At 35.4% G+C, this 72,089-nt stretch overlaps 2 protein-coding genes and 1 non-coding gene across 3 annotated transcripts; 2 read left to right on the forward strand and 1 right to left on the reverse strand.

Moving 5' to 3' along the window:
• Positions 1-30,041: 30,041 nt before the first annotated feature.
• LOC128296242 (small nucleolar RNA R71) lies at positions 30,042-30,148 on the forward strand. Its single transcript, XR_008286791.1, has one exon. It is a non-coding gene; the product is annotated as a small nucleolar RNA R71 (small nucleolar RNA).
• Positions 30,149-38,623: 8,475 nt separating this feature from the next.
• On the reverse strand, positions 38,624-40,524 carry LOC108458979 (uncharacterized). Its single transcript, XM_017758358.1, has 4 exons — positions 40,477-40,524; positions 40,247-40,345; positions 39,502-40,162; positions 38,624-39,375 (listed from the first exon to the last, which is right to left on the reverse strand). Exons 1-4 carry the CDS (start codon positions 40,522-40,524, stop codon positions 38,624-38,626), a joined length of 1,560 nt encoding a protein of 519 aa, XP_017613847.1.
• Positions 40,525-57,268: 16,744 nt separating this feature from the next.
• LOC108458978 (uncharacterized) lies at positions 57,269-57,850 on the forward strand. The gene has a single exon (XM_017758357.1). It carries the CDS (start codon positions 57,269-57,271, stop codon positions 57,848-57,850), a length of 582 nt encoding a protein of 193 aa, XP_017613846.1.
• Positions 57,851-72,089: the final 14,239 nt, after the last annotated feature.

A 72,089-nucleotide genomic window follows, 5' to 3' on the forward strand; every position in this document is an offset into this window, starting at 1 on the left:
CACTCCCGACAAATGCAACCCCCACACCTACAATACCTCCGGTAACTAACCAAATAAGGTCAAGTAAGCCCCAATCGTGAAATTAGTAAACATAGGGCCACCGAATTCGGGGCTATGGATAGCGACGGTGCCGAGCAAGCTGAATTTTGGTTGGATAACACTATCCGGTGCTCGATGAGCTATCTTGTACACCGATGAGTGCTTAAAGTGTACCATCTCCTTGCTACGTGAGTCCGCCTACTATTGGTGGAGTACTCGACTTCGTGGTACCTAGAGAGCAAGTGACTTGGGAATTCTTTCAAACCGAGTTCAAAAAAGTATATCGATCGAGATTCATCGACCAAAAGCGAAGGGAATTCCTTGACCTTAAGCAAGGTTCTATGTCGATTCTCACTACTGAACGAAAATTTGTGAGGCTTAGCCAGATGCAGCGAGAATGCATTTCGTCCGAAGCCATTATGTGTAAATGCTTCGAGGATGGGCTGAATGATGATATAAGGATGTTCGTTGGCATTCTCGAGATACGAGAGTAGCGAGCTTGTAAAGCCGAAGAGCTTAGAAAGGAGAAACAAAAGCTGATGTGGGAACTGGAGAATTCCGAAAGAGGTCCTCGGGAAAGTCTCTTCAACAAGCATCGAAGAGATTTCGAGATGATGCGAGCCGGTCTAGAGGCGTTTCGGGCTTTTCTAGACGAGGACGCGATCGACCCCCTGTGACCACACGAGTCACTTCGATCGCCAGTGGTGGAAATGATCGCCGAGAGAGGGCGGAGTGTCCACGTTGTGGCAAATGGCATTCGGGGAGCTGTTGGTTTCGTGATCGCTCCTGCTATAAGTGTGGGTCGGCCGACCACTTTATGAAGGATTGCCCGAGGATGCTTGAACAGAATGTAAGTCAGAGTGGAAACCCGGGTGCTACCACTGCTCGAGGTAGGCCACCTAGGAATATGGGCAATGTTAGTGGCGGTCAGGGAGGATCTAGAGATGCTACCATCAGATCCGAGGCTCGGGCTCCTGCTAGGACTTATACCATACACGCACGCGAGGATGCTGCCTCACCAGGTGTCATTACCGGTACTTTCACTCTTTTCAATACTAATGTGGTTGCTTTGGTTGACCTGGTTCTACTCATTCTTATATATGTGAAACCTTAGCATCCAAAGAAGACTTTGCCTATTGAGTCTCTTGAATTTGTAATTCGGTGTCGAACCCTTGGGTCATTACGTGCTTGTCAACAAAGTGTGCAAGAAAAGTCCCCTAGTGTTCCGAGGTTCTTGTTTTCGGCGGACTTGATGCTTTTGCCGTTCGATGAATTGACGTTATTCTTGGTTTGGATTGGTTGACCATGCACGATGCGGTTGTGAATTGCAAAAGCAAGACTATCGATTTGAGGTGCGTGAATAATGAGATAATTCGGGTTGAGTCTACGGACTTAAAGGGTTGCCACCGTAATATCGCAATGTTGGCCCGAAAATATGTAAGAAAAGGGTGTGAAGCGTACCTTGCGTCGTGCTCGATGACAAGGAATCGAAAAGAAACTCGAATCTGCGCTGCGTGGTTTGTGAATACCCGGATGTTTTCCCTGAAGAATTGCCGGGTTTACCACCTGTTCGGGAGATAGAGTTTGGCATCGAATTGGTACCTGGTACCACTCCAATTTCGATAGCTCCGTACCGTATGGCACCAACGGAATTAAAGGAGTTGAAAGCTCAGTTGCAAGAATTGGTGGATAGAGGTTTTGCTCGCCCGAGTTGTTCGCCTTGGGGTGCGCCAGTGTTGTTCGTGAAGAAGAAGGATGGAACCATACGGCTGTGCATCGACTATCGTCAGCTTAATAAAGCGACGATAAAGAACAAATATCCGTTGCCACGTATCGATGACTTGTTCGATCAACTGAAGGGAGCCTCAGTGTTCTCGAAAATAGATTTGAGATCGGGCTATTACCAATTGCGAATCCGAGATTCGGACGTACCCAAGACTGCCTTCAGAACGAGATATGGTCACTATGAGTTCCTAGTGATGCCATTTGGGCTCACTAACGCCCCTGCGGTATTTATGGATTTAATGAATCGGATCTTCAGACCATATTTGGATCGATTCGTAGTCGTGTTCATTGATGACATCTTGGTCTATTCAAGAAATGAGACCGAACATCTTTGAACACTGCGGTTAGTCTTTGTAAATTTTACGGGATAAGTAATTATATGCTAAGTTCAAGAAGTGTGAGTTACGGTTAAGAGAGGTTAACCGTGGGTCATGTGGTATCTCGCACGGTATTCGAGTCGGCCGAATAAAATTTCAGCGATACTTAATTGGAAGCCTCCGAGAAATATTACGAGGTTCAAGCTTTTTGGGGCTTGCGGTTATTACCGACGATTTGTAAAGGTTTCTCAACGATAGCCACGCCGATGACGGCTACTCCAAAAGGATGTTAAGTTCGGATGGACGGAGAAATGTCGAAAAAGTTTCGATCAACTGAAAACTTATTTGATGAAGCCCCAATTCTAGTGCAACCCGAATCGGCAAAGAGTTTGTCATCTATAGTGACGCCTCCTCCTTGGGTTAGGTTGCATATTGATGCAAGAAGGTCGAGTTGTGGCCTATCGTCGAGGCAATTAAAGCCACACGAGAAAAATTACCCGACCCGTGATCTCGAATTAGCTGCCATCGTATTCGCCTTAAAGATTTGGCGACATTACTTATTTGGTGAAAGGTGCCATGTGTACTCGGATCACAAAAGTCTCAAATATTTGATGACCCAAAGAGACTTAAATCTGCGACAAAGACGTTGGCTCGAGTGTTAAAGGATTATGAGCTGGTCATTGACTATCACCCGGAAAGGCGAATGTGGTTGCGGATGCCTTGAGTCGTAAATCATTATTCGCTTCTGAGCGATGAACGTGCACTTGTCTGCTCGATCCGATAGTGTGTTAGTAGCTGAATTGAAAGCCAAACCACTATTGATACATCAAATTCGAGAAGCTCGTAAAGTCGACGACGAGTTGGCGCAAAAAGGGCCGAGTGTGTTCCGAACAAGGACTCGAATTTCAAATCGACGATGACGATTGTTTGAGGTTCAAAAGTCGTCGTGTGTTCCAAAGAATTGAACTCATTTCGATAATTCAATGAAGCCCATTGTAGCCGAATGGCAATCCACCGGGAGTACGAAGATGTGCAATGATTTGAAACGTCGGTTTTGGTGGCATGGTATGAAGCGAGACATCTCCGACTTTGTTTGAGATGTTTAATATGTCAACAAGGAAAGCGGAACATCGGTGCCTTGAGATTACTTGACCAATCACGATACCCGAGTGGAAATGGGATCGAGTCACAATGGACTTTGTATCCGGACCGCCATTGTCGACAAGTAAGAAGGATGCGGTTTGGGTCGTGGTAGATAGATTGACTAAGTCGGCCACTTTGTCCCCGTCGCACGGATTTTTCAATGGACAAATTAGCCGAATTGTACGCTTCTCGATTGTGAGATTACACGGGTGCCTATTTCCATCGTGTGGGATAGAGATCCGAGATTTACCTCGCGATTTTGGAAAAAGTTGCAAGAAGCTTTGGGTACCAAGTTGTATTTCAAAGACCGCCTTTCACCCCAAACCGATGGTCAATCCGGCGGATAATTCGGATACTTGAGGATATGTTAAGATGTTGCGTCCTCGAGTTTAGTGGTTCATGGGAGCGGTATTTGCCGTTGATTGAATTCGCTACAACAACAAACTTTCAATCAAGTATTAAGATGGCACCTACGAGGCCTTATGCGGCCGTAAATGCCGTACACCATTGTTTTGGACCGAGCTTGGTGAAAGCAAGATTTTCGGTGGATTTGATTAGGGATGCTGAATGCGAAAGTGAAAGTAATCCGTGAAAGTCTCAAGATAGCCTCCGATCGTCGAAGTCGTGCAGCGGATCTGAAGCGTAAGGATATCGAGTATCGTGGGTGATAAAGTGTTTCTCAAGGTATCGCCTTGGAAAAAGATACTCGTGTTCTACCGTAAGGGCAAGTTGAGCCCGAGGTTCATTGGGCCATATGAGATATCCGAATGAGTCGGTCCAGTGGCATATCGTTTGATTTTGCCCCGAACTCAAAAGGTTCACGATGTCTTTCACGGTTCGATGCTTCGACGCTATAGATCCGATCCATCGCACATGATTAGTCCATCAGAAATTGAAATTCAAGCTAATATGAGTTATGAGGAAGAACCGATTCGTATCCTATCACGAGAAGTGAAAGAGTTGCGAAACAAGCGGGTTCCGCTAGTGAAAGTGTTATGGCTCAAGCACGGGATAGAAGAAGCTACTTGGGAGACCGAGAACTCTATGAAAGAGCGATATCCAAACCTATTTACCGGTAAGATTTTCTGGGACGAAAATTTCTTAAGTGGGGGAGAGTTGTGACAGCCCAAAATTGACCCTAGTCGGAATGTGGTTTCGGGACCACAAAACCGAGGCATAAAAATAATTAAAATTTATTTTGATGCCTATGATATGTGTTAAATTGTGTGTGACATTTTGATGTTTCGATTTAGTGTTATAAATGCTAATTTCACTAGAAAGGACCTAGTAGTGAACTTTGAAAGTATGATGGGAAATGTGTGATGAATAGTTGCTCATGCATGCAAAAATAAGGATTTGCATGTCAAATTTCCCCCAACATAAAGTGGCCGGCCATGAAAAGAGAGGATGGGCAAAACATGTCATGAAACATGTTTTGTTGGTGCATGAGGAGAAATAATAAACAAAGGTGTATGGGTAAGAAAAGAATGAAAAAAAATGTGTGTGAGTGTGGTATTCCCCCATTGCCGTGAGTTGTAGAGAAAGAAAGAAAAATTTTGTTCATCCTTTCTTTGAGCCAAAACTAAGGAAGAAGGAGGATTTTGCTTCATGCTTGGTTTGGAAGAGATCTAGAAGGAGATTTGGCTAAGTTTGCATCAAGATTAAGGTATGTATGAGGTTGTGTTAGGAGTTTCATGCATGTTTTGGTTGCTAACTTGATGAGCATGTTAGCCATGGCTCAAATCTTTGTTATGCCATGGAAATGGTATTTGGCCAAAGTTGTTATGGTGATAAAGCCATTGCATGCTAAGTGTAAAGCTTGATGATGATGCATGCAATGATGGATTGTCTACTCTTGAGTAAGATTTTGAGTTTTCTTTTGTTTAATCATGATTGAAGTTGAAAAGGAGCATGATTGTCATATTCGGCCATGATGCATTCATAAGCATGGTTCATGCTTCTTGCATGTTAGTTAAAATTTGTGTTTTGGATGGCTATGGACACCTTGAAATTCGGCCATGCTCATATATGTATATATATGTTTGCACATGATGTTTTGGTTATGAACTAAGTGATGAATATGTTGGTTTAAAGAAGAAGATGTTGAAGAATGATTGTGAAATCGCAAGCACATTCGGCCTAGCACACATATGAGTGCTTGATGCTATATTATAAGTTTTGAGCTACAATATGCAAAGCATTAACTAGTAAAATGCATGCTGTTTTTGTGAGGTATTAAGTGCATAATTGGCCTCAACATGGACATGAATATTCGGCCTTGGGTAGCCTATTGAAGGCCTTAGCTTTTCCTTGATGCTCGAATGAATTGTATTGAATTGCTTGATGTAGTATAAAATGTGCATGACCATTGTGTATTCAAGCTAAAGGTTGGCCATATGACCATTTAAACTCCTTGTCATATTTGGCCATAAGCTAGCACAATGAGGTTTTAATAAATTGAATTTGTTTGAATTAGCTCAAGAGCTTAGAGGGCCACAATTGGACAAGGGGAAGGAAAAAGTGATCGAATAGCCGTAAAAGTCGTTCGACAACATCCGAGGTAAGTCCTCAAGAAGTGACCCTACTTGAATTATGTGAAATGAAGTATGGATGTGTATTGATTATTGACTATGTGTGTATGAGTATTTGAATGATACCCGCTAAGTCCCGGGCGATTATGCTAGTGATTATAATTGTGTTTGAGCCTTAATAACGAAAATGAAATATGTATGTCCAATGATTATTGATGTATGTGCGCATGAGAAATTGAATGATATCCGGCTAAGTCCCAAGATGTTAATGCTGGAAATTATATCCGGTTAAGACCAAGGCAATTGTGCTAGTGGCTACATCCGGCTAAGTCCCGAGGACATTTATGCTAGTAATTATATCCGGGCTAAGACCAAGGCATTCGTATGAAGTCATTCTATCCGGCTAAGACCAAGGCATTTGTGCAAATCGTGATATCCGAGTTAAGTCCCGTGAGGCCTTGGTGCGGGTTACCATAACCGGCTATGTCCCAAGGCGATTGAACGAGTAGCGATATCCGGTTAAACTCAAGGTATGTGATTTGAAAATTATAAGCTTGCTGGAAAATTTTAGCTAATGCACTTGTGAAATTTCCCAATGACAAGGTAAGTGTGGTGTGTGCTTTGCGCGCTAGGAGTAAGAGCGTATGAATATCCGCTCCTATGATGGAACGAGTTATCGGCCTTAACGAAGCCGTTATTTGTGTATGAACATAAGAGTTGGGATGGTGAAGTAAGTATGATTATGTGAACGTGTATTAATGAAATGATGCATTTGGCTATGTGAATGTATTGCTTTAATTAAAGCTGAATTTATTGCTTGAGACTTACTAAGCATAAATATGCTTACCCCGTTGCTTTGGCTCTCAGTTTTACAGATTTTGCTCGATGGCAATCGGATTCGGGATCATTAAGGTCGAAGTCATCTACACTATCAAAGCCTCCATCTTGGTATAATTTTGGTTGGAATTTGAAATGGCATGTATAGGACTACCCCTTGTTGGTTCAATTATGTTGTGATGTATATGTACGGGCCATGCGAAAATGGCTCGTAAAAGTAGAGTATGGACTTAGACCGTTTGTGGGTTGTATATATATATATATGGTGTCATGATGAGATTATGGATTGGAAATGGGAGTGTTGGTCACATGATCAGCCATTGGTATGGTTAAAATGATCATATATGAACCTTTGTATGGCAAGACTAGTTGGTTCATGGAGACTACAAAATAGGTAAGACCTACCTTAAAACAGAAGCTGCCAGCTGCAGTGATGTGAATGTGAAAAATCACCAAAATTTGTAGGAATGGTATTAAATAGTGAATAAGCTATGTAAATGAACCTTGATGAGTCTATTTTCATATGGAAGAAACGAAATGGTCATAGGAGCTACATGTTAAGAGATATGAAAGCTATTGTGAGACAGGGCCAGGACGGTTTCTGGGTCCCCTGTCGTAACTTTAAAATTTTACTATAAATTATCCAGAAAGAATTAGGAGTCATGCCTTATATGTACAGATTCAATTTTGAGTCTAGTTTCATTAGAAACAAACGGCACCAGTATTAAAGCCCTGTACAGAGAGATATTCAAGTTATAACGCGCGAAGGTCAGAGCAGTCGATCCCTGTAACATGGGTGACTTTAACTAATAAACTGTACCAATTGGCCCGACCAAAAATTATAGAAATAAATCCATGGATGGATATATGAGTCTAAATTCAGGGAAAATTTACGAAACCAGTTTCCGAGTTTTGAAACTCGAGATATGATTTTTAAGGCGACAGTGACGCAGTTTTCCAGCCTGACTGGAAATGTCAAATTGGTGGGCAAATATGTGGACTTGGCTTGTTAACCCCTCGTGTCCGACACCGGCAACGGTCTCGGGTTCGGGGTGTTACAGAATAAATCATCCAATTCGGAGCCAAAATAACAAGTACTGTCTAGGTGGATTTTTCCTTAGGTATTGTTTTAATTCAATCGTTTTCCAAAAGTAATCCCCCAATTCCATTCTCTGTGAATTCTTAGATTAGTTAATTAGTTAGTTAAAAAAAACCACTTTATTGTTAGGCTAGATAATAAAAAGACAGTCATTACTAGTACTTTTAGCTCATTTGGGTTCGACAATCCGGTCTTGCTAAAACTATACTACTGTTTGATAGGTACACTTGCCTACATCACGATAATAGTTAGTTTCAAGAACGATTAATTATGAATATATAAAACTTATCACACAAAATAACGCGATCAGTGATAGAAGGGGACATCATCAGGAAGTCCTCCAGCTTATCCTGAGGGTCAGAACGAGATAATCTGTACTGATGAGGATCCACTCATCGAAGTCACTCGATCATCCTCATATGGGTCATGCTCGATATTCCCTGTGGGGATATCTGGCCAACGAGTGTAAACGAGGAGGACTGCTTCAGTGTGTTGAGGAGACCAAAGTGCTAAGCGAGTCGAGTCACATAAGGGCCTAAACAGATAGGACACGTCCTACTACACTCTGTCTGATGGCAAAAGGCGAGAGCGATGAAGTGGGGTAGATAAAAAATACGTGCCATGGCCATGCTCTATAAAAAGTATGCATCAGTGGTACTGACGACTCCGGTGCTCCTTTTCCTACCACTCAATGTGTGAGCTAAAAGAGTATGAATATACCATAAAGCCGGAGGAAGAGAATTCGCCTTCAAGCGACTCGCATCATAAGGTGTCGTACTTGCCGTAAGGTCTATACAACAAAGAGATGACGAGTAGTGGATGTGCCAATTTAAGCATAGAAAGTTCTCGGCATTCATAAACTCTTCAGTGTATAGTCCTAAAGTAGTATTGAACTCAGGGACACTCATATGTTGCGCCATGCCATCGAGTCTGAAAGTGATGGTGCCTGGCTCATCATGAGTCATCATCACCAGCTGTAGAGTAAATGTAGAATAAAACTCCAAAGTCAGCTCTAAGTAAGTGGGCTCGATAATAAAGAAAACCAATCCCACAGAGCTGTGGCAATGATGGCATGCACACTATCTGCTAATTGGACCTGTTACAAAGTGGCCTAATCAATATAGCGGCCTAAACCTAGTGGTCGCAGTCGAAGTAGCTGATAGAAGTCCTCTTGGGGACTAGCTTAAAATCGGATACAAGGGTGGCGGGTCTCGACGGAAGCACCTGAGGAAGAGGTCGTGCTCAGAATCTTCTGCTTTTTTGAAGCGGGAGCGGCGACTGATACGTGATATTCACGATAGGTTTTAAAAATTTATAATTAATCGTTCTTTAAACTAACTATTATCACGATGAAGGCAAGTGTACCTATCGAGCAGTAGTATAGCTTTATCAAGACTAGATTGTAGAACCCAAAGGAACCAAGGGTACTAGTAATTACTTTCTTTTTATTATTTAGCCTAAAAATTAAAGGATTTGTTTATCTAAACTAATTAACTAAACTAAGAGTGCATGGAGAGAAATTGGGAAAAAGCTTTTGAGAAAATTCGATTGATTAAGACAATACCCAAGGAAAAATCCACCTAGACTTCACTTGTTATTTGACTCTGAATTAGACGATTTATTCATTTGACTTGATCCGTAGAAATCCCTAAGTTATATTATTATCTCTCTCAAGACTAATAATGTCTAACCCTAGGTTGATTAATTGAAATCTCTTTCTAATTAACGCCCTAGTGTTGCATTCACTCGATCCATGGATCCCCTTATTAGGTTTCACCCTAATCTGGCAAAATCTTATCACCCTATCTCTAGGCATGCAATCAACTCCGCTTAATTATGACAAATTTACTCTTAGATAGGGTCTCTTCCTCCTCTGAATAAGAGCATTAACTCGAATCGATATCCTAGAATGTTAAAACAAGAATTAAGAACACATAATTAAGAACAAGTCAAATATTTATCATACAATTCAGATAATAATAACAAGATCCGTCTTAGATTTCATTCCCCTTGGGTATTTAGGGGGTTTAGTTCATAATTATAAGATAAAACATCTCAGAAGAATAATGAATACAAAACATAAAGAAAACCCAAAACCCCTGAATAGAAATTGAAGGGAGAACTTCAGTCTTGATGATGAATCCGGCTTCTGAGATGGACCAATCGGCTTCCCTTGAGTAATTCCTTGCCTCCTACTCCGCGTCTCCATTCTAAGTGCCTCCTTAGGTGTTTAAATAGGCTTTATAATTCCTAAGAGCCCTCAAAATTGGCCTTTTCCAAATAGGACTATACTTGGGCTCGGCAGGGACACACCCGTGTGCGATTACTCCAGCCCGTGGTCAAGGCTGTTGAATAGGCACGGACGTGTAGTCTACTCGTGTAAGTCGTGCTTCGATCCTGCCAAATGGATACGGCCGTGTGACACCCCCGTGTGAGGAGGTCCAGGCCGTGTTGATTTCCTAGATGGGTCCATTTTCTCTGTTTTCAGCCCGTTTCTCGCTCTTTTTACTCTTCTATGCTCACCTAAGTATAAAACATGAAATTAAAGGATTAGGAGCATCAAATTCACCAAATCTAAGGAGAAACCATCCATAAATGTACTAAGCATGGGATTTAAATATGTGTAAATTACGGTTTATCAGCGACCTTAAACTTGCTGTGAGTGTTTGTTATGGTGTGCCTGAAAAATAAAAGAATTCAAAAATAAATAGAGCATCACTAAATATGCAAACAAAGGGCCGAGAAGGCAGAATCCAAGTAGTCAAAATAGAAATCTACGAGTAAAATAGTATGTACGAATACCTAATCATGCAAAAACCATATACTGAAGCTATTATGAACCAAACTAGAATTAATGAAAAATAATGAAGGAATAATAAATAAAATAAATAAATTAGAAAGACAAACTTAAAATAAGAATAGTAACAAATAATAATACGAATAATAATAATGATAATAAAATATATATTAACTTAAACAGAGTTTACTTACTAAGATTAAAGGTGATAATAAGAATGGTAATAACAAAACCCAAAATAAGTAAATGGAATAGGAAGCATAATAATAGAACAAGATTTAAAATAATAAGAATAATATAACTAAAAAATTGAATAAGTGAAAATAAAAATAAAAGTTAAGCATAATAATACTAAAACAGAGAAATAAAAATAAAAGAATAATGATAGAACATAGGAATAGAATGAAAATAAATAAAATAAAATAAGAAATAAGAAATAAGAAATAAAAATTAAATAAAATAAAGACAAGGGTAAAAGGGGAAACAAACAGAATGACAGAGGGTGGCCGGAAGTGTGCGATGGTGGAGCGCGACGAGGATGGTTAAATGCCAAGGGGGTGGTGCAGTCAACGCGGGGGTACGCATGGTGGTGGAACGGGGTTGGTTGAGGGGTGGGGTTTGTAGGCTGTGAAGTTTGTGCGGTGGGGGGGATGTGGAAAGGAGAAGGAGGGGAAAGAAGGAATGGGGGTCGAAGTTGAGTAGGATGCGGCGAGATGGGGAGTAGAGGTTTGGTTGAGGGAGGGTTGCGTGGTGCGAGGAAGGTGGGATGCGATAAGGGGAGGTGGTTTGTGGTTGTTGGGCGAGGGAATGACTAAGGAGATAAGGAAGAAAGGGGAACAAACAACAATGGAATAGGGCGACAGTGACAGGAAGGGGGTGGGGCTGTGGAGAGCAACGACTAGGGTTTCGGTGCTTGAGGAATTAAAATGAAGAAGACAAAAATAAAAGAAAGAGGAATTAAGGTTTAAGGTTAAAAGAGAGACATGGTTGTGTGGGGCCCGAGTTGGGCCACACAGTTGTGTCACATGCCTGTAACGCCCTTAACCCGAATCTATCACCGGAATAGAGTTACAGAGCATTACTGGAGTTACCGATTTATTTATTAGATATTTTATTTCATCTAACATTCATATTTGGAACCAATTAAAATTAATCATATTGTCCCTTAAACATACTTATTTTTCTCGACATGTTTTACTTTTATTACTCGTCTCAATATACTTAATTTCCTTATATCAACGTATCAAAAATAATAACATATTGGCATATCATGATAAATATCATTCTCTTGCCATTACTTCATAAACATAAATCAAGTAATTCATTATATCGATATTTTATACATTTAAAAATAAAATTCTTGCAATTTAATCCTTATTTCCAGCCGTTATTCTCATACAAATTGATAACAACCCATGTATTCTATAAAATATCAGAATTTTCATAATTTCAGCACTGTTCAATTTAATCCTTAAAACATGTTTTTCCTCGATCTTGAGCTAAATTAATAATTTTATTCAATTTTTCAATTTTAAATAATAAAATAATCCACTTCATGCAAATTGGTCATTTCTAACATTTTTACAAAATTGCTCATAAAGTTTTACTTTTATTCAATTTAGTCCCGGAGCCTAAAACATGCAAGTTAGCTATGCTAGCTGAATAATTATACATATTTTCCTCCTCCTCCTCTCCATTCCACATCCTTATTTTATATAATATGCTTATAAGTAAAATTATCTATAATTTCACTATTTACTTTATGTATATTCAAAGCTGTCTATTTGAGTCATAGTCACTAAATTATTTATATCTTGAGCTTCAGAACTCCAAATTAAGATTCGTTAATTTTACCTGACACTAGACTCACATTTATTCTTACCATAAAATTTTCATAATTTTTGGTTTAGCCAATTAGTACAGTTTATTCATTAAAGTCTCCCCTGTTTTGCTATTTGACAGTTCTGACCACTCTTCACTAAAGTTTAGTTATCTCTTTAAAATGAATTAAAATTATTGTATCATTTGTTTATTATAAAAATATACTCATTAAGGAATCTAACCATATAAATTATGTCCCAAAATTATTTTTTATAATTTTTAATGATTTTTCCAAGTCAGAACAGGGGATCTCGAAATCATTCTAAACCTGTCTCACAAAAATATAAATATATCAGAATACATAATTCCTTTACTTTAACTATTTATTTTACATGAAACTAGACTCAATAAGATTTAATTCCATGTCTCACTAAGCTTCTAATTCAATTTATACCATTTCTGGTGATTTTTCAAAGTTAGCTATTGCTACTGTCCAAAACTACTTTAGTGCAACATATTGATTACCAAGTTTATAACACTTATTTCCATTCTCTACCATATTTCCCATTATTTTCTCTCATTTCCCTTCACTAATATATCAAGAACATGGATCCATATATAAGAAAACTCTACCTTAACATCATTTTCATGTTTTTGTTATTACCTTACATGAGAAACTCTACTTAAAATATATTGAAATCCTAAAATTCTTACCTTGTCCCATTGATTTTAATCTTAAACTTGATTTTCTCTCCCCTCCAACTTCTATTTCTTGAATCCAACTTGATATTCCAACTCCCCTTAGTCTCCTTAGCATTTTTCTCTCTTGGTAGCTATAAAAATTCTTTTGATTTTTAGATGAAAATGGTGAATTTTTGGTGGAAGGACTAAATTATAAATAAAGAAAAGTTTACTCTTCTCTTTTGTTTCTAACGTGGGATGCATGAAAATGGATGGATTTGTTCCCCTCTCATTTTTTCTTTCCATACACACATATATATATATATATATACTAAATAAAATAATAAAATAATAAATATCTTATTAAAATATTAAATAAATAATAATTATCTAATTAAATAATTATAAAATATCACCAACATCATCATTACTTTCTAGATTTCTCTCTCTTCCAATTGAACATTTTGCCCTTCGTGATATTTTAAAATTCCATTCTTGAGTCATCATTTAATTTGGTAAAATTGTAATTTAGTCCCTCATAATTCTTCACCTATTCAATTTGGTCCTTATTCATCAATTTTCCTTGGTTTCTAGATCATTCCACCCTTAAAATATTTACACTATTAGTCCTTCAACTTTTTCATTTTACACTTTAATCCCTCAAGTTTTGAGTATTTACTCTTGGGCCACAAAACTTTTCTCACTTTTACAATTTAGTCCTTTCTTGAATCAGTATGTCATAATATACTTCCCAGTGACATAACCCAATTTTCCTCTTCTTGTCACTTTATCTCCTTATTTTACTGTATTTAGGATAATATTTTACTGTAGAAATTTTCAAGGTGTTACATTTCTTTCCCCCTTAAAAGAAATTTCGTCCTCCAAATTTTCTTGTTTTCTTTTGATCATGAACTTCATTATTTCCATAATTCTATAGCTCCTTCTACACATATTTATCTAGTTTATCATTTATATGCATCCACTATCCTTTCATGTCACAATTTATTTTTAATTCAATATTGCGAACATACCTTATAACGAAAATTGTTTACCTTTTTATAAGAGGCCCAATAGACTAAACAGAACGCTTTAGGATATACAGAACAGATATAGAAGTGTATTATTATGCACTATTAATCAGAGAGCACTTGGTGAGTACCAACGTGCTATTATCAGATAATGTGCTAGAGTCTCTTAATGCTATACCACTAATATCTTAGTAGATCTAATCTCATCTACTTAGACAAATTACATTATGCACGCATATCACTTTTACACTTTTAGCATAATGCTTTTACATACTTTACAATTTAATCATTGTTCCAATAACCTGTATGTTTATATCTTCTCTTTCTTTAATACATGTAATATATTTCAAAATTCACTAATAATCTTTATCATGTACTTCATATATCACTTTCTAATTCCAATTTCACTTTCAATTCATTCACAACTCAATTTAATTTCCATTCAATTCAACAATAACACTACCTCATACGTGTCTTACCATATACATAATTTAACATTTAACATTTAATAATAATAAATAATTTGAATTATATTAATACAATCGTACGCTGATTATGCCTATACTCAATGGTATTACTGTCGAAATCGTTTTTTTTATTTTTGAAAAATACAAGGATCGACTTTTAAAATAAAATGTGGAGTCGCCACCAATCCTTTTTGTTTAGGTGAGATTGGATCACCTAATAAAATGTTTCATTCCATTAAAATCAATTTTGGCCTACGTAAATTTGAGAAAACGGGTTCGGGAGTCGGTTACTTATGAGGAAGGATTAGCACCCTCACTACGCCCAAAATTGGTACCAAATTGATTAAGTACTATCCTTATGTCTAAATTTCAAAGCTATTTTTGAAATATGGTTCCTTTTGAAACATTTGAATGGCTCAAGTTGGTCGTCAAAATTCTCTTATTTCAAAGGGATACAACATCACATCCAACACGATAGGACACGATCCTTTATACCCTCGAAAACGCGATAAATTTTTGACTTCCAAAAGTTTATATGTTGAAAATTACAAAATAATGCCCAATTATTTAGTCCAACGAAAAACCGGAACCCAGCACGGTAGGGCACGATTCCTCGAGTTTCCAAACATTGAACATTGCCTTGTTTTAAAATTTGGAAAATACGAGTGAAATTCTAAAGGAACATTCGATTATTTTGGACAAATGGGAAATCAAAACCCATCACGATAGGGCAGGATTCCCCGAATTTCCAAACATCAAATATTATCTACGTTTTAGGGAATTTTCCAACGAATAATTGTAAAACCAGCTTAAAACGCATTAATTTTACTTGAAATAGAATGAAATAATTGATTTTTAAGAGTTAGAAATTATAAAGCGACATTTGTAAATCAACAAAAAAATGAAAACATAGGATAACATGCATGCGTAAAATATAATAATTGATGAATGAAGATAACATAACCTTACTTAATCAATCTAATCAAACAATTGAATTTGACTAATTTAAGCAAGATGTAACCAACTTTCTAAACATGTATGGAGAACAATCGAGATAACAATAAAGAAAACAAAAAATAGCACAACGATAATATATATAGCCTAGTACATTACAATCAATACAAAATATCCAAAACAAAATAATAATTTAAAAAAATACTATGGTATAAGACAAATTTAAAATAATGATGAACATAATATATGCATTGATGAATTGATAAATTAGAAACTATTTGTAAAAAATAAACTAGAGATATACATGCAATCATTAAAATATGTATTATAAAATGAATATATTTTTGAATTACATAATATATAAGATGTTAAAACATTTACTAAAATACATTCAATAAACGAAAATTTGAATAATATATAAAATATAAAAGAATGGCAAGAAGACATAATAAAATATAATCTTAGGAAATACACACAATAGGCTCACAAAAGCATACATATGCATAAATAAATTTAGAAATAATTATTTGTAAAAAGAACATGCACTTAATAATGCATTTAAGATTAAATTAATTTTATTATAAATTATATATATAATAGACTTAAAAACATGCTTATACGTACAAAAGAAAACTATAGGTATTGTGAAAAATAAAATAGAATAAAATAAATAAAATAAAGAACACATAAATTTTACGTGGAAACCCTTTCGGAAAAAACCACAAGCAGAGGAGAAGAAAATTCACTATGTCGAAAAATTTTTACTCAAATACAAGAGGAATAGACTATGTCTATTTATAGGCTTGCAAAGCCATATTCTAGTAGGATTGAAACACCTTATCTAATCAATATAAAATAGATGGAGTTTAATAAGGTTTAAAACCTTATTCTAAAATAAAATAAAAGAAGTCTAGTTCTATATGGATTTTACTTTTATTTTATTTTCCATCGTATTTTATTTAAATAAGAATTTGGGTCACTTAATTCTAACAATCTCCACCTTGACACAAATTCTCAATGAACAAGTTCTTCATCGCGAACTTTCAATAAACAAGTTCTTCACCTCTTCCAAAAACCCTTAAGGGTTTAACTTCAACAATGAACACCAACCAAGTCTAAGCAATGCTCAAACTTGGTTATAGGAAGTGACTTAGTCATCATATCTGCAGGATTTTCATGAGTGCTAATTTTGCTCACAACAATATCACCACGAGCAATAATATCACGAACAAAATGATACCGAATATTAATGTGTTTTGTTCTCTCATGAAACATTTGATCTTTTGTAAGAAAGATGGCACTGACTGTCACAAAATACTATGCTGATTTGAAGGTCTTCATTGAGTTCACTAAATAGTCCTTCAACCAAATAGCTTCTTTACAAGCCTCAAGAATCGCCATGTACTCACTTGTTGGTAGACAAAGCGATCGTAGTTTGCAAAGTGGCTTTCCAACTAATTGCACAACCTCCGATTGTAAAGACGTAACTTTGTGAGAGATCTTCTTCTATCAAGGTCTCCAGCAAAATCAGCATCAACATACCCTATAACTCCATCTTTAGTTCTTCCAAACTATAAGCAAACATTAGTAGTGCCTCGTAAGTATCTTAAAATCCATCGAATCGCTTTCCAGTTGTTCTTTACGAGATTCGCCATGTATCGCTAACCCACCGATCGCATATGATAAATCGGGCGTGAACAAACCATAGCATACATGAGAGATCCTCTTGCACTAGAGTATGGAACATGTGACATGTACTCAATCTCATTATCGATTGAGGAGATAAGGCCGATGAAAGTCCGAAATGGTCGCTAAAGGAGTACTAACGAGCTTAGCACTCTGCATATTGAACTCGCAAAGAACTTTCTCAATGTACCCTTCCGACTTAGGTACAATTTACTTGCTTTTCTATCTCGAGAATCTCCATACCAAGTATCTTCTTTGCTGGTCCTAAATCTTTCATCTCAAATTCTTCACTTAGTTGGGCTTTAACCTTTCTTATCTCTCTTTATCTTTTCTTGCTATCAACATGTCATCAACATAAAGAAGTAGATACACAAAAGAACCATCACTGTTTTTCTTAAAATAGACACAACTGTCAAAACTACTTCTTTTGAAATCATGAGAAGTCATAAAGGAATCAAACCTCTTGTACCAATTGTCTTGGTGATCGTTTCAAACCGTAAAGGGACTTTTTCAAAAGCAAACATAGTCCTCTTTTTCGAGACTATAAAACCCTCCGGTTGTTGCATGTAAATATCTTCCTCAAGTTCTCCATGCAAAATGCGCTTTTACATCTAACCGCTCAAGCTCCAAATCATGCATGGCCACAATACCAAGCAAAGCTCGAATCGAACTATGCTTAACAACCGGAGAGAACACATCTGTGAAGTCCACTCGGAATTTGATCAGAACCCTTTGCAACAAGCCTTGCTTTATATCCGGGTTCTTCAACTCCTGAGTCCCTTCTTTCTTTTAAACACCCATTTACAACGAACAACCTTTTTACCTTTAGGAAGTTTTACAAGATCCCATGTTCTGCTTTTTGTGGAGTGATTCCATCTCCTCTTGCATAGCAAACATCCACTTTTCGAGTCTTCACAGCTAATCGCCTCGAATAATTAAATGGCTCTTGATTCGCATCTATATCTTCACCACATTTAAAGCATAAGCAACTAGATCAACCTCGGCATACTTCTTTGGAGGTTTAATTTCTCTTCTTGTCCTGTTTTGGCGATAGAGTATTGCGGTGAAGAAGCAACTCTATTCTCAATTTTTGTACCGGCTTGAGGAGTTGATTACGTATTAATCGATGCTCCACCGCTTTTGGTTTTCTTTATTGGAAGAGTCTTTAAGAGATAAGTTAGGTAGCATAGCGCTTTCATCAAAAACAACATCTCTGCTAATCACAACTTTTCTATTTTCAGACACCATAACTTATAGCCTTTTACACCAACTTTATAACCAAGAAAACGCATTTAATGGATCTCGGTTCCAATTTTCCATTATCAACATGAGCATACGCAGACACCCAAAATCTTTAAATCAATAATTAGCGGGATTACGGACCATACCTCTTGTGGAGTCTTTTCTCAATGGCAACGGATGGAGATCGGTTGATCAAAAACATGCAGATGAGGTCGCTTACGCCCAAAATGACTTCGTAAGTTGGCATTTGACAACATACATCGAACCTTCTCCATGATCGCTCGTTCATTCGCTCGCAACGCCGCTTTTGTTGTGGAGTATGACGAATCGTCAAGTGTCTCATGATCCCTTCGACTTGCACAATCTATTAAACTCATCGAATGTAACTCTAAGCCATTGTCTGCATGCGGAGGTATTTTATCTGCTTTTCCGTCTGCTTTTCAATCATAATTTTCCAAGACTTAAATGTGGAAAACACATCGCTTTTACGCTTCGTGAAGAACGCCCAAACTTTTCTCGAAAAATCATCAATAAAGGTTAGCATATAATTAGCTCCACCTCTCGAAGGCACTCGGACGGCCCCACAGATCGTAATGGATATACTCTAACGTTTCCTTCGTGTTATGGATTCCTCTAGTGAATCGAACTCTCTTTTGCTTCCCAAAACACAAGGTGCTCACGAAATTCGGTTTGCAAATTCCTTGCCCATTAAGAAGTCCTCTTTGCTTAATTCGCCATGCCATTCTCACTCATATGCCCTAGGCGCATATGCCAAAGTTTAGTAATATCATCATCGACAAGGAAGAGGAAGCGACAATTGCATCACCAAGAATAAGATAGAACCACAGAAACATATAACTTGGCAATCTTTCTTTGCCCTTTCATCACAACAAGGACCCTTTGGAAATCTTTAAAACCCCACTTTCATTTGTGTATCTGCACTTTTGAATCAAGAGTACTCAATGAAATTAAATTTCTTTTCAATTCGGAACATGCCGCACGTCACTAAGTGTTCGACAACTCCATCAAACATCTTAACTTTAATTGTTCCAACACCGCGATTTTACATGAAGCATTATTTCCCATCAAAACAACACCTTCAGATCTTCGTTTCATAAGTTGTAAACCAATCCCGATTGGGACTCATGTGGAAGGTGCAAATGAATCAAGTATCCACTCTCGCACTTTAGAATCATTGTCGAAGCAACTAGAAGTTCACCATCATTGTAGTCTTCTACAACATCGCCTTCACCGAATTTTCCGTCGTTGTTTTCCTTTTGATTCGCAGCCTCCCTTTTAATCTTATTTTGTAGCTTATAGCACTCAGATTTAATGTGGCCTTTCTTCTTGCGAAGTTGCAAGTTTTACCTCTGTTTGAAGATTTCGATCTACCCTTAGATTTACCACGAGGATTCCGTTCTCGTGTTCTACCACGATCATCATCAACATTCCGGTCTTGTCTCCCACGAACAATGAGACCCTCTCCCGAGAGTTGGGTTTAACCACAAGATGCTTCACCTTATCATACGAGGTTAAAGAATCATAAACCTCATCAACTGTGAGAGACTCGCGGCTATATAAAATCGTGTCTCTAAAGGTTGAATAAGACGGGCAACGAACAAAGTAGAATCAACCCTAGATCTTCCTTATCATCTTGAACCTCCATGGCCTCCAAGTTTGAGAGAATTTCTTTAAACACTGTTAAGTGTTCGTGTACGACGCACCTTCCTCCAAACGATGAGCATAAAGACGCCGCTTCATATGCAACTTGCTTGTTAGAGTTTTCGACATACATATTTGTTCTAGCCTCTTCCATAATGCAATGGCGTTTTCTCTTTCATCACATCCTCGCAAAATTTCGTTGGACAAATGCGATGTAATTGTGTTAATGCCTTTCGATCCTTACGCTTCTTCTCTTCATCTGTTAATGTCGAAGGCATCTTATCTATCCTAGCAGGCATCCTCTAGATCCATCTCGCAAGAAGCGCTTGCATCTTAATTTGCCACAACGCAAATCGGTGTTGCGATCCAACAATGAATTTCATACTTCAAAGACGCCATTACCACGATCGAGATGAATAACCGGAAGCTCGATACCAATTTGTGAAAAATAAAATAGAATAAAATAAATAAAAATAAAGAACACATAAATTTTACGTGAAACCCTTTCGAAAAAAACCACGGGCAGAGGAGAAGAAAATTCACTATGTCGAAAAATTTTTACTCAAATACAAGAGGAATAGACTATGTCTATTTATAGGCTTGCAAAGCCATATTCTAGTAGGATTGAAACACCTTATCCTAATCAATATAAAATAGATGGAGTTTAATAAGGTTTAAAACCTTATTCTAAAATAAAATAAAAGAAGTCTAGTTCTATATGGATTTTACTTTTATTTTATTTTCCATCGTATTTTATTTAAATAAGAATTTGGGTCACTTAATTCTAACAGTATAAAATACATGGATTTGGTAACGTACATAGATTGAATTTATGTACCAATGCTTACGATATGTATAATAATAATTTAAATAATGTATAAAACATGTGATTTCCTCTTAAACAACAACTATATATATTAAAATATGTGAATAAATTCAAAAACAGTTACATGTATGAAATAATATGACATTAATAATATACATAGAATAAAGTTAACTTTATTGTAAAGTATATATATAAATATAATGATGTATAAAAACATTTATATAAGAAAAATATACAAAATGTGATGATGATATGACAAAAACAAATTTACAATAATAAAGAAGCAATTACCAATGTAGTTCAAAATGTACAAATAAGTAATCAAGAATAAAAGGCTATAAAATAAAAAGACTTAATTAGAATTAAACTAAAACAAAAGGGATAATTTGAAAATAAAATAATAATAATAAAAAGGACCAATATGCAATGCGCGCAAATGCGTAGGGACTAGAATCGGAAATAATCCAGGTCCTAAAAGGCCGTGCTGAGGCACGGATCCACTTGCAAACATACGCAAATTACAAGGGCGAATTAAAAAACAAAGAAATCTGGACTAGGCCTAATCAAATACCAGCGCGAAAGGAAGGGACTAAATGCACTTTGGACTTTTATTTGGTTTTATTTATTATCATTTTGTATTTTGGTTTTGATGTGGACCCGGGCAAATTGACCCGTTTACAGCTGTCCCTCTTTGCTCATTGTCGTGTAACGAGAATAGAGCAAAAATTTCAAAGGCGGCCAATTTTGCCCGGTCTCGCCGAATCATGACTTCTTTGGTATTCTTCTTCTTCGAGGTAGCCTTGTTCCAATCCTCTGCAACTTCAGGGGTATAGGAATTGTTGCCCCAATCTACTCCACTGTAACTCTAGAGAGACTAGCCTTGTATCTCCTAATCTGCTCTACTGCCACTGCTCCACTACAACTTCAGGGAGATAAGGTTTGCGTATTCTTATTCTGCTTAACTGCAACTTCGGAGAGATAAGGATTGTGGCTTCGATCTGCTTGATCGCATTATTTCGTGATAGGTTTTAAATATTTATAATTAATCGTTCTTGAAACTAACTATTATCGCGATTTAGGCAAGTGTACCTACCGAACAGAAGTATAGTTTTAGCAAGATCGGATTGTCGAACCCAAAGGAACTAAAAGTACTAGTAATAACTGTCTTTTTACTATCTAGCCTAAGAATAATGGGGTTTTGTTTTAGGTAACTACTTATCTAAACTAAGAACTCACAGAGAAAAGAATTGGGGAATTGCTTTTAGGAAAAATCGATTGACTTAAGACAATACCTAAGGAAAAATCCACCTAGACTTTACTTGTTATTCTGGCTCCGAATCGGACGATTTATTTATTCAACTTGTCCCGTAGAGATCCCTAAGTTATGTTATTATCCCTATTTAAGACTAATAACGTCTAATTCCTAGATTGAATAAACGAGACTTTTCTCTAATTAACACTCTAGGGTTGCATTAACTCGATCTATGGATCCCCTTATTAGGTTTCACCCTAATTCGGAAAAATCTTGTCACCCTATGTCTAGGCACGCAATCAACTCCACTTAATTATGACAAATGTACTCTTAAACGGGGTCTATTCCTTCTTTGAATAAGAGCTTGTCTTGAATCAGTATCCTGGGATATCAAAACAAGAATTAAGAACACATAATTAAGAACAAGTTAAATATTTATCATACGATTCAGAAAATAATAACAAGATTCGTCTTAGGTTTCATTCCCCTTAGGTATTTAGGGATTTTAGTTCATAACTAAATAAGAAAAGATCTCAGAATAATAAATAATACAAAACATAAAGAAAACCCAAAACTCCTGAAGGGGAATTGAGGAGAGATCTTCAGTCTTGATGATGAATCCGACTTCTAAGATGAATCAATCTGCTTTCTTGGAGTAATTCCTTACTCCCTATTCTGTGTCTCCCCTTTCTCCTCTTCTAGGGTGTATTTATAGGCTTTGGAATGTCTATGAGCCCTCAAAAGTGGCTTTTTCGAATTGGACTTAACTTGGGCTCGGCAGGGACACACCCGTGTGACACGCCCTTGTGCGATTACTTCAGGTCGTGTTCGAGCCTATTAGAATGGCACGGGCGTGTGTTATACCCGTGTGAGTCATTCTTCGATTCTACCAGATTGACACAGCCGTGTGGTCTGCCTGTGTGAGGAAGTCCAGGCCATGTTAAGTTTGTACTTTGGTCCATTTTCTCTGTTTTTGGCCCGTTTCTCATTCCTTTCGCTCTCCTATGCTCTCCTAAGTATAAGACATGAAATTAAAGCATTAAGAGCATCGAATTCACCAATTCTAATGGAAAATAATCCATAAAATGCGTTAAATATGGGGTAAAAATATGTATAAATTACGGTTTATCAAATACCCCCACACTTAAGCATTTGCTTGTCCTCAAGACAAATTCTCAACTCATAATCAAAATAAATTCTTCTCAACTTATAATTTCTATCAATAATATCTCAGAATAATCCATAGGTAATCATACATTGAGAATTCAACTAAAAGAACATAAAAGTTTCGAACATTCCAAGTTGAGTATTTAATTATGCCAACATAGGTGTCTCTCCTCATCTAAGTAATTACCTTTGATTCAGAATATCACAGAGTTTCACATCCTCACTAAAGATTCACTCAAATCACTCGAGGTGTTTAAGGATAATAAATGAAGCACTCAATAGTCAATAATGAAAAGTCATTACCATAGGCTTGCATGAAAATCAAATCTCCACCACTATAATTTAAGATCATACATCAATCAAAAGGTCTTTAGAGGGTTGTAATGAGGCTTGGTTAGGGGGGTGTGGTCACAAGCTGAAAGAAAGGGTTAGAATTGAGATTGAATTGAAAAATTGCCTAATTAGAAAAAGATTTAATCTTCACTTGCGTACAACAAAGCTTTTTCTCAGAATATGAAATTACAGATATGTATACATAGTTTTTTTAATTAAGAACAAGTTAAATAATCATAGACTAACTTATTACAAACAAGACATAGCTAAGCAATTTCTTCAACCCAAATCTCAACAAAAATAGGAATCTAATTAATTTAGCGGATTTCAACAATAATAGGTTAAGGGTTAATATTGAGGTTAATACAAAGAATGACTCGTTAGGCTCAAGGGGGTTTACTAGGGGTTAATCATAGAGGTAGGTTTTTCATGGTATGAGTGGGCTAATCCTAAGTGCCTTAATCATTTTGACATATCAAATCAAATGGTGTGGTCTCGACATGCATAATAAAGCAAGTTCTAGAATAACAGTTCAATACTGACGCACTCAAAGCAATAATAAAAGTGAGCATCAAAGAATTAATAGATGCTCAAAAAGGCTCAAAAATCTCACAAAAATTATGGCTTTTTGATGTTAAGACTTGTGAATTCCAATTCAAAGTAATACCTAGACTTGGGGAAACAACCTATAGTTTTAAATTCTTAAAAACCAACTTATCATGCTTGACTCTCTAATGTCTTAAAGTTTAAAAAATCAATGCATAAATCCCTATATTTTAATTCAAGATATATCAATCAAAATCATAAATCAATTAAAATTTATCCTAAATATGATATGAAAGCTTTTCAAGAGAACAAGACAATCATTAAGGAATTTTTCTGATAATGAAATAAATACCCCCCCACACTTTAGATGTACATTGCCCTCAATGTACAAAGATAGATATTAGAGTATATAAAATTAGGATAGGGAGAGAAGTGAAACTTCCTGTATTAGGAATGGATGATATTCTTGAATTGACGAGATCGAGTATTGGAGATAACTTTGGATGGCAAGCTTGATTCTGAAGGTAAGCCATTTTTTTTAAAAGGAAAACAAATGAATCTTAAAAAAAAAAGTCTTAAAAACTTAATGAAAGAAAAATAAAATAAAATAAGATAATTATTCTAATTTTTCAAGTGGCACGACCGGTGCACACGCTTGTGTGGTTCGTGCCCAATCCGTGTTCGTCACGAATTATGATGTCGTCACATGGCCTTCTCGCACGCCCGTGTGTATAGGCCGTGTGGCTTCAATATCATGTCGCACAGCTGTGTTTGGCGTGGTTCGCTTCTCCTACGGTTGTGTAGGTTTGCGCACGCCCATGTCATTCTGACAATGTTGTCCACGGGTGCTAGACACGACCGTGTCGCGCACCTGTGTTTATTTGGCAGACTCAACCACGGCCATGTTGTACGACCGTAGCGTTTTATTGCAGCCTGTGTTTGGGGAAATCTTCTTCCTGTTACTGCACGGCCGTTTCACACGACCATGTTTCTATCTGTGTTGGTTACACGGCCTTAAGCACGACCGTGTGCTAGGCCATGTGGAATTGGGAACCTGTGCTTTAAGTACTCTGTTAGTGACCTAAATGTTTAAAACTTGAAATGTAAATAATTTAAAACCGTTAGTATTTGGGTTGCCTCCCGAGAAGTGATTGTTTATAGTCTAAGCTCGACTGTTACCTTGTTGGTTTATTCAGGGCGGTTTGTGGAGTCATAGCTCCTCTCCATTGACTTTAAAATTCTCACCATTATAAAGTTTGAGACGGTGTCCATTTACTTTGAAAGTACCGTATGATGGGTGACTTACCTCTATTGTGCCATATGGAAGAGCAGATTGAATTACGAAGGGTTCTGACCATCGTGATTTTAGTTTCTCAGGAAACAATTTGTGTCTTGAGTTGTATAGTAAAACGAGATCTCCAACTTCAAATTGTTTTTGTTGCTTTAAACGAACGTCATGGTGCCACTCTGTTGCTTCCTTGTATACGTATAAATTTTCGTATGCATTGGCTCGCCATTCATCAAGCTCGTTCAGCTGCATCAACCTATTTTTTCCTGCAAGTTCGGGATCAAGGTTTAGAAATTTAATAGCCCAAAAAGCTTTATGTTCTAGTTCGAATGGTAGATGACAACTTTTTCCATAAACAAGTCTCTAAGGTGATGTCCCTATGGGAGTCTTAAAACTAGTTCTGTAAGTCGATAAGGCATCGTCTACTTTCGTTGTCCAGTCTTTTCTGTTTGATTCTACTATTTTTTCAAAGATCCGTTTGAGTTCTCGGTTTGCTACTTCAACTTGTCTATTAGTTTGAGGATGGTATGGGGGTATGGGGTGGCTGTTCTATGATAAACTCCGTATTTCTTAAAGGTTTTTTCAAATTGGGTATTACAAAAATGAGTGCCCCTGTCACTGATAATTGCTCTAGGTGTTTTGAATCTCGAGAACAGTTTTTTAAGGAAACGTATTACCACTCTAGCATCATTAGTGGTAGAGTTTGGGCTACCCATTTGGACATGTAGTCAACTACTACTAAGATGTATTTATTCCCAAATGAACTGGGGAATGGACCCATGAAATCGATCCCCCAAACATCAAATATTTCACATGAAAGCATATAGTTTTGAGGCATTTCATCACGTTTAGATATGTTACCTGTCCGTTGGCATTTGTCACATGAAGTAACATACCTGATAGTGTCTTTGAATAACGAAGGCCAATAAAAACCTGATTCAAGTATTTTGTGTGCGGTCTTAGTTCCACTATAGTGTCCTCCAGTTGGCCCTGAATGGCAATGTTCCAATATTTTTGATGTTTCTAATCCTGTAATGCATCTTCTGATGACTTGATTTGCACATCTGCGAAACAGAAATGGATCATCCCAAAAGTAATTTTTCACATCATTAAAGAATTGCTTCTTTTGCTGGTGTGTTAACCCTTTTGGGATAATGTTAACAGCTAAAAAATTTGCGATGTCTGCAAACCATGGTACCTCGGAGTTAGATATAGTGAAAAATTATTCTTCAGGGAATGAATCATTTAATTCAACGTCATCTAGTTCACTGGTATTGGATTTCTCAAGCCTAGACAGATGATTAGCAGCGAGATTTTCAGCTCCTTTCTTATCCTGAATCTCCAAGTTGAATTCTTGCAATAGGAGAATCCATCGAATGAGTCGAGGTTTTGTATCGGTTTTAGTTAAAAGGTAGCGAAGGGCGGAATGGTCAGTGTAAACAACAACTTTAGACAATATGAGATATGATCGAAATTTATCAAATGCAAAAACCACAGCTAGCAACTCTTTTTCCGTAGTAGTATAGTTTTATTGTGCAGTCGTTAAGGTTTTGCTGGCGTAATAGATAGGTTGAAAATGCTTGTCTCTTCGCTATCCCAATACTGCACCTATTGCAAAGTCACTCGTATCACATATTAGTTCAAATAGAAAGTTCTAATCAGGTGCAATTATGATTGGAGCATTATTTAATTTATCCTTTAAAGTATTAAATGCTTTTAAACATTCTTGATCGAAGTTAAAAGGTATATCTTTTTCTAGCAATTTAGTCAAAGGCTTAGCTATTTTAGAAAAATCCTTAATAAATCTTCTATAAAAACCAGCATGTCTTAAAAAGCTTTTAATAGCCTTAACCGAACTAGGGGGTGGTAATTTTTCAATTGTTTCTATTTTAGATTTATCCGCCTCAATCCTTTTACTAGAAATTTTATTCCCTAATACAATACCTTATTGAACCATGAAGTGGCATTTCTCCCAGTTAAGCACAAGGTTTGTTTCCTCACATCTTGTTAAAACTCGTTTTAAAATTTTAAGCCAGAGATGGAAAGAGTTACCGAATACTGAAAAATCATCCATGAATACTTCCATGATATCTTCCACGAGTTCGTCGAATATGGCTATCATACAGCGCTGAAAAGTGGCAGGAACATTACATAATCCAAGAGGCATTCTATGATAAGCGAACATACCATATGGGCATGTGAATGTCATCTTTTCTTAATCTTCAGGAGCTATTGGGATTTGGAAGTAACCAAAGAGTCCGTCTAGAAAGTAGTAATACATGTGTCCGGATAATCTTTCCAACATTTGGTCAATGAATGGCAAGGGGAAGTGATCTTTTCTTGTAGCATCATTCGGTTTCCTGTAGTCTATGAAAACTCTCCACCTTGTGACTGTTCTTGTTGGGATTAATTCATTCTTCTCATTGGTCACAACCGTCATGCCTCCTTTCTTAGGGACAACCTGCAATGGACTTACCCAAGAACTGTCAGAAATAGGATAAATAATTCTAGCATCTAGAAGTTTAATTACCTCGGCTTTTACAACTTCCTTCATGTTGGGGTTCAGACATCTTTGAGCTTGCACACACGGTTTGTATTTATCTTCCATCAAAATTTTGTGGGTGCAAAAAGAAGGGCTGATTCCTTTAATGTCAGAAATTTTCCAAGCTATGGCCTTTTTATGTTCTTTTAATACTTGGATTAATTCCTCTTTCTCCTTGGGTTGCAAATTAGAAGCAATAATAACTGGTAATGTAGAATTATTTCCAAGGAATGCGTATTCTAAGTGGTTTGGTAATTGTTTAAGTTCCAGTTTGGGAGGCTCCTTAATAGAGGGTTTTTGCTTAAGTTCATCGTTTATCCTAATGCCCTCATATTCTACTGGTCTTGACGAATGGTCATTAGGTTCCTCACCTATCTCCTCGCCTTGAGCTGGATACAGTTTCGTCGTCTCCTCGTGTACAATTTCCTGAAAAGAGTCTTGAGTAATATGATCAATAGAGTCAATGAAATAACATGAATCATCTTGTTCCCTAGAGAATCTCATAGCATCATAAATTTTAAAGATAATCTCCTCGTCACCTACTTTAAGTACCAATTTATCGTTACCCACGTCGATTACAGCTCTAGCAGTGGCTAGGAATGGGCGCCCTAAAATTAAGGTACTTTCACATCTTCATCCATGTCAAGCACAACAAAATCAACAGGGAATATAAATTTATCTACTTTTACGAGTACGTCTTCTATAATACCCCTAGGATATTTAACAGATCTATCGGCTAATTGAATACTCATCCTAGTAGGTTTAGGTTCTCTAAGACCAAGTTGTTTGAACATTTTATATGGTATCAAATTAATGCTAGCGCCTAAATCAGCTAGTGCTTTTTCAACATTCAGACTACTAATTAAGCAAGGAATAGTAAAACTTCCTGGATCTTTCAGTTTGGTTGGCAGCTTGTTTTGGAGTATGGTTGAGCACTCCTCGTTGAGTTCTACTGTAGATAAGTCCTCGAACTTCCTTTTATTTGTTAGAAGCTCTTTCAAAAATTTTACGTAGGTAGGCATCTGCGAGATGGCTTCAACAAAAGGTAAGTTGATATGTAATTACTTAAAAAGTTCAAGAAACTTAACGAATTGTGCATCAATGTGATCTGTTTTTAATTTTGCTGGATATAGAACTAGTGGTTTATATTCCTCCGGCACTGGTTTGTCACTATTTTCGAGTTTTTCTTCCCTCCTTTCACTTTCCACGGCTTCTTGTGCTAACTTCTTTTCAGATTCCGCTAACACTTTCCCACTCCTTAGTGTAACTGCTTTGACATGCTCTCTTGATTTGGTGTTACTAAGTAAATTTCCTAGTGGTCTTTCCGATATCAGTTTGGATATATGGCTTATCTGAGTTTCGAGCCCTTGGATCGACGCTTGTTGATTCTTAAGTGCTGTCTCGGTGTCTTGAAAACGGGTTTCTGACACTGATATGAACTTTGAGAGCATCTCTTCAAGATTTGGCTTCTTTTCCTATTGGTAGGGTGGTTGTTGGTAGCCCGGAGGATGTTGTGGTCTTTGATTTCCTTGACCGCCCCATGAGAAATTGGGGTGGTTCCTCCAACCTGCATTATAAGTGTTACTGTATGGATTGTTTTGATGTCGAGGATTATTACCCATGTAATTTAATTGCTCGTTATCCATGTTGTGGCCATAAGGTTGGTATTTCGAATGGTTCGTTCCACCGCTACTTGCTTCGCACTGCATTACTGGGTGAACCTGTAAAGAATTAAGAAAACTATCAATCTTTTTATTTAAGAGTTCTACCTGATTAGAGAGCATGGTGACCGAATCGACATTATAAACGCCGATTGTTTTCGTTGGCTTTGTCCTCATGACTTGCCACTGATAGTTATTCAGTGACATCTCTTCTATAAACTCATAGGCATCTTCCGGTGTTTTATTGTTGATGGTTCCACCAGCAGCTGCATCAACCATTTGTCGAGTCGAAGGATTCAGACCATTGTGAAATGTTTGTACTTGGAGCCAAAGTGGTAACCCTTGGTGAGGAAACCTTCTCAAAAGTTCCTTGTATCTCTCCTATGCATCGTAGAGTGTTTCTAAATCCATTTGCACAAAAGAAGAGATATCATTACGTAATTTAGCCGTTTTAGCAGGCGAAAAATATTTTAGTAAAAATTTTTCGGTCATTTGTTCCCAAGTAGTAATTGACCCTCGTGGTAACGAGTTCAACCACTGTTTAGCTTTGTTCCTCAATGAAAAAAAGGGAATAACCGAAGATGAATGGCATCATCAGAAATGCCATTGATTTTAAATGTATCGTAAAATTCCAGAAAGTTTGCTAAGTGAGCGTTAGGATCTTCATCCTGCAAACCATCAAACTGAACAAATTGTTGTATCATCTGAATAGTGTTAGGTTTTAATTCAAAAGTATTTATAGCTACAGCAGGTCTAACTATGCTCGATTCAGTTCCTAATAAAGAAGGTTAGCATAATCATACATAGTGCGTAGAGCAGGATTTTGATTAACCGTAATTGCAGGAGGTAGCTGATTGCCTTGGTTTTCAGCCATCTCTTCGATTGGGGGTTGAGTATCGTCTTCTTGCTTATTCTCTGTGTATCTTAAGCTTCGCCTTATTTCTCTTTGGTTTTTACGAACCGTGAGATTGATTTCTTCGTCAAAAAGTAGTGGCCCTGACGGGTTTCTTTTAGTCATAAACTATAAAAACCTACCAAGAGAAAGAAAGATTAGGTTAATAAATAATAATAATAATAATAATAATAATAATAATTAAATTAAATTAAATTGCAAGAAAAATAAATGGCTAAAGTAATAAAAATTGAGCGTTCCTAATATCTTAGTTCCCCGACAACGGCGCCAAAAACTTGATCGCGTTATTTCGTGATAGGTTTTAAATATTTATAATTAATCGTTCTTGAAACTAACTATTATCGCGATTTAGGCAAGTGTACCTACCAAACAGTAGTATAGTTTTAACAAGACCGGATTGTAGAACCCAAAGGAACTAAAAGTACTAGTAATGACTATCTTTTTATTATCTAGCCTAAGAATAATGGGGTTTTGTTTTAATTAACTACTTATCTAAACTAAGAACTCACAGAGAAAAGAATTGGGGAATTGCTTTTGGGAAAAATCGATTGACTTAAGACAATACCTAAGGAAAAATCCACCTAGACTTTACTTGTTATTCTAGCTCTGAATTGGACGATTTATTCATTCAACTTGTCCCGTAGAGATCCCTAAGTTATGTTATTATCCCTATTCAAGACTAATAACATTTAATCCCTAGATTGAATAACCAAGACTTTTCTCTAACTAACACTCTAGGTTTGCATTAACTCGATCTATGGATCCCCTTATTAGGTTTCACCCTAATCCAGTAAAATCTTGTCACCCTATGTCTAGGCGCGCAATCAACTCCACTTAATCAAGATAAATGTACTCTTAGACAGGGTCTATTCCTCCTCTGAATAAGAGCTTGTCTTGAATCAGTATCCTGGGATATCAAAACAAGAATTAAGAACACATAATTAAGAACAAGTTAAATATTTATCATACGATTCAGAAAATAATAACAAGATTCGTCTTAGGTTTCATTTCCCTTAGGTATTTAGGGATTTTAGTTCATAACTAAATAAGAAAACATCTCAGAATAATAAAGAATACAAAACATAAAGAAAACCCAAAACTCCTGATGGGGAATTGAGGAGAGATCTTCAGTCTTGATGATGAATCCGGCTTCTGAGATGAATCAATCGGCTTCCTTAGAGTAATTCCTTACTCCCTATTCTATGTCTCCCTTTTTCTCCTCTTCTAGGGTGTATTTATAGGCTTTGGAATGCCTATGAGCCCTCAAAAGTGGCCTTTTTTGAAATGGACTTAACTTGGGCTCGGCAGGAACACGCCCGTGCGTGATTACTTTAGGCCGTGTTTGAGCCTGTTAGAATGGCACGGGCGTGTGCTATACCCGTGTGAGTTGTGCTTCGATTCTGCCAGATTGACACGGCCGTGTGGTCTGCCCGTGTGAGGAAGTCCAGGCCGTGTTAAGTTCGTACTTTGGCCCATTTTCTCTGTTTTTGGCCCGTTTCTCGTTCCTTTAGCTCTCCTATGCTTTCCTAAGTATAAAACATGAAATTAAAGCATTAGAAGCATCAAATTCACCAATTCTAATGGAAAATCATCCATAAAATGCATTAACCATGGGGTAAAAATATGTATAAATTACGGTTTATCAAATACCCTCACACTTAAGCATTTGCTTGTCCTCAAGCAAAATTCTCGACTCATAATCAAAATAAATTCTTCTCAACTTATAATTTCTATCGATAATATCTCAGAATAATCCATAGGTAATCAGACATTGAGAATTCAACTAAAAAAACATAAAAATTTCAAACATTCCAAGTTGAGTATTTAATTATGCCAACATAGGTGTCTCTCCTCATCTAAGTAATTACCTTTGATTCAGAGTATCACAGAGTTTCACATCCTCACTAAAGATTCACTCAAATCGCTCGAGGTGTTTAAGGATAATAAATGAAACACTCAATAGTCAATAATGAAAAGTATTACCATAGGCTTGCATGAAAATCAAACCTCCACCACTATAATTTAAGATGATACATCAATCAAAAGGTCATTAGAGGGTTGTAATGAGGCTTGGCTAGGGGGTGTAGTCAAAAGCTGAAAGAAAGGGTTAGAATCGAGATTGAATTGAAAAATTGCCCAATTAGAAAAAGAGTTAATCTTTACTTGCGTACAACAGATTTTTTTCTTAGAATATGAAATTACAGATATGTATACATGGTCTCTTCCATCCACCCCACTACAACTCACAAGTGTAGGTTCCGAATTTTCCCTATCAATTTTGTCTGTTACACCATTCCTCGGGTGTCATGGCCAGACGTGTAACACCCCTCGCCCGTATCCCTCAGTGGAACAGGGTTCGAGGTGTTGCCCGACTTAAACTCAGTCAATCACACAAAAACAGTGCCGAAAAATTTCAATCAATTTAAAACTTTTCTTTTCACATGCAATATGTCCCATATATGGCCTGACGAGGCCCAAAACATCACTAGCCAACACCTTTGGCTAAATTATAATATCACATACTCAACATTAAAACCCTATACATGCCATAGACTCGAAATACTAGGATTTACTTACACCAATAGCGTGAGCTCGACAGTGTGATAATATCTCCGGCGAACTCCAACCCGAGCAGGTAACCGAAGTCAACAATCTATAAAATAGAGGAATGTAACAACGGAGTAAGCTTTCATAAGCTAAGTAAGTCTTAAGCAATGCAAACAAATAAGCATAATTATACTTGATTATTCAATTTCTTAAGTGGCCATATTCTAGGTATATTGCCATCTGGCCGAATACACACAAACACATAATGCACGTTCAGCATTCTTATCACACTTAATTTGAATTCGTATAACATAATTAAATCGAATACTTTCACATACTTTCACACCCTGACCCGATGTATCATGATCATAGATATAGTTATAACATTTATTCACGTATGTATCACAATGCACGCTTATGATTCATTGCAGATCAAACTCACATATGAGTACATAATGCGTACCTGGCCCACTTAACGTACTGAATGTATTCATTTGTCAACGTAACACGAGGTACCTTAGTCATGGACTTTTCTCAAATCACCGGCATTTCTTTGTTAGGCTCGAGGCCGATATCGGTTCACCGGCATTATAGCACGCTAGGCTCGAAGGCGAATAGTATCTCACCGGTATTATAGTTTGCTAAGCTCAAAGGCCGAATAATCAAGTCAACAAGTTTCATATAACATATTCATATCAATTAAGTACTAACATCATTCGAACGTATATAATTATACATCTCAAACACTTTTCTTTCATCTCATTTTCACACTTAGCATTTGATAGCTTATGCATAGCATTTCACTCACGTTCATTTCAAACTTATCATTCGATTATAAAAGCATATTGCATTTTTACCAACATGTTATACTTGCCATTAGGCCATATAAGCATGATACAATACACTATCATTTCATCTTTAACATTCGGCTAAACCCTTATCTTACAAGGAACACCGAATTCACATAACATATCATTTCACCGGCATTACGCCCGCTATGCACGAAGGCCCAAATACACATCACCGGAACGAAGCCTGCTAGGCACGAAGGCCCGAATACACATCACTGGCACGAAGCTTGCTAGGCACGAAGGCCTGAATACACATCACCGACACTAAGCCTGCTAGGCACGAAGGCCCGAATACACATCACCGGCACTAAGCCTACTAGGCACGAAGGCCCGAATATAATACCAGCACTAGGCCTACGGGATTTATCCCGGATATAATACCAGCACGAAGCCTGCGGGATTTAACCCGAATACACATCAAATATCATGCATATTTAATCATATATTAATACATCTCATTCAACATATCACATTCGTAGTCATTTGCAACATTCGGGTATAAGCTCCATATGAACACCATCGTTTACATTTCGGCTCAAAAGTCATTCATAAATATCACATATCCATTTCACCATTCAAACTTAACCCATAGTGACCATTCAACTATAAGCCATATACATAAATTATTTATCGCACAACTTAATTCAAGTAGAACCAAAAGGTCACGATTCATCTAATATATACATATTGCTCACTAATTCACACACAACCTTTCAAATTAGCAATTATAAGATGGTTCCGCACATAGCCCATCCTTATCGATAATTTACGATGGTTTTACCCTTACTTACATATATGTCATAGGCATTTTTTCCTATGCTTCGCAATTCACATTCATGATTCAATTCCAATCGATTTAACATGCATAATTACATATCACATACCTTAATAATTTACTTTACGAAACGAATCCACATATCGTATTAACCCATAGTCTTATAGCACCACACTTTTAATAGTTTACCTCATCGAAGTTCACATTTAATCACTTTAGTGCCAAGCCATATTCGGCTACCACAAAGGACTAATAATAATAATTTTATACACATCATGGTTTCCTTTAGGTATTTAATAATCACAAATCATGATATCTCCACCAGCACATATACGGCACAGTTTATTCATTGTAACTCTCATTTAGTGCATCAAATTTCCAAATCCAATTCAACTTAAGCATAATAGCCATAATCGGCTTATAGCCTTAAATCATTACATATTCGGCACATTAACTAAATAAAATTTACATTCCCTTTTCCATATTAATTTAACTCTTGGGCATATAAAAAGGAATCAAGCTTAAACACTTAAGAACTTACCTTGAATGTTGCCGAACGATTACAATGGCTATTCGATTACTTTCTCTTTTCCCTTATCCGAATTTTTCCCCTCTATGCTCTTGAGCTTAAATTCAAAGATTTTAAACTAGTCATTATTCGACTATTCAAGAATCACTTTCAAAATATAATATATACATATATATATATATATATATATATATATATATATTCGACTTTCACACCTACTGATCATAGTAAGCTTATAAGAAATCAATAAGCAACTCATTAACAAATTTTTGTCAATGTTTACCACATAATCATAATTTCACTGCAAGCTGTCTTCCTGAGCAACATTCACTAAATCATTTATAACTGGAGCTACGAAACTCCAAATCAAGTGCCGTTAATTTTCCCTGAAGATAGACTCATATATCTTTCATCCATAAAATTTTCAGAATTTTTGGTTTGGCCAATCAATACCAGATTTTTCTTAAAATTTCCCCTATTTCACTGTTTGACTAATCTGACCACTCCTCACTACGAATCAAATTTCTCATTGTACAGAATTCAAAATATGTTCTCATTTATTTCATTTGAAACTAGACTCATTAAGGAGTCTAAGCATATAAATTTCATATTATGAAAATTTTTGTACAATTTATAATGATTTTATAAAGACAGAATAGAGGATCTAGAAGTCATTCTGACCCTATCCCACATCACTTCAAATATCTCATTATCGGAAATTCTTTTGCTTAATTACATAATTTATTCAGCTTCTAACTCATCTCCCACAATTTATGGTGATTTTCCAAAATCACGTTCTTCTCTTTGTCCCAAACAGTTTATTACCAAATCACTCTTTCACACATACCTTGCATGCATATTATTTAAACATGCATATCACCAATCAATCATCACAGATCTATAATTTTACTTAAGCATAATCTTCATTTCGTCATTTTAAAGCACAACATGTTAGCCGATTTTTCCCTTAGCATCTAAGGCACATGCATGCTCATTTGCTTGGCTCAACTTCACCTATCTTCCATTTTTCATCAAAAGGACATGAAACAACAACCATTTCCTTCATTTTCATTCATGACTGAATGCTCACAACACAACCAAAAATCAAAATATACTTCATGAGTTAGGGTAGAATCAAGAAGAACCCATGAACATCAAGATAGAAGCAAACTACCATGAACTTACCTTGGATTTTTCTTCCCCAAGTGACCGAACATTCAAGAGCTCTTTTCCTCTCCTTTCTCTTCTATTTTCAGCTTTCATGAACAAGAATGAACAAAAACCTTCATTTTCTTCCTTTTTGTTATTCTATTACTAAACATTTTATGACACAAAATAACATATATTATTTGTGCCATACTTATGCCATAACTTCAATAAAAAAAATTTGCACATGTTGTCTACCATTAATACCATGGCCGGCCACTACACATAAAATGAGGAGTTTGACATGCAAATCCTCCTATTTTGCACTACTATTTATTAGGCCACTACATATTAGCCTATAGCATTTTCAAAAATTTTCACATAGGTCCTATTTCATAATTTCAATCACAAATGGTAGAATCAAAGCATGGGATTTTCACACATGCACTTTCACATGAAATAAACACATAATATAAAATTTGATTATTTTTGGGACTCGATTTTGTGATCCCGAAACCACTTTCTGACTAGGGCCAAATTAGGGCTGTCACAAGACGTGTATGCTTGATGAATGCAAAGTATCATGTTCTCGAGAACGACCTCCTTTACACTGATCATTTCTCATCAAGATTGCATCATTGACGCAATATCTCGTAGTTTTGTTCAATCATTGTTTTGGACCAAAAATCCAAAGGGATGGTCTCAACTTAAACCATTCCCACTCAGATATTTATTGGTGAGTAACAGTTCTGTTTCAGACTCTTGTAGTATTTAGAAGCTTTCCAAAGTAATATGCGAAACTTCGTTTGGGAAAGTATTATTAGTCCATTAATCATTATTTCAATGCAACATGTTTGCAACAAATCATAGTAATGGATAAGAATAAAATTTAATTAGGGCATAACTTGGAATAAATAAATTATCAAAAATGAAAGTCTATTGGGGATACATATCTTGAAAAGAAAAATATTTCAAAGGTAGTTGATTTATCATGAATAAGGAGAAGATTAGGTGCCCTTGATATCGCAGCCTGAGTTTCTCTATACGAGCTTCCTGAAGACCAATTTAGACTTGACATGTGTTTAAGAGATCAGAAGCACTTTGTCAATGCCCCAAGATGCATCATATCCTTTCCCTTGTCAATTTAGGTATAGCAAGATCATCGTATTTCCCATCTTTGATCAACATCTGAGCCGCCCTTTTCAGGTTTTCAACTCAAATCCCCTTTGGTCTCAAGACGCCCTTTGCAAGTTTTCACCTTGGCCTCTCTTCTTTTTTTTTTTTTGAAAAGGAAGGTCCCAAAGCGCCCTTTGCGAGTTTCCACTTTGGCCTATTTCGCTCTTTAAGTGTAATACTTTTTGACAGAATTTGAATTCACAGGATTGGGCAGGTTTTTCCCATCCATTTCAGCCATAATTAATGCTCCTCCGGAGAAAGCTTTCTTCACCACGTAAGGCCCCTCCTATTTGGGTATCCATTTTACTCCAAAATCCTTTTGCATAGGAAGGATCTTTTTCAGAACTAGATCTCCCTCATGAAACTCTCTTGGGCGAACCTTTTTGTCATAAGCCCGTATCATTCTTTTTTGATACATCTGACCATGCTGAATAGCTCTTAGCCTCTTCTCCTCAATCAAATTCAACTAATCATAAAGAAATTGTATCCATTCTACTTCATCTAACTTCAATTCTGACAAAACTCTGAGGGAAGGTATCTCCACCTCAATGGGTAGAACTGTTGCCATTCCATAAACCAATGAGAAAGGTGTTGCCCCAGTAGAAGTTCTGACAGATGTTCGATAAGCGTAAAGGGCGAATGACAACTTCTCATGCCAATCTCTGTAAGTTTCAGTCATTTTCCCCACAATCCTCTTGATATTTTTATTAGCTGCTTCCACTGTCCCATTCATTTTTGGACGATATGGTGATGAATTATGGTGTCTGATCTTGAACTGACTGCAGACCTCTGCTATTGTACTATTGTTCAAATTTAATGCATTGTCAGATATGATCCTTTCAGGCATCCCATATCGACATATAATCTCCCTTTTTAGGAATTTTCTCACAGCCGATTTTGTAACATTGGCATATGAGACCGCCTCTACCCACTTGGTGAAATAGTTAATGACCATAAAGATGAACTGATGCCCATTTGAAGCCTATAGTGAGATTGACCCTATGACATCCATGCCCCACATGGAAAACGGCCATAGGGAAGTCATAACATGCAAATGCGACGGAGGTACATGAATTTTATCACCATAGTCTTGACATTTGTGACATTTCTTAGCATAATTAATGCAGTCTCCATCTATGGTAGACCAATAAAATCCAAATCTCATAATTTGTCTAACCATTGTGAAGCCGTTAGCATGTGTTCCACAAACGCCTTCGTGGACTTCTTCCAAAATTTTCTTGGCTTCCACAGCATCTACACATCTCAATAGAACTTGATCCTTTCTTCTTTTATATAGTATTTCCCCATCTAAGGCATAATCACAGGCTAGCCTTTTCAGCGTCCTTTTATCATTCTCAGTTGCCTGATTAGGGTACTCCCGATTTCTCACGTATCGCAATATATCTTGATACCAAGGATGGTCATCTCTCTCCTCTTCCTCTATGTCATAACAATAAGATGGGGCTTCAAAAATACTCATCTGAATGGGTTTTACAGCTTCATGTTTGCTCACATTGATCATGGAAGCCAAAGTAGCCAAAGCATCCGCCATCTGGTTCTCTTTTCGTGGTAGATAATTGAAAGTAATATCACCAAACTCATCAATTAACCCCAGCACTATGCTCCGATAATTAATCATTTTGGAGTCTCTTGTCTTCCATTCACCTCTAAGCTGGTAGATCACTAGCACGGAATCTTCATATACTTCCAACACCTTGATCTTGCATTCTATGGCTGTGCAAAGTCCCATGATGCATGCTTCATATTATGCCATATTATTTGTGCAATCAAAATCCAATTTACAAGTGAATGGATAATGATCTCCATTTGGGGATACCAAAACTGCCCCGATTCCATTACCCACAGTATTTGATGCTCCATCAAAGTTCAATTTCCAAGGGTGGCAGTTTGTAATGTCTTCTTCAATAGCCGCAACATACATTAATTCTTTATTGGGAAAATCAAAATTCAAGGGCTCGTAATCTTCTAGGGCTTTACTGGCCAGAAATTCTGCTATTGCGCTCCCTTTCATGGGCTTTTGACTCACGTAGACTGTGTCAAATTCTGAAAGTAGAATTTTCCACCTAGCCATCCTTTCATTCAAGGCGTTTGACTCCATCATATATTTTAGGGGGTCTAACTTCGAGTTTAACCAGGTCGTGTGGTACAACATGTATTGCCTCAACCTTCGAGCTGTCCAGATCAGGGTGCAACACAATTTTTCAATTGACGGATATCTCAACTCACATTCCGTGAATTTCTTACTGAGGTAATATATTGCCATTTCTTTTCTTCCTGATTCATCGTGCTGACCAAGCGCACATCCCATAGAGTTATCAAACACTGCTAAATATAGTATTAGTGGCCTATCTGAACTTGGAGGTGATAGCACTGGAGGATTTGACAAGTACTTTTTGACCTTATCAAAAGCTCTTTGGCATTCAACATCCCATTTTCCTAGGTTGTGCTTCTTAGGAAGACGAAATGTGGGATCGCATTTCTCAGTTAATTGCAAAATGAACTGAGCAATATAATTTAGTCTTCCTAAGAAGCCTCGAACTTCTTTTTGAGTACGTGGTGGAGATAATTCTTGTATAGCCCGAACTTTGTCTGAGTCAATCTCAATTCCCCTTTCACTGACTACAAAGACCAGTAGCTTTCCTGATCTAGCTCCAAAAGTGCATTTCGCTGTATTAAGCTTTAGCTGAAATTTTCTCAATCTCAAGAATAGCTTTCTCAACACTTGATGTGTTCCTCTTCAGTTCGGGATTTGGCAATCATGTCGTCGACATAAACTTCAATCTCTTTATGCATCATGTCATAAAATAAGGTCACCATGGCTCTTTGATATGTAGCTCCAGCATGCTTCAGTCCAAACGGCATCACCTTATAACAATACTTGCCCCACAAGGTTATGAAGGTAGTCTTTTCCATGTCCTCAGGATGCATCTTTATTTGATTGTATCACGATAAGCCATCCATAAAGCAGAACAATGAGTAGCCCGCTGTGTTGTCCACTAGAGTGTCAATGTGAGGCAAGGGGAAGTTGTCTTTTGGGCTAGCCTTATTCAAGTCTCTGTAATCAACACACATTCGTACTTTTCCATCTTTTTTAGGAACAGGTACAATGTTGGCTACCCATTCCGAGTATTTGACCCCCTGCAGGAATCCAGCATCAAATTGTTTCTTGACTTCCTCCTTTATTTTTAGCATGATGTCTGGCCTCATCCTTCGAAGTTTCTGCTGAATCGTCCTACAATCTTCTTTTATGGGAAGCCGATGTACTTCATTATCGGTGCTCAACCCGGGTATATCTTGGTAGGACCATGCGAAGACATCTTTAAATTCTTGAATCAACCCAACAAGGTCTCGCTTTGTTTCTTTGGTTATGCACGCTCCGATTCTTATAGCTTTTCCTTCTTCCAAATCTACCACCTCCACTGCCTCTTCATGCGGCAGAATTTACTTTTCCTCTTGTTCTACCATCCTTAATAAGTCTCGAGATAAGTCACAATCTCTGTCATCTTCAAAGTCCTAAGATCCCTCTAAACACATGTCTTGTTCAAAAAGTGATTCTGAGTCAGTAGCAGCGTCACTCATAACATTGATATCTTGGGGTAGGTACAAAAAATATGCAAAAAAATGAATGAATTTAAGAATTATTGTTTGCATAGTATGATTATGAAGGAATGATTGAAGAAAGTCTAAAAATACCAAGATAATTATTCCGACAGAAATAATAAAACAATTACTAGTGGAAAGAATGAAAGAATATTTGCTCAAATGATAGCGAAAATTTACTTCGTCGAAATAACGATGTTTGAACATGAGCCTATTTCACAAAGAAATTCTCATTGCCTCTAGGCTTAAAGCAACAAGATTGTTTCGAACATTACTCTGAGTAAGTTCTAAATACTACAGGAATATCTTCTGCAATCCAGTTGTCTAGAACACTCCTAGGTTCATAAGGATGAATATCTGACAAGGTCTCCTCTTCAGTCGCTTCTTCCAATATGGCATTGATGTGAATATCTTTCAACATTTCTTCGATGTCTTTTTTCTCCGACGTCCTTCGTTCGGGATGAATAACCCCTCCCGACACAAAATTCTTCGATATGTGAGGGATCGCCATGGGTTACCACTTGATTTCTTCACCACTCACATGTGCCCTTCTTCTCTCTTGCCTTTTTTCTAATTCTTTCTTCCTTTGTCTTGCATCTGGCTTGAACCCCAAACCAAAACGGTCACATTTTTCTTTCAGCATAGGCACCTCAACTCTTCCCTAAAGATTCCTCCCAAGTCCCTTTCCTGGTAAAGCTCCTCTTTCAACCCTCAACTGTAGACTCCTTCTTGTAGTTCTGGATAATTTTGGCGTCGGAATCTTATACCCTTCAGTGATGAATGTTGCATTTACAAACTCCAATGACTAAAATAAACATTCGATTGCTTCGTCATCTGCCTCCAAATATGTTTCATCACTACTTACAGCTACAATGATATCCTCTTCAGCATTTATCGTTATCAACCGACCCTCTGATACTAACTTCAACTTCTGATGCAACGATAAAGGCACTGCCCCCGCTGAATGTATCCAAGGTCTTCCTAAGAGGCAGTTGTATGAGGGTTTGATATCCATAACCAAAAAGTCCACCTCATATGTAGTCGGGCCAATCAACAAAGGTATTTCTATTCTACCCATGACTCTTCTTTCTGTGCCATCGAACGCCCGTACTATATTCTGACACCCCTTCATGTGCGAGCTATCCAGAGGTAGTCTATTTAATGTAGACAAGGGCAATACATTCAATGCTGACCCACTGTCTATCAAGACTCCCGACAATGTGTATCCTTTGCATCTGATAGTGATGTGCAGGGCTTTAGTGGACCCCATAACTCCCGTGGTATTTCGTCATTGTTGAAGAAGATAAAATTATCAGCGCTTATGTTATTAACCAGCCGATCCAACTTATTGACAGAGATAACATTAGTCACGTACGTTTCATTTAGAACTTTCATCAATGCATTTCGGTGGACCTCTGAACTTAGGAGCAAAGCTAGTATAGATATGCAAGCAGGCTATTTATGCAACTGTTCCACTACGCTATATTCACTATGTTTTAGAAATTTCAGGAATTCCTTAGCTTCCTCCTCTTTCACTGGTTCATTAACAGGCAGCTCAAACTCAATAGCTTTTTCTTTCTTTTGTTCTGCTATTGGAGCTTTTCCTTTTACAGGTTCTGTTCGGGTATTCACCAAATCATAGCATCTTCTACTACGCGTGTGAGAACCTATATCTTGATCCTCCTTAGCTGGACTCTCCTTCGCCGGAATTGTCATATTACAATCATAACTCCATGGGACCCTTTTGTTGTCCTCGTAAGAGAAAACTGCAGGTTTCTGAATTATAACCTTTAGTGCCATTTGAATTCCCGCTTCATTTTTTGGGCGTGAGATGATGACCACAGGATAATTGACCTTTGGGCCCTTCAACGTTGACTCTGACGTGCATATACACCCCTCCTCTTTGACCTCTTCATAAAACTGTATCTCCTTGTTGTCCATCCGGTTTTGAATCAGAGCTCTGAACTTTTTACATTCTTGAATTCTGTGCCCTTCTTCATGATGGAATTCGCAGTAGCTCTCTATCCCTTCATAGCTCCTTTCTAGATCCGAAGTAACTAATCCCCTTTTTACCATCTCCTTCCAACCCATTTCAAAGGAGTTTTCACTTCTGTAATGTCTGCCTTAACCTTTTTCCCTACATTTCTACTTATCACGTTTACTCCGCCATCGGCGTGATTAGGTAACGGATTTTCTGCACTGGGTGCATAATCAAACTTCACAATGCCTACTTTAATAAGTCTTTCAACTACTTTCTTAAAGGCAGTGCAGTTTTCTATTGAATGCCCCAAAATTCCTGCATGGTAGTCACATTGGGCGTTTGCGTCGTACCACTTGGGGTATGGGGGTTGTAATGGCTTTAGGTAAAAAGGAGCTACCACATGTGTATCGAATAAACTTTGGTACAACTCCTTATATGACATTGGGATAGGCGTAAACTGAAGTTTCTCAGTATTTTTCTTTGTACCAGACCCTTGACTTCCAGTAGTCGCTGTTCTTGGCTGATTAACGGTAAACGATTTTAAGTACTCTATGTTCATATTGTTCACCTCGTTATCCTTTTTTTACGAGGCTGACCTTCTGGTATTTTCCCCTACCTATATCCTTCCACTTCTTATTGCATTCTCGATCATTTCTCCAGTCATTACCACGTTTGAGAAGCTTTTTGTGGCACTTCCTAGCATGTGTGTAATGAACGGGGCCTTCAAAGTGTTGATAAAGGACATCGTGGTTTCTTTTTCTAAAAGCGGCGGCTGAACTTGTATGGAAACTTCTCTCCATCTTTATGCATATTGTCCGAAACTTTCATTTGGTTTCTTCTTCGTATTCTGCAGAGTAATCCTGTCAGGAGTCATATCCGTCACATGGCTGTACTGCTTCATGAATGCTTCAGACAAATCTTTCCACGAATTAATCTTGGTACGACTCAGCTGGTTGTACCACTTAGATGCTGCCCCCACTAAACTGTCTTGGAAGCAATGAATCAGTCGTTGATCTTTGTTAACATATCCAGCTTCAGGGTAGCTCATTCCATTGTACTTCTTGAATTCTGGCATTTTGAACTTGGGGGGTAGGACCAAGTCTGGGACCAAACTCAGGTCCTTAGCATCAATTTCGTGATGACTATCGGCATTTTCCATCACCCGAAATTTTTCTTCCAGCCATTTACACCGTTCCTCTGATTGCTTCTGTGATTCCATCCTTGCATTTTCCTCTTCTGCCACTTCATCCAAATCAGGAACAAGTGGATAATTCGAGTTATTAACAGGGTTAGAGCCTGAGCCGGCTTGGAAATTCATTGGTATCAAAGCTCTGGCATGGATCTACTGAGGCCTGATCTTAACAGATGGTCTCTGTAGATTAATTTCAGGTTGTGTTGGTACATTTGTTAGGGTGAAGTCAGGAGGGTATTGAGGGTCTTCATTATTTTCCCTAACATTATCCATAGGACTTTTTCCCTTATCCGTTCTTCCCATCAGCAATTGGGACAACTGACTCATCATTTCTCTTTGGGATTCCATCATTTGATCTTTCATCTCTTGCTGAATCTTGGCTAGCTGCTCTTGCATCTGTGACTATATTTGTTCCTGCATGTCCTTTTGCATTTGCTACAATTTCTCAAGTCTTTTGTCCATTGACTTGGTTTTTTTCCTCGTGCTATAGGGGTGCGTACTTGGTTGGTTTTCTTTGGTTTCCAGATTACTGAAATAGTTTTTAATTAATTAGAATCTTTTTATGGCTTTTAGTGCATATGATGTAATGTAATGCAAATGCATGAATGCAAAGGAGGCATCAATTTTGATTCAATTCCATTTAGAAGACTTTACTAGAAAATAAAATTCTTTACGTAAAACTGAGTTACAAATAAAACTTCACCCTAATGCTTAGAGCCTTAATTTTTCTAAGCAACGAGGCTAGCTCCTGCCCACGATTTGACTCCAACTCGTACTTCACGGTCAGTATGTCCGCTTGTACCGCTAAAGCTTGCAAGTAATCAGCTACCTCCCGAATCTGGGTTACGTCTTCTTCCATAATGTAATCCCTGTTTCTGACTTGGTCTTGCGCATAGTGGAGTTGTTCCTTCCAACGCTCCTCACTTGCTTCGAAAAACTAAATCCACATCTCACAGCTTTGTAGTGACGCTTCTAATTATTCTACTTTTCCTTTCATTTCTTCTACCTTACTCAAGCTTGCTCTCAACTCCATTGCGGTATTACAGCTTCGGTACTGATGAAGAGACTTCTCGAGTTCTACCACTCTAGCCCTTAATTCACCTCGTTCATTTCTGCTTTTTGACAGACTCTTCTCTAAATCCTCATTTCATGCCTGAGCCTCTCGGAATTTCCTTTCTCATTGGTCGATTTTGGTCTTTTCCTCTTGAATTTCATTGCGCCATTGCTCTGAAGTTTTACCTAACCCAGCAGTCTTCATAGATAGGTGTAACTTCTTATAATCTGTCTTCAAACTGTCCAGATCCTCTTCGGCCTTACTTTTCCCTTTTCTCCACTTCTCAGCCTCCGACCTCTGAACGTCCACGTCTAATCTCAGATGCATTTTTTCTTCCTCCAACTATTCGATCTTCTTTCCAAGCTCAAAACTTTTCTTTTCAAAATCCTGCATTATAATTTCCAACTCTGACGGGGCAACTTGTAATTGTTCCTCCACAGGTCGAGTATCTTCTAAACTTGGCCTAGGAATATTATTATTGACCCTTTTCCTAAACCATCTATTATATTCAGGTGTCACCATGGAACTGACAGCCAACCTCTTCATCCAGCGAGTTTGCTTCCAAGCATCAGACAGTTCTCGAACCTTCTTCTTATAGTGGTCACCTTTATACCAGAATTCACATTGAGCCAGCCCGTAAGTCGTGGGTACAAACTGCCTCAATTTATACTGCCTTAATGCCAACAAAGGAGTATACCCAGTGGCTCCCCAAATTTCTGACAACGGTACCCAATCAAAGTTCCCACATTTATACAGGATCTCATCAGGAACCATCCAAAATGCTCTCCACTCTATATCCCCCTCCTTGAGGTTTTGAAGAATTTCTATCCACTTCTCTTCTGAGATATCCTCTTTCCTTTACATGGCTGCCTCCTCCTTTAACGGGGAATAACCTTAAAAAAACCCGGTAAGAAACCTTGTCTACTTTCCAAAAATACCCATGAAACCACACCATCAGCAGTTGTGCACACCCAATAAACCGCCCCCGTCTGTCTTCCGACATATGCTCAAGGATCTGAACGTCTCAGCCAATATTGCAGGTACAGGTGTGATTCTCTTCTCAAGACGGTCGAATAAATCAATGACTGCCTCATCCACATGCCTTAATGCCTTAGGAAAAATCACCAATCCATAGGTGCTTAAAGCGAAGATATCGACCCTCTTTTTTTCATCCAGATGTGTTAAAACCAAATCTCTCAAATTCTCCTAAGGAATACATTTACTATCCCCTTTTTTTTAATCCGAGTAGTGACCCAAGGGTTGTTCATCCCTGAAATATTTATCAATTTCTTTGCAAAAGTTTGACCATTAAAAACCTTGGCATAAGCTCTTCTAACTTGAACTTTTGGACACCTGAGTAGGGTAGTATATTCTTCCACTGTAGGCACTAAATCCACTTCCCCAAAAGTGAAACACTTGTAAGCAGAATTCCAAAATTGAACCATAACTCGGAACAGATGCTTGTTCACCCTAATATCTAGCAAGTAGGATATATCACCATAGCTTTGATAGAACAACTGTTTGGTTCTTTCATCCCAACGAGCCCATATATCTCTCAACTCCTGCAACTCATTTTGTGCTACATTGACGCGAGTGAATTCCTGCAACTCTGATGTATATCCTTCTACTAGGCTATCCCCTTTCTTCGATTGTAACTTCTCTGACCATGAACGGATGGCCGGATTATCCTCAACTTTATTAAGAAATTCATTCTCCATGTTAAATCTTCTAACTTAGTAATCGAATACGAATCAACACCTCCTTTAGTATGCAATGTCATGCAAAACACAATCAAAACAAAACACAAGTTAGTATCAAATATAAGTAATAAGATACAAGCAAAAACCAGAAATAATCAGAACACAGATATTGGTAACCACTAAGACTTAACACAGCTCTACCTCAGGGTAGCTCTTAAGGTTCACTATATGTAGTTTGGTTCTAGAGAGAAAGTACCTGAACTAGCAGATTCCTCGATCCTCACCCATTATAGGCTTAGATGGATCTAGTTCGGTTCAGGGGGATACATTTCTCTATGACCATGCGAAGATGAAAATCTCACGAAATCATAGGTACGGATGTACCCCGAAAGCAATCCACTAGCCCATACGGAGGTGAAAACCTCACGAAAGCATAGTTTCTTACTCCCACTTAGAAGGTGTGACCAGAGCGGTCATGCGATGCAATGCAATATTATTCTACAAGACTCGAACCATAACGATCATACAATCAAATGCAATCGAAAGAATCATGATTTCCAAAACAAATTTTTATTTTTTTGACAAAAAGACAGCAAATAATCAATTTTATGGCTTGACTCTCTTGTTCAGTCCCCGTGGAGTCGCCAAGCTGTCGAAACCTTTTTTTTTATTTTTGAAAAATACAGGGATCGACTTTTAAAACAAAGTGTGGAGTCACCACCAATCCTTTTTGTTTAGGTGAGATTGGATCACCTAATAAAATGTTTCATTCCATTGAAATCAATTTTGGCCTACGTAAATTTGAGAAAAATAGGTTCGGGAGCCGGTTATGTATGAGGAAGGATTAGCACCCTCACTACGCCCAAAATTGGTACCAAATTGATTAAGTACTGTCCTTATGTCTAAGTTTCAAAGCTATTTTTGAAATACGATTCCTTTTGAAACATTTGAATGGCTCAAGTTGGTTGTCAAAATTCTCTTATTTCAAAGGGATACAGCATCACATCCAGCACGATAGGACACGATCCTTTATACACTCGAAAACGCGATAAATTTTTTACTTCCAAAAGTTTATATGTTGAAAATTACAAAAGGATGCCCAATTATTTAGTCTAATGAAAAACCGGAACCCAGCACGGTAGGGCACGATTCCTCGAGTTTCCAAACATTGAACATTGCCTTGTTTTAAAACTTGGAAAACACGAGTGAAATTCTAAAGGAATATTCGATTATTTTGAACAAACGGGAAATCGAAACCCAGCACGATAGGGCATGATTCCCCGAATTTCCAAACATCAAATATTACCTTTGTTTTAGGGAATTTTCCAACGAATAATTGTAAAACTAGCTTAAAACGCATTAATTTTACTTGAAATAGAATGAAATAATTGATTTTTAAGAGTTAGAAATTATAAAGCGACATTTGTAAATCAACAAAAAAATGAAAACATAGGATAACATGCATGCGTAAAATACAATAATTGATGAATGAAGATAACATAACCTTACTTAATCAATCTAATCAAACAATTGAATTTGACTAATTTAAGCAAGATGTAACCAACTTTCTAAACATGTATGGAGAACAATCGAGATAACAATAAAGAAAACGAAAAAATAGCACAACGATAATATATATAGCCTAGTACATTACAATCAATACAAAATATCCAAAACAAAATAATAATTTAAAAAAATACTATGGTATAAGAAAAATTTAAAATAATGATGAACATAATATATGCATTGATGAATTGATAAATTAGAAACTATTTGTAAAAAATAAACTAGAGATATACATGCAATCATTAAAATATGTATTATAAAATGAATATATTTTTGAATTACATAATATATAAGATGTTAAAACATTTACTAAAATACATTCAATAAAGGAAAATTTGAATAATATATAAAATATAAAAGAATGGCAAGAAGACATAATAAAATATAATCTTAGGAAATACACACAATAGGCTCACAAAAGCATACATATGCATAAATAGATTTAGAAATAATTATTTGTAAGAAGAACATGCACTTAATAAGGCATTTAAGATTAAATTAATTTTATTATAAATTATATATATAATAGACTTAAAAATATACTTATACGCACAAAGAAAACTATAAGTATAAAATACATGGATTTGGTAGCGTACATAGATTGAATTTATGTACCAATGCTTACGTATTGTATAATAATAATTTAAATAATGTATAAAACATGTGATTTCCTCTTAAACAACAACTATATATATTAAAATATGTGAATAAATTCAAAAACAGTTACATGTATGAAATAATATGACATTAATAATATACATAGAATAAAGTTAACTTTATTATAAAGTATATATATAAATATAATGATGTATAAAAACATTTATATAGATAAAATATACAAAATGTGATGATGATATGACAAAAACAAATTTACAATAATAAAGAAATAATTACCAAGGTAGTTCAAAATGCACAAATAAGTAATCAAGAATAAAAGGCTATAAAATAAAAAGACTTAATTAGAATTAAACTAAAACAAAAGGGATAATTTGAAAATAAAATAATAATAATAAAAAGGACCAATATGCAATGAGCGCAAATGCGTAGGGACTAGAACCGGAAATAATCCAGGTCTTAAAACGCCATGCTGAGGCACAGATCCACTTGCAAACATGCGCAAATTACAAGGCGAATTAAAAAACAAAGAAATCTGGACTAGGCCTAATCAAACACCAACGCGAAAGGAAGGGACTAAATGCACTTTTGACTTTTATTTGGTTTTATTTATTATCGTTTTGTATTTTAGTTTTGATGTGGAACCGAGCAAATTGACCCGTTTAAAATTACCATAATTCAAATTATAAAAACTATAATAAATAAAAGACATCAAACATGTAACAATATAAGTTATATGTGTTAATTTATGCTTTAATTTCATATCTCAACAATAGTCTTTTATCAAATGACATCATATATCATCTATATTATCTTTAATCAAATCATGAACCTTTGGTTCAAGCTTTCAATCTCATATACCATGTAACACCCTTATATCGTGTTTGTTTCAAGGAAATTGATATAGGAATATTACATTTGGTTCTAAAGTAATTCTTGGTCAATCACTAATATACTAGAACATAAATGGAAAAATTTAAATAATTTATAATTTAGTCCTTACTACTACTTGAAATATACTTAATTTTTCTTAAGTACATGTCATTCTATTCAAAAATTTTAAACGTACCCTCTTATTACCTAGAGATGTGATGAGATGGAAGCTCGTAACCTCAAATACAACTCTTCAAAATTTCTGTACCTAATCTTACCACTATTTTATTTTCAATAAATCTTTCATGTATTTAAAACTTTAAATTTTCTTAATAGTATGTATATTAAATAGCTTTTCTTCATTTTAATTTATATGCCTTCTTACTATATCAATATTCATTTCATGCATTTTATCAATAAGCATTTTATAAAATTATTATTTCATATATTTCATTTCTAAATACCAATTCAATAACTTATTTTATTTCATATCTAAAACCTTATGACATTAATCTTTCAATACTTATTTAAACCAACATTTTCAATAAAAATAATTATAATTAATTCATAAGTTTATATTCAATTAACTCATACACTATTTCATTATTTCCAATTCATTTTATTTTCACTTCTTATTTCGATATCTCAATTTCAATTCATAATTTCTTTCTTTTATATATATATATATATATATATATATATATATATATATTCATACGATCAATCAAATTTATTTAATTTTCTCGTTTGATTATTCACCCTATTAACAAACCGGACTTTGATGGATACAGGGATTCCAACCCAAACACACCAGTAATATCCAACCAAAACACACCAGAATAATCATGTAATCCCACCAAACATACCAGAATCACATAGTCTTCTTATCCGTATCCGTTGCCGGAATAGGTTACGAGGCATTACTAGGATTTACATATCATTTAACAAAAATTTCAATTAAATACTTATCGTTTCTTCATAATTATATATCGTTCATTTCATTATATCAATATTTCATGCACCATCATTTCCATATATTTTATGTATATTTATTTCGGTAATAGTTCATATCAAACTTAACATAAATTATATTCTTTGGACTTATACTTATTTCATTTATCTATCTTCATAATTATTTCATGCAACTATTTTCCTGTAAACATTTCACACAACCATTTTGTATAACCAATTCATATAACCATTTGTCATCTGGTACATATTACCTGAATATTAGTTGTTCAACAGATGTCTTGGCGTCTCTCATCCACGATCTTATTTATCTTCGACATGATGTCATTGAATTAAACGATTTATTCACTTGTGTTTTGATCCGTAGAAATCCCTAAATTATGTTAATATCTCTTTCGATAGTAAGAACAACTGACTTTAAGTTGATTAATTGAAATCTCTTTCTAATTAAAACCTTTATCGTCTCATTAACTCGATCTATGGATTCTCCTATTAGATTTGACTCTAATCCGGTAGATTTATGTTGTCCTATTTCTAGGATTGCATGCAACTCCATTCAATTATACTAGATTTACTCTTAAATAGGGCCTTTTGCTCCATTGAAATAAGCACATTAAACATGAATTAATATCCCAAAAATATTAAAACAAGAAATAAACATACATAATTTAGAACAAGAATCAAGTATTTATCGCGTAAATCAGAAATAAAATAATAAGATTCATCATAGGTTTCATCTTCCCTAGGTATCTAGGGAATTTAATTCATAATCCTGAATAGAAACATCTCAAAGTTAGGATAACCACAAGACATTAACAAAATCAATAAAACTTCGAAAGAAATTAAAAGGAGATATTCGATCTTGATGGAGATCCACTTTTGAGTTGATTCTAATGACATTTTTTTAGTGTTTTCTTTGATCTTCTCTAATTACCCCCTAGGTTATTTATAGACTTTAGACTGCTCAGAAAGCCTAAAAATTGAGTTTTTCCGTGTATTTGGGAAGTAAGGTGTGAAATCGACATGGGTTGGCACATGGGCGTGTGGCTAGTCCGTGCGAAAATGCCCAGGCCGTATGGATCCTGAAAATAGCTCTATTTGTCTGATTTTGGCTCGTTTTTCTCTCCTTTCATCCCAAATGCTCACTTAAATATAGAATCATGAATTGAAAGGATTATGAGCATTAAATTCACTAATTTGCATAATTAATCATCCAAAACATTAATAATGAAATTAAAATATGTTACTTTTATAGCTTAACATAGACATAATATATCTAGGACAATTTATGAGACAAAAAGGATCATAAAGGTAGATCTTGTAGTTTATTTTGATGAACGATACATCTGTTTAAGGAAAAAAATTATCTCTTTTGGCGAAAGGGTAAAACTTTACAGGTTGGCATTGCTCACTCTATGTGTAGGTAAATGTGTCGTATATATACATTGTATAATTTCATTTACATGTTTAGGATCCGATGAGAATGACGGAGTAATACTCACATAGGTATGCATTTAATGCTAGGATGGAAGTTGACATAAGTCAATTATTATTAGTTAGAAAATTTATTTTAATTATATTTGATGAATGTTGTATTTCTATTACTTATTAGTAACAAATTTAGACAATATTTCCAATTTTGATTAGGAGATACTAGAAAAGATTCCTAATACTATAGGAACTCTAGTGGTGATGAAAAAACTAATGCTTTCAATGAATTTAAAGGTGAATATTAGACATATTACATATTGGATGGTTATGAGACAAAAGAAGTCATGCATATGGAAGTTGTTGTTTTTTTTTTTAATAAATAATACATCTATTTAAGGAAAAATTTATTTGTTCTGGTAAGGATAAATCTTTATAAATTGAAACTGCTTGATCTACATAATTAGTTCATGTAGATATAGGTGTCGTGCATGTATATTGTAAACCTCTTTATGTATGCAGAATCATTGATGAGAGTGGCTGAGTAATCAGTGCTGACATAAAGACTTTGATCCAAAAAATACTGACACTAAGACATGCATTTAATGCTATAATACAAGTGGATATAAGTCAATAATTATATAAAATATCATATGCTTTATTGACACTAGAATAGCATATTGATAAGTAGTTATACACACAAATTTTTAAAACGCGTGTCATTAATTACTGCATGATTTAATGAAAGGGGCATTTTAGTTGTGGAACTTCATTGAAGAACATAAAAAGGGGTTAATTTATAGTGTGCGGGGTTGTTTTCTAGGCAAAGTATTCTCACCAATAGGTATATATTCCTTTTATCCTAATTTGGGTCCCCAAGTATTATCTATCTTGTTTATTTGTAATAAAGTTTCCTATTGAGCAAGTAAGGAGGTAAACCAATTTATTACTTGAACTAGGAAAACATTATTTGATAATATTTAAAATAAGATATACCAAATATCAATTGCGTTAATGCAACTAAGATATGTTTAGGTTGTGACACTAAAAATAAAGTGGTGCAGAAAAAGGAAATGAGAAATGTAGGAATCCCTTTATAATGGATGGACAAGATACTTTATGAAAAATGATTGAGCCAAATTATTCTTTTCATTGTCGTTAGAGAGAGTCTTGTGAAAATGAAAATGAATAGGCAAGAAGATGAAGAGAAAAAAAAAGCTTAAAATTAGATTGGAAACTAATTAGTTCCTCTTCTTTTTCCTTTTTCCAAATGAATTTGCAAATGGAGATTGTGCTAGTAGCCATATCCTTTCTAAAGGTATTAGTATCTCTTCATGGTGACTCACATTTTTCTTATGGTTTTAGTTTCTAGGGTCTATACCTCTCCACGTGTGAACAAATTCAGTTGTTATTCTATTATTTTGTTGTTAACCTTCCCACCAATGTGGAATATGAGTTCAACATAACCTGAACTCCTTGAAGTACTAATTATCATGCATGATTGTTTCTTTTCCTTTTTCGAATAAAATGTACCAAACATGTGATAATCATTAATGTTCAGATCATAAAATGATTTGAATCTTACTTTAGTATAACCAAGAAACTTGTGGGAATATTTTGAGGAAACTTTTATGGTAAGGCATATGGGATTTAGTGGTTTCCTCTTTTGGGGTTTATTTATTAAATTTGTCACATCATATCATTTTTTATATTTTTATTTTTGTAATATCAATATGAAGAAAGTGGGGAAGACAAGGATATCATATTTATTTATGATCTAGTAGCAAATTTGAGTATCGAAAAATCTAAATAGACACTTTTCTTGTTTTTTGGTCCATCAATAAGTAGTTACGCTAGTTACAATATAGATTTCTATCAGACATATTTTAATTTTTATTGGATGACGTGTTCGTTAATACTTTGTATTAAAGTCTCTGGTTTAATATGAATATTTCCCCTTAGTATACAACATGTTGACATTTGGTTTTGACTTTTAGTGATCGTGGGATTTTATAAGAATTTATTTTCACCGTACTTGCATATAATGCTATCAACGTATGCATGCATGCAAGCATGTGTATATGCACATGCACGTAAATTTTTTCTTCTAATACTTTTGATCGAATGACATGATATTCTTCAACTTGGATGTGTTGATAATGCCATGTCACCAATGTGTGAATTTAATCGATATGTTTAGAATGGATAAATTTAAGAAATCCAGATGCATGAATGTACTTATCAAAGGTGCATGTGATTGGATGCCATGATGTACGAACACTGCACAGAGAAATGAGCACAAAATATTGATAATTAAAAAGTGGCTCTTACTGCAAATGTGAAAAGTCAATTGTAATATTTCTAAGTGTTCCAATGGAACACATAGAGTATTCCAATATCGAACCCAAGGGATTGGCAATTGGTTAACGTGTTTGTTTAGTTAATTACAAGCTAATCAACTACTAATCTAGTTGAGCCGAAAATTAGTAGCACAGAAAAAATATGAAAATATATTAAAGCTAAATTCTAGACTAACAAATGAAAATTTCTAACAAACTTTCTTCCTCTTTACTAGAAACAATGCAAATGGATTAAAATGATGATCAAATGATTCATTAATTACTAACTAAGATAAGAAACCTATGCTTATTATATCATTTGTCGGTCTTAGTTAGAAATATTCTTCTAGTCCCACTCTAAACTAAACGATACCACCTAAGCTCTCCTTCCGGCCTCCTTTAGGCATATAAATCTCCTCTCGATCTCACTATTCGATACAAATATATTAAGTCCTACATGATAAAGTATCCTTTCGATCTCATCTATCTAAATCTTCCACTAGAGATGTCAATTCTAGTGAATATATGATCCAATACAATTGAACAAATAAATATCAAATCATAGATAATAACTTAGTTAAGTAACTCACTCGTCAATCAACTAATAAGATGATTCAACATATGATCAAACTTAAATCCCACATAAGCATTTTAATAAACACATGGTATGCATAAAATATAAAAAAGAAGAGTTTGAGAAAATGCTCATTAATAGACTACAAGTCGATGAAGCCCACAAACTTGATCATCTCCATTAGCGGAATTTGCGACAAAAGAAAAGAAATCAACAACCAAAATCTATTCTAAAGAGAAAATAAAATAGAATGGAAATCGATCTAAAAGATGAAAAATAAAAATATTCTATCCTACTCTACTCTCTAACAAAAGCTTATAAAGTAGTATTTATAGTCTAATAACATTTAACCTAACAAAGACAATTATGCACCCACTTAAGTCTTGTTGGACTGCAAAATACCCTTTAGTATTTTGGCCTCGTCAAAGTCGTTGTGACATCAACTCCTTGGTGTCACGACACTATCAATAGGTTACTCTTTTGGCTCTCCCTTGCCGCCTAAAATAAAAATTTTACCATTTTAACTCTTTAAATTAGTAAAAATAAAATTACACCTTACCCCTCAAATTAATAAAAAATTAATTTAGTACTTTAAAAATTATAAAGATACCTTCACCCCTGCAAAGATTTATGGTTAGAAATTCCTATTTTAATGTTGTAAAGATTTGTTTTTGCATAATTTAGATTTTCTTAAATTTTATTTACGCACTTCAATAAAAATCCAAATCTATGTGTATAGACAGGTTTGAGACCATTTATGGAGAGCAATTTTCATCATTGTATTTTGGAAGTGAAAATGAGATGAATGAAAAACTTGAATGTATAAAAATGACAAATATGGTAACTTGACATAAATTTTTAACTCATTCTGAGGTGGATATTTTATCATACACCGTTGCTTTTTCTTTTTAAATATCGCTGCTTGTTTAAGGATCATATGTCATTTTTTATATTTCAATTTAAAATGATAAATCAAATAATTTGATCAAACCATACATCGTTATATTGACTCATTTTGGCTTTCAATTCAAAGCGGTGGAATCTTTTAGGGTTTGGTTTGGTATGAAAGGAATAAACTGCTGGAAGAAGGAAAAAGCATGGAGTTAAGAAAACGATAAAGAAAAAGTAACTTCCTCATGTTGTTACGTCATAAGGGTATCTCTATCATTAAAACCCTACTTAAAGTCATTAAATGAGATTTGTAATGCCAGAAAAGATTTTAAGAAACAAAACAAACTTCCAAATTTTCCATCGAAAAGAAATTTTTTATAAATCGAATAGAAAATTTTAAAACCCACACTCACAAAATTGTCCGTTGATGGGTCCCCTAATTTGCATGGGCTAATATTTCCACGTGGCCTTCCTGCATGACCACGTAAATTTAAGAATTAGAAACGCTCCACCTTTTCATAATTCATTGTCTCAGGAAATATCAACTTTTTGGCAAGTTTCTTGACTTGGTAAGGTTATTATGAGTGTATGAGTAGGATGATTTTCTCGAGAAAATGGAAACCCTTGACAACAAATTTTCTCGCTGGACAAACAAGCAACGTTTACGTTTTACTACCCTTACAAGGTCCTATATATAGTCACCGACATTTGTACTTCTATTCTCGTTAAACACTCGTTCTCTCTCTCTCTCTCTCTCTCTCTCTCTCTCTCTCGGTTTCGTGTTCCTTTGCTGAGAAAGCCTTTCATTTCCCCTCTCTTTTTCAATGAAGAAAGCTAAGATTAACTCCGTGTATGGAGGAAGAGGAAGAAAGAGATGCAAAGAAAGAGTAGAAGAGAGCGGGAACTCATCAAAGAGTACGATCATGACTGAAAAGGGAAGAACAAACGGGGTTAGGGCTACCAAAGCTCTATCAAACATTCCCAATAACCGAACGATTGTAACAAGGTCGATGGCGATGAAAATAATGGAGCAGGAAGATGAAGAAACGTTGTGCGAGGTTCAGATTATTGAGATTAGGGAAGAGGAGAAGAATGATGATAACAAACCTATGGAGCTGGTGCAGGAGCAGGAGCAGGAACAGGAGCAGGAGCCACAGCCGCAGCCGCAGCCGCCTGCCAACGAGGTGGCTGTGGTGGAGAATAAGGGAGATGGTGTGGAGGAGTTGACCTTGGATGACTGGCCAATTACATTTAGGTTTGACGACGAATGGCCGTGGTCCAAAGTTAGGTATGACTCTGGATGGTATTCCTGTTGGGAGTCCATGAATGGTGATTTTTGGACACCCGTGAGAGATCCCAGCCAGGAGTCTGTTTGGAGTGGTGATCTATGGGAATTTAAACCATGAAACCAAAAAGCCTTGGAAGATTGCCTATTCTTGTTGTTGTTAGTCTTTAAGGATTATCTATGTTTTAGTTTATCAATGTTATTGTTGTTGTTCTTGTTTGTGTGTGTGTCACAGTCTTAGAGAGTTATCTTTAGGTACAAATGCAATACTGCAAACAGCTGTATAATTACTTTTATACATGTTTTCTTAGATTCAAGTATTTTATAATATGAAGTTGAATTATCTGCTTAATTTAATTTCCTGATGCTGATCATTTCAATCCTTTCTTCTAGAGTGCTAACTTGAGAGACCATAAGAAATTATTTTCATTATAAGGTTACTTAGTACTGTTCATCTGACTTAGATCCGAGCCTGATTGAAATTTAGATATAGCCAACTGGTTCTACTTGGTGTAAATTCTGTTCTTTCTGTCTCTAAATTTTGTCCTTAGGTCATGACATTAGGATTAGAAGCATTAGATTTACATATTTAGTTCGATTGCAAGTCCTTACCATTGAAAACTTACTTCTTTGAAGGTATGGAAAGGTTTATTGAAACCATGGGTCCGTCCATAATTTAAGACTGTGACTAACATCTCTCTTAGCATATTTCGGTGCAAAATGGCTAGCAGGTGTGTGTTCTTCAAACCCTTTGTTTAATTAACCTGAATCAAGAGTATCATAATAATGAATGCTTTATTGAAGTCTAGTCTGTATAATTGGAGAATCATCAAAGATTTGCAGAGATACTAAACTGAAAGTTGATGAATCTTTGAGAAATTGCTATAAAAATATTGTTATTGCTGTCATGATTGCACTTGTGGAGCTCCTCAATTTTAAGATTGCATAGCATTCATTGGTGTTGTAAAGCATTAACAAGGTTAGTGGGAATAAAACCCATTCGATATTAATGGTCACAATCTGCGATATTGCTTAGGGTTATAAGAGATTTTAGAGTCAAGGCAAAACAAGAAAATTGTTCTATTTATCTAGAGAAAGTTAGGATGTGGAACATCCAGTAGATTTGCTGTCACTCTTGATTTATATGTTCAGTCATGGAAGACTGTGGCTTTACTAGTATTTAAGCTTCTTAAGTAGGAAAAATAAAATACTAGTCAGTGTTTGTTTTGTTGGATTAATGTTTTACATTTCGATAAGTGTAAATTGACTGTTTCAGGTGTAAGATTCCTTCAACTGCAGTTACTTCTGGTAATATATGTAGGTATTTTGACTGATTAGTGGTTCAAGTAGCTGCAAATTTATCGCATTTCGAATAGGTTTCAATTGCAGTAAGCATACATCAATATTTAGGATTTGTGTTCATTGTTAAAACAGTAGGGGGGCAGTAGTGGTTAATTTCATAAGCATTTTATCACACGTCTGTCTTGTTTATAAGAATCTAAAATTGTTACTTATGTCAGTATTACGAAAGTGTAAGTGACTTTTGAGAAGAATCTCTCTAATGCTCTTCCACTTGTTCTCTCTTTCTAAGAAAATATATATTTAAAACGGCATTTTGAAATACACTAAGTCATAATACCAACCTACCAAATTATTTAAATATCGGTAATTATATATATTTGGTATTTTTCATATTCATTTTACTATTTATGTTTGAGTTAATAGTTGCCTCTCACAATAATATTGTTTAAAGTAAATAATTTTATCCATGATTAAGGTTGATTAAAATGTTTTTGTTATTTATTTATTTATTTATTTATTTGGAGGGGAGGGGGTTGTATGATGGTTTCATCACTATCATCTTGGATAGGTTGCATCACTTTTGCAAGTTCTTCCATGAAGAAGACCAAGCCAATTGGTTTAGCAAATGTTAAGTAGTGGTTAATAGCATAAGTGTTTTAAGACAAGTGTTGTTTATTTATAAAACTCTAAAATTGTTATTTGTTTTTCTTTTTAAGTTAATTGTAAGTCAGAATTATGAAAGTGTAAGTGACTCTCTTGACAATTTTGAGAAAAATCCTCTTGAAGCTCTCTCTCTCTCTCTCTCTCTCTCTCTCTCTATGTGTGTGTGTGTGTGTCTGTGTGGATTGTTTAGAAATTGATGATTATATATTTGGCATTTTCCATGTTCATTTTACTGCCCATGTTTAAGTTCGTAACTGTCCCTCCCAATAATGTCGTTCAAGGTTAGTAATTATATCTATGTCATTTTTTTCGGGGGGGGTGTATGATGGTTTCATCCCTCTCTTTTGCAGGTTCTTCAATGAAAAAAGAAGACCAAGCCAATTGGTTTAGTAAATGTGAAGTAGTGGTTAATTGCATAAGCATTTTAACACACGATTTGTTTGTTTATAAGACTCCAAAATTGTTATTTTTCTTTTTTTTTTAAGTTAATTGTAATTCAGTTTTAAGAAAGTGTAAGTGACTGCCTTGGCAATTTTGAGAAGAATCCTCCTAATGCTCTTGCACATGTCCTCTCTTTCTCTCTAAGAAATCCTGGTTACCTCACCCCCACAATATCGTTAAATGTTAGTAATTATGTAACATAGGGTTGATTGAATTAGTTTTTTTTAAGGGGGTATATGATGGTTTCATCTTTATCTTTTGCAGGTTCTTCCATGAAGACAAGAAGACCAAGCCAATTGGTTTAGTAAATGTGATGTAGTGGTTAGTTGTATAAGCATTTTAACACATGCTTTTTTATAGGACTCAAAAATTGTTACTTGTCTCTTCTTTTTAAGCAAATTGTAAGCTGTTATTATGAAAGTATAAGTCACTCTCTTAGTAGTTTTGAGAAGAATCCTCCTAATGCTCCTTCTTCCTTTTAGGAAGATAGTGAATTTTTAGATGTTGATTAAGTTGAGTTATTGAGAAAATTATGAGATAAAATGATAGAAATTCAAGTTAGAAGTGGGAGAAAGATTAAATTGTAAAGATAGATATAAGTTTTGAAATAGTAGGGATTGAATTGAGAGAATTCTATAATTAATGTTTTATGCTGTAAAATTTAAGAGTTGAATAGTCTAAGGTGATAATTGAATGAAAATATAGGATTTATTTTGAAGAAAAAGAATGGTTATGGTGGAAGGACTAAATTGAAATTTATGTAAAAGCTACATGAAAATAAAAGAGTGTGTTATTAAATAACATACATTTATAATTTTAAATGTTAAATTTTATGTAGCCAATGTAGCACCGGAAACGTCATCGAAAAAAGGGAAGGAGAAAGTGAAGGAGGATATCGAGTAAACTCGACAATTATGGTTTGTATTTCTATAAACTATGCTTAATAATTTAATAAATGTAATTGTTATTTTTAATTGGTTAGTACGTATGATAAATGATGTGATAGAAGTTGTTACTGTTTCTGTATCAAAATGAAATGATTCAAATACCCTATTAACAGTGTCGAGCTAAGTCGGATATAGTTGGCATGCCATTGTATTGGAAGTGTTCAGGGACATTCTGACTGTGTGTCAATGAGACACTATATGTGTTGACTCATTATTCTTCGTTCCGGATTCATTTCAAGAGGTACTCAGACTGATCATTATCATATCTGTTACCCTTACGGTGTATTCTGGCTTCGACCGATGAAACACTGTATGATATCCCGGTGTGTAGGTTGGATCCGTGTATCTGTCCAAGTCCGAGTTATGTTAATAGGGGTAAATGAAAGTACTGAAGACCGACTACTATTGATTATGTGATTGTGACTGTTATACGATTGTTTAAAGGTATCGAATGATATGAAATATATATAAAGAATTGTTTAATTACATTTAAGAACTATAAGATGAAGGTATGAGATTAAGCTATTAAGATTATGAAAGTAAAAGTTTTGAGTTACAATACATATACATGGCTTATTATTGTTCTAAGCATTAGTTTATAGAAATACCACTAAGTGTATACTCAGCGTACGGTTTGTTTCCGTGTGCAGGTTAGGTACAAAGTAACTAATGTCTCAGCATCTGAGCCAACTCCCGAACTCAATTACTTGGTAAAGTTTCTTGTCTTAAAGAATGGCATGTACCTAGGTTGTTTTGATGTTAATTTGTTTATAAGTGAAATTAGTGAAGAATGTTAGTAGATAGTTAATGGATGTAATGAGTGTGTTATAATATAGTCCTTTTTTAATTGAATTGAATGGTATTTAAGTGCAAATTTTGAAGTAGTATGTTTAAGGGTTATTGAATATAAGTGTTAGACTATGGTATGCTGGTTTAATGAGTATTAAGTGTGTTTGTCATATTTTGGATTGGTTAAAAGTTTGAATATTAGATTGCTTGTTGTTTAAAGTTTGCAGGGTTGGTAAATTTGAATTATAAAGTTCATTTGGAGTCCAATTGGTATGTCACATGGGTGTGTGACCAGACCATGTGAGACACACGACTTGCACACAGGCATGTTGTTAGGCCGTGTGTCCCCTGCACCTAAAATGCTACAAACAGGTAGCCACACGATTTGAGCACACGGGTGTGTGCCTTGGCCGTGTAAAATTAATTGATTTATAGGTATAAGTCAGAAAGCCCCACGGGTTGATGACACGGGCGTGTCACATCAGCCACATGGGCGTGTTACACCAGCCACATGGGCGTGTGGTACTATTCAAAGGAAGAAATTTTAAAATTTCATGAAAAATTTTCTAAGCTTCCGATCAAGCCTTGGTTTGTTTAAGATGTTCTTATTAAGTACTGTGGGCCCATTAAAGCTATTTTTAGATGTATAGTATTGCATTTATTCTTGTTTTACGTGTAAATATACTGTAATGACTGGTAATACTTCGTAATCCTGCTCCGGCTATGGGACGGGGTTAGAGGTGCTACACTCCCTCTCTCTTCTCTCTCTCTCTAAGAAAATATATATTTTGAAATATAGTAAATTTATAATACCAACATATCGGATGATTTATATATCGGTAATTATATACATATTTAGTACTTTTCATGTTCATTTTGCTGTTCATATTTAAGTTTGTAACTGCCCCTCTCAACAATGTTGTTCTAGGTAATTTTATCTGTCATTTTGTGGGGTGTATGATGGTTTCGTCACTCTCATTACCAAGTTCCATGAAGACAAAAAGACCAAGCCAATTGGTTTAGTAAATATGTAGTAGTTGTTAATTGCATAAACGTTTTAACACACATCTTGCTTGTTTATAAGAATCCAGAATTGCTATTTTTCTATTCTTTTTAAGTTAATTATAAGTCAATATTAAGAAAGTGTAAGTGGCTCTCTTGGGAATTTTGAAAAGAATCCTCCTAATGCTCTTCCACATGTCATTTCTCTCTTTCTCTAAGAAAATCATGGTTATCTCTCCCTACAATATCTATGTTGTAAGGTTGATGGCATTGGTTTTTTTTTTTTTTTGGTGGGGGTGTATGATATATCTTTTGCAGGTTCCTCAATGAAGACAAGAAGACCAAGCTGAATGGTTTAGTAAATATGAAGTAGTAGTTAATTGCATAAGCATTTTAACATACGTCTTGCTTGTTTATAAGACTTCAAAATTGTTACTTGTCTCTTCTTTTTAAGTTAATTGTAAGTTGATATTATAAAAGTGTAAGTAACTGTATTGGCAATTTTGAGAAGAATCCTCCTAACGCTCTTCTACATGTCTTCTCTCTTTCTGAGTCTCTCTTTAAGAAAATATATATTTAAAACGGGATTTTGGAATACAATAAATTCATAATACCAACATACCGGATTGTTTAGATATCGATAATTATATATACATTTGGTATTTTTCATGTTCGTTTTATTGTCTATGTTTGAATTTGTGGTTATCCCTCCCTACAATATCGTTTAAGATTAATAATTATATTTTGGGGGAAGGGGTATATGATGGTTTTATCCTATCTTTTGCAGTTTCCTTCTACAATGAAGACAAGAAAGATCAGGCCAATTATTGGTTTAGTAAATGAAACGTGAAGTAGGAAGGAAGACCGTTTCCTTCTCACCCCCATGTTCCAAGCATGTTATAAAAACCATCATACGCTCCCCACATTTCTACTTCAGTGACTGAGCAGCAACCAAGGTAATGCGCAAATCCACTAAACCAACGGCCCTCATGATACCCCACCCGTGGCAGCAAAGCCAGTTGTACTGCTTCTACCATCATCAGTATTAAATCTTATGCCAACCGAGAGGTGGTTTCTCTCTCATTCCTTAGTACGACCCTGCCAAGTTTTGCTTGCAAATCTGACCTTGCTTTGGTCACCTCATTCCATAATGTAACACCCCTAACCCGTATCTGCTGCCAGAACAGGGTTTTGGAGCATTACTACCATTTGCAGATCACTAAAAAAAATATTTAAATACTTACCGATTCAATGCATCATATAAATAAATATATTACCATTCAATCAACAGTTTGGCACTTGTATAAGCATCAAACAGCAACATTGTTAGTATACTTGCACATATCTCATATAAATTCAACATTGATATATCTATTTTCTCGACATATCGCACTTGAGTTTAATAATAGTCTCAACTTACATGATTTCCTTGTATCAGCATATCAAAGATAATCATATATGTACATGTCATGAAACATATCATGCTCTTACCGTTTCTTCATAAGCATATATCATTCATTTCATTATATCAATATTTTATGCTCCATCATTTCCATATATTTTACGTATATTTATTCCGGTAATAGCTTATATCTTAACATAAATTATATTCCATGTACTTATACTTATTTCGTTTATCTATCTTCATAATTATTTCATAAACTATTTTGTACATATATTTCCATATGACCAGTTCTTGTAAACATTTCATACAACCATTTCATATAATCATTCATCATCTGATACATATTACCTGAATATCAATTGTTCAACATATGTCATAGTGTCTCCCATCCACGGCCTTATTTATCTTTGACATGATGCCATAGTGTCTTTCAACTATGGTCTTACTCATTTTCTGTCATGTTGCCATGGTATCTTTCAACCATGGTCTTACACATTTCATATCAGGTTGCCATGGTATCTTTCAACCATGGTCTTACACATTTCATATCAGGTTGCTATGGTATCTTTCAACCATGGTCTTACACATTTCATATCAGAGAACACACTCCCGCGAACCTCATCCTTACAGTGGGATTACCAGTCTAGGCTAAATCCTCTGTAATATAAACTCATAGAGTATTGTCGGGATTACCAGTCCAGGCTAAATCCCCTACAACGACAATTACTCTAATGAGCTTGGATCTGAATTACCAGTCCAGGCTAAATTCAGACCCTAATTCGGATCACCCGTCCGAGCTAAATCCATTTTACGCGTATTCTTCGGGAGGGCTATATCAGAATAGGATTACCTGTCCGGGCTAGATTCTTTTTTTTACCGTCAATTCCTTTTCAGAGATCCATCGAAATTTCCTTTCATTCAACCGGGATTTCTTCCCCTTTTTATCAAATATATCAATGTTTCATTAATTCTCATACAATGAACATTCAAATCATATTCACATCAATAACATGCAATCTCAAGCATTTAAGAATATAATTCAAGTTACACGAACTTACCTCATTGCTTGTTTGTGTTTATAATTTCATTAATCCGATATCTTTTCTTTTCCACGATCAAGTCTCATATTTGAGTCGTCCAGATCTTTATAAATAAATTTGATCATCATTTTCATTCATTTCATATTCTAATGCATTTAATTAATGCTCTAGGAAAAATTACCATTTTGCCCCTAAACTTTTAATTAATGACGATTTCATCCTTAGGGTCAGGAAAATAAAATTCTTGCAATTTAATCCTTATTTCCAGCTATTATTATAATATATATTGATAACAGTCCATGAATTCTATAAAATATTAGAATTTTCCATAATTTCAACACTTTTCAATTTAATCCCTAAAACATGTTTTCCTCCGATCTTGAACTAAATTAATAATTTCATTTAAATTTTATAATTTAAATAATAAAATAATCCATGTCATGCAATTTGGTTATTTCTGACATTTTCACAAAATTTCCCATAAAGTTTTACTTTTATTCAATTTAGTCCCTGGGCCTAAAATATACAAATTAGCCATGATAGATGAATAGTCATACATATTTTTCCTCCTCCTCCTCTCCATTCCACATCCTTAATGTAGATAACACACTTGTAAGTAACATTATTCATAATTTTTATTATTTACTTTTATGAATATTCAAGCTGTCTATCTGCGTCATAGTCACTAAATTATTTATATCTGGAGCTATAGAACTCCAAATTAAGATCCTATAATTTTCACTGAAACTAGACTCATATATATTATTACCATAAAATGTTCAGAATTTTTTGTTTAGCCAATAAGTACAGTTTATTCTTTAAATTCACCCCTATTCTGTTGTCTGACAGTTCCGACCCTTCTTCACTAAAAATTAATTATCTAAAAGTACAGGACTCGGATAATATTCCTGTTGATTTCTCCTGAAAATAGACTCATTAGGGATTCTAAAAATATAACTTTAAGCCTATAGTTATTTTTCTCCAATTTTTGGTGATTTTCCAAAGTCAGAACAGAGGAACCCGAATTCATTCTGACTCTCACAAAATTCATTATATCTCATAATTTACAATTCATTTGCTTACACTGTTTCTTTTATAAAAAACTAGACTCAATAAGCTTTAATTCCATATTTTATTCATTCTCTAATTCAATTTATACAAGTTTTGGTGATTTTTCAAACTTAGACTACTGTTGCTGTCCAAAATAGTCTTAGTGCAAAATGTTGATTTTCTACTTTTAATTTCAATTTAATCCTAACTAAATTCACTTACTTTTCTATCTTAATTCATACTTTATTTCTACTCAATTTTTTAACCAAAATTAGACATAATTATCTATTTTTCATCATAAAACCATAATTTCAAAATTCTTTCAATTCAGTCCTTAAAGCATAAAAATTATGAATCACTTTACAATTCAATCTTTACTTCATTTCTAACTTGAATTTCTATCAATTTAGCTCTTAATTCATCTTTTTGTTCAACTTAGTCAACACATAAAAATTCATTAACTTCCTAACTTTTGATATAATTCATGTAGTACTCTTCTCTAGAATTCCATAAACATCAAAATTGCAAGAAAAGGGATCAAATTGACTTACCTAGTAAAGCTTAAGGCTTTAAAAACCCCAATTTTCCTTTTATTTTTCTTTCCTTCCTTTCTTTCCCTTGTTTCGTCTCATTCTCATTCTCTGTTTCTTTTTCTTTTGTTTTACTTTATATATATATATATATATATATATATATATATATATATATATATATAATATATAAACAACAACAATAATAATAATAATAATAATGACTTTATTAAATATCTACTTAATATCAAATATTTATTTTATACTTGGGCACACATATATTATTACATTTGTATTTCATCCTCACCATACAGTTGTCATTTTACATTTATTTATCATATAAATATATTATAATATAATTATTTATTTAATAAATATCTTTCACCAAATAATAAATATCCATTTAATATCAAATACATATATTACAAATATATGTATTTTTTATTAATACATTTGTACCAAATTATTACCATACACTTGTCTTTATTTAATCTATTCATCATATAATATCAATTTAATAATAATAAATATATTAATTATTTACTTAAACAATAAGTAAATACATACATGTATTACAAATGTATGTATAATACTTATTACACATGTATTTTATTTTTGCCATACACTTGGCACTCCTTTGGCTTATTTATTTATTTAGTCCTTTCAATTTCTTTATCCTATAATTAAACTTTCACACTTCATTCAATTCAATCCTTTTATCTAATTATCCTTTATTTAAGCTAATTTGCTTCATTAAACTTTAATTAATCACTCTCTTAACTTCGTAAATATAATAATAAATATTTACAAATCTATTTTTCAGAAACAGAGACCCAGAAATACACTTTTTCGATAACTGTAAAAATTTTCAGGATATTACACATAATCGACTTCCTTTTTCAAGGATGTTCTCCCATGCAAAGAATGCCTCATTCAGTATCCTACTATTCATCTCATTCCTCAAGCTCCAACTAAGAATTCCAAACACCATATCCCATCCACTGCAAAACATGAGGGATTGAAAAGATTTGCATACAATCAATCATGAATACGTAAGCTTTAAAATTCTTGAAACCTCTCTCGTTTAACAAGCCTGACATGGTTGGGAAACATCTTCTCAATATATGATCTGTCGTCTCCACAATAGCTGCACAACGGATTGCCAGTAAGGTGCCCCCGGAATCTATTTTCATTAATCAAAAGCTTTTGCTGGTCGCCAGACACAAGAAAATTGACTCTATGATTGCCCTCGTAACTCCAAAAACATTGCCATTATTTATCAGGCTCCAAGCTATTTTGGTTATCCATTGCATAATAATAAGCTGACTTAGTGATAAAAACATGTCTTCTCTCCCAGCGCCACCCAGGGAAGTCAGGGATATTCGATTGCAAAGGAGGCCGCAAGGCGCTAATTTTTAAAGCTATCGATTCAGTCAGTAAGTGTTTGAATTGTGTCCAATTCCAATCCCCAATATGATCCATCATATTACATAGAGGCACATTATTAGAAGGCGTAAGGTCCGGTTGGATACTACTGTTCATCAAAGGCTCACAGTTTTTTACCCAAGAGTCGCGCCCAAAATCCACCTCACACCATCCCCAATATTCCATATGATTCCACGCCTAACTCCTCACTTATACTTAGTTTGTAGCAGTTGAACCGAAGTTGATCAATCTTAAAGCACCAGATAAAACCCAAGGCAGCATTCTGTCAACCCAACCTTTTAATTCCAAGGCCACCCTGAGACGTTGGTTGACAAATATCACCCCTTTTCACTAAATCAAATCTTTTGTCTTCTTGCCAGCCTCGAGAACAGAATTAAGAAGCGTAGGGAGGATATTACTATCATGGGTTACCGCATTAATGAATGCTTTAAAACAATGGATATGTTTGATAATGCGGCTGTTAAGTGGTCAATTGTAACTGTAATAAGGTGGCAGATCTTTTGTGCAATTATGCCATTACTCACGAGGGTCATTTGGTTTTTGGTATGGATTACTCTACGGTGATCCATAACATTGTAATTGATGATGCTATTAATTGAAGGTTGATCTATTTAGGTCTTCTTGTAAAAAAAAAAAATCTTTTGTCTTCTGTGTGCGCCAAACAAGTTTCGTATGATTTTTTCCATTATCGAGCATATTCCTTTTTGTAGAAAAGTCCATTGTATTGCATATATAAGAACGACGACCAACATGCCTCGGTGAGAGTTATTCTTCCGATAGCAAGAGAGTTTTAGCTTGTACTTAAAGACTTTTTTATCTCATATATATTAGTAATATTGATACGTAGATTTAGTTACTCGCTTATGAAGCAATAATAAAAGGCATCCAATTTATCCCTTAACAAGTTTCATTTGCTCAATTGAAGCTTCTGCAAACAAAATTAAGCCATCTGAAAACTCGAATCACCCATTGTTAGCTTAATTAGTTCCCATCTACCCATACTTACTACTTGAGTAATTGATTCGGCTACAAATAAATAATGTTCAAATAAATTATAATTCCAAACAATCTACACAGAAAGCAATTTAATGAACAATACAAAATTACATAATTGACTATGTTGCTCAATATCAACAAGTATATCCTCTATAAAATTCCAATCCAATATATCATAAGTTTTCTCGAGATTAATTTTAGTCACCATCCACTCTTACTTGCCTCACCTCTTACGTATTATATGAATCATTTTTATACAATAATAATATTATCAACGACGCATCTTCCAACAGGAGGATCGAAGCTTGATTGCTTAAGCACTGCCCAGGTTGGTATGAATGGTCTTAATTTTTTTTCCTTTTGGTAACAATTTTTTACAAGACCGTACAAAACTATTGAATTGTCTTAAGAAACTCAATCTTCTAGATTAAGAAAAGAAGAGTCTGGTTAATCCATTTATCAAATTGACCAATTGCAAATATTGTGGAACAAATTCGCAGACACCTCCACTATATTTGAAATATTTTAGTAAGAGAATGAATATAAACCATCAACCTCGAAGAGATGGCCACGAATACTAGAAGTCTAGAACCACTTTTTATTTAAATCAATTTTATTTTAAATTAATAACACATTTAATTAAAACCTACACTAAATTAATTACTATTTAGTAATTATATCTCATGTTTCAATTATGAAAAAATAGTACATATATTTATTTTGAGAAATAGATTTTCATTTTCAATTTTCAAAAATACAAATAGAAATTGTTTTCTCAGGGGCTAAATTTTAAAGTAATTTATTCTTTTCCTTTCTCTATTTTGCAATAAGATTAATTGCCCGGCTACTTATTGGTTTCATTATAAACCACCAATCAAAAAAAAAAAGTCATGTTTTTATAATAAACAACTCTAAAAAGTCACGGGCCAACATCTTGCAATAAGACGTTCAATGTGATTTCAAACCTTTCTGTGGCTATTATCAACTCTCTCTCTCTCTCACTCTCTCTTATCAGTTGGCAGCCAAAACATACAAAACTTCATAAGGAAAAAAAAAAAACTTATCTTTCAATCATCAATGTCCCTCCCTGGCTTTCAATGCTGTTCCTGATCCATATTGTTAACATTTATGGTGAGTAACTAATACATTGAGAATTGAATGAATGAAAGCACTACTACGTATTGAAAAGATAGACTAGAAATATGTTGGGTATTTGAAAGAAATCTTTGTATCTGGACTAGTATATGTTGAATTGTATATTATAGTGATAGTATTTATAGAATACAAGAATAACTACTATTGCTAACAACTTAACTACTTGAGTAATTGACTAACAGCTAAGAGGCTAGCTCAATAACAGAGTCAACTATACTCTTAACATTCATTCATCTTCTCGAGAGGTAAGACTCGAAGAAGATTCCAAAATCTAGCAAAGGACGATACAGAGAGTGGCTTGGTGAGAATGTCGGCGACTTGATCATACGCAGGAACCTCACCAACAACAATGGAGCCATCGGCGACCTTTTCGCGTACAAAAAATAGATCAAGCTTGATAGGTTTGAATTTGGAATGTAAAACAGGATTAACAGCTACTGCAACTGCACTAGAGTTGTCACACCAAATAGTAAGTGGATCAACACTATGAAGTTACAACTCCTTTAGTAAAGAGACTAGCCAAGTAATATCACTAGTAGCTACAGCAAGACTTCGATATTCAGCCTCAGCCGTAAACCGTGAAACCACTTGTTGCTTATTGGAACACCAAGAGACAAGTCTGTAACCAAAATATACACAAAGTCATAGAGCGACGATCGTCAAAACTTAGCCCCCAGTTAGCATCTGCATAACCAACTAAAGAAAGTCGGGCAGACGGACGGAAAACAATCCTATAATCAAGTGTACCACATAAATATCGCATGATTCTCTTTAAGGCGACAAGATGAACAGTTGTGGGTGCATGCATGAACTGGCATATACGATTTACTGCATAAGCAATATCCGGATGAGTCAAAACCGCATACTATAAAGCACCTGCAAGACTTCTGTACTCGGTAGGATCACTGAGATGATCCCCTTCATCCTTGGACAGAGTAGATAAGCTAATCATTGGACTATGGACACTCTTTGCATGAGCCATAGAACTCCTGTTGAGTAGATCACGGATGTAATTTCTTTGGCAAAGATGTAAACACCCTGTGAAGGAACGAGTAACCTCAATCCTGAGAAAATAGTGGAGATCACCCATATCATTAAGTTAGAACTTGTCATTCAATTGCTGAACAAAGCTAGTTATACAAGTAGGCATACTTTTGGTAATGATAATGTCATCCATATACACAAGCACATAAATAGTGGAGTTAATTGTAATTCGAACAAACAGAGATGCAGTAGATTTGGATATAACAAGGTCAACAAAAATGAGAAAAGTCTTCAATTTATCAAACCAGGCACTTGGAGCCTTACAAAACCCATATAAAGCTTCCTTCAAATGATAGACTAACGATTTGCCATTCGAACCATACTGAACATACCCCAAAGGTTTTGCATGAACACTTCGTCAGTAAGATCGCCATTCAAAAAAGTATTATTCACATCAACTTGATGGAGCTGCCATCTGTTGGAGACAGCAACTGACAGAATGACTCGAATAGTGGCAGATCAAACTGAGCATTTGCTTGAAATTAGATCTAGGGGCTTGAGAACATCCTTTAGCAACCAACCGAGCCTTGCGACAGGCGATAGTGCCATC

This window comes from Gossypium arboreum, chromosome 7 (genome assembly GCF_025698485.1).
Source record: "Gossypium arboreum isolate Shixiya-1 chromosome 7, ASM2569848v2, whole genome shotgun sequence".
Taxonomy (NCBI): Eukaryota; Viridiplantae; Streptophyta; class Magnoliopsida; order Malvales; family Malvaceae; genus Gossypium; species Gossypium arboreum.

Bases quoted from the DNA above. Each gene is read 5' to 3' on its own strand.
- LOC108458979 (XM_017758358.1), bottom strand. From the start codon at position 40,524: ATGCCGTTTGGACTGAAGCATGCTGGAGCTACATATCAAAGAGCCATG. The intron at 40,346-40,476 runs GTGACCTTATTT...AGAAAATTTCAG, and splicing joins CTACATATCAAAGAGCCATG to CTAAAGCTTAATACAGCGAA. The intron at 39,376-39,501 runs GTAATGGAATCG...GACTTTGCACAG, and splicing joins TGGAGCATCAAATACTGTGG to CCATAGAATGCAAGATCAAG.
- LOC108458978 (XM_017758357.1), top strand. From the start codon at position 57,269: ATGAAGAAAGCTAAGATTAACTCCGTGTATGGAGGAAGAGGAAGAAAG.